The following is a 72089-nucleotide window of genomic DNA, read 5'->3' on the forward strand; positions in this document are numbered from 1 at the left end:
TGGATCTTTTCTGCAAACTTAGGAAGATATTCACTAATGTACACCATGGTTTGGTATACCATATATCCCTCCACCATAGAACCCTCAAGATGTGCTCTCTATTAAACCAAGTCTTTCAAAAATTTCAAGTGCCTCTCAACCATCCACATTGACCTAGTTGGTATAGGTCCACACAATTCAATCTCCTCAACTTGATATATGAGGTAGTGTTCTTGTGCATTGAATAAACTTGGAGGTAGACACTTTTCCATTTCACACATAAGAAGAGGATTTTTTCTCTTCCAATATTTTATATCTTCTTTATTTATTTCTTTAAATGAAAACCACCTCATGTATTTTCCAAGATCATATAAACCTATTTGACATTGTTGGTAAAGTGGTGTGGGAGAGATGGAGGTACAATGTACTACAATATTTCTAAAATGATCTTGTCAATATTTTATAAAAGAATGAAATTAAAACTACATGCAGTATATAAATGTATAGTGAATACAAAATAACATGAATTACCTTAATAAATGTATGCTAATCATGTGTTTTCAACTCTGGCCCAAATTTACTTTTCTTTGATATGAGATTGTTTACATTCGCAGAAAATCTTGTGGAAAATCATTTTTTTTATGAGTTATTTTATAGCATTGCTCTACTGCTCTAACAATAACCAACTAAGGGCACTTGTATCAATCTAGTCTCCATTGTTATTTGATCAAATGCCATTTTTCATTGCATGGTTGGATTCTTCAATGTCACTACAAGTTTTGACAATTTGGTCTTTTTCACACCTTCCATCCAAGATTTTCCATAATGTCTCTGTTACTTTCTTTCCAATATGCATAGGATCAAAAAAATGCACAATTAGCAGTTTCTCGTAGTAGTAAAACCTAGTAAATTACATAGGATAAGTTTTTAGTCCTTTTGGAAGTTGGTCATTGATGCCTTGACGACCTTCACAAGCATCAATCACATCATCAGTAAACAAAACACAATATTGAAATATAAATGTGAAACAAAAACCATCAGATGGAATGACATTACCTTGATGATTTATTTTATTGTATGTCAACCTCCATAGGTGAGGTTTCATTCTCTATGGCTTTGACATAGTCTCTTCTTTCCCATTGAAAAGATGTTTTTTTGTAATTCGGTACTTATGATTTATGTCCAGAAAGTGTCTATTCTCATCGAACACCCACTTTCTTAAACTTTTTGAATGACAAGATTTCATCTTTGGACCACAAACTAGACATGCAAATTTTCCCTTTGTCTGAAGACTTACAAGATTGTGTATAATTGGATTAAATGTGTTAACTTTGACATACCAAAAAAGAGGTGTTAAGAAGAGAATATACCACAAAAATGTGTTAGCCTAGGGGCATCATGTATTGTCTATACAAGCATTGCATGAAATTGAAATTTTCTTTGTCCTATTGGTCTACAAATGTCATACATAGTAACCCCATTCCATAACACCATCAACTCGTTTATAAGGGGTTCAATATATACATTGATATCTTTAACTCGGTACTTATCTAGTTGAATAAACAAAAATATTACATAATTATTATGACCATTTTGATGGATTAGTAATAATATATTAATTTAGATGACCATTAAATCAAAAAATACCTAGAACAATTAGTGTCAACATTATGTGCTCTCTTTTTATGGACAACCAAGGAAGTATGTTATTGTTGATAACAAAAATAGGCCACACCAAGTAAGTATATATCATATCTCCAAAAGGATTGACACCATCTGTTGCCAATGAAAGCTTGAGATTATGAGGTTATTCTTTAAAGTGTGTCCATTTTTTTCTCTACTTCCTTAAATTTCAAACCATCTATAGGCATTTTCATAATGTCATATTGACTTCTATTGTGTGCATGGTAATCTATAAATTATGCCAAGCTATTGCACCTGAATAATCATTGCAGACATGGAATAATGGGAATATGTCAAAGAACCTTGCGAGGCATCTTTTTTGTTAATTGATTTGATTGATATCTACTAATATGACAAATAGGCCATTGTGTTGTAAATTCATGCTATTTATGATATATTATATGATCATTTGGACATGCATGTATTGTTTGATACTCCATTCCAATATCTTTCATGATGGTAGATAATTCTCAGTACGAGTGAGGTAGAATGTTTGATGGTGGTAACAAACACTCACCTATCAACCTATTACCAAAAATATAATTTTTAAATTTAAAGAATATAAATTGCTACATGAACCCAATGTTAATTGTAAGGGAACTACGAGTAAAATAATGAAAGAAGATGATATACCTTAACATACATGTAATTGCTACATTGGATAAACCATTCATAACCTTCAAGTTCACCAACAACAATATAGTGGCAAGAAGAGTTATTTTGGAGCCTTCATATAGGGACTCATGTGCCTTCTCAAGTATAGGTACATCAAGCTATGTGTCGTCATCATCATCATCATCATCATCATCATCATCATCGTGATCATCTTGATCATCATGGTCTTCTTCCATGGTATCATTACCTTCTACTTCAATATTCACACCTCCATGTTCCCTCATTTGGGAATCCGCATTCTCTGAATTGTCATGGTCCATAACATGAAACTCAAGGACATTGACCTATATGAAAATAATGACCTTATATTAACCATGACAATGATGTTATCATCAAATCATGTCTTATGTAATTTATAAACTATTAAAATACATACCAATGGATGATATGTGTTTCCCCTTTCAATGTGACCATGTTGCCTACAATGTTGCTCAGTTGTTGTGATTAGATATCTTTGAGTCTTTAAGCCCTTACAAATTTTGTAAAGACAATAAAATTTGCCATCACCTTTTCTTTTTAAGTTAGACCATAGTGTAGCAATTATATCCCTATTTTTTTGTGTGTTGATATTGTCAGACATGGTCTTTCTTAAATGGAGTGACTCATTGGTGGAAGAAGGATGATTTTTTTGCAACCTGCAACTCATAAGAGGAAGACACATATAGAAATGAATACTAAAGTGAGACAGATAGAAAGAGGTATAGATAGAGAGATAGATTGATAAAGAGATAAATAAATATATAAAATGAAAAGAAACAAATACTTAGTTGACCTTCCATAACTCTACCTCTACATATTGCACTTGCTACATACAAGCACTTCTTGAGAAAATGGGCACCAACAGCCAAGAAGGGAATAGGAGAGTCTATTTGGCTCAAGATGAGGATGCAAAAAGTGACCAAGGGGAAAGAGGAAATGTTCATCTAGAGAGAGGAGAGTCTCTAATGTTCAATAGAACCCTAATAAAGACTATCACAAAGAAATAACCTCCCTAAAGAAATGCATTTCTCGGAACTCTCTACAAGGTAAGAGGTAAGGTCTACAAAGTTATTGTAGATTTTGGTTCACCTAATAATATAGCCTTAGTAGAAATGGTAGAGAAGCTTGGATTGAAGAAGTTACCTCATCCTAACCCTTATAAGGTTTCATGGCTAAATAAGGAGCAACAAGTCATAGTAAATGAACAAGTTCATGTTAAATTTCAAATAGGGGAGTACAAAGACAAGATTGTCTGTGATGTTGTAGAAATGGATGCTTGTCACCTATTGTTAGGCAGGCCCTAGCAATTTGATGTCAATTCTAAGCCAAAAATGGGAAGGAATACATGATGAGACCACTACCAAAAGATGGAAAGGAGATCCAACATGCATTTAGTGTGATGATGGTTGGAGAGAAAGAGTTTTTGAAGACCCTTAAGCTCAAAAATAGCCCTTTCTTTGCCATAGTAGTAAAGCCAAAACTTGAAGAAAAGAAAAAGGAAAGAAGTTAGGTCTGTGAACCAAGTAGGAGTTAGGACATGCTGGAGTGGGGTCAGCCCAAGATATTTTGGAATCTTCAAGAACTTGATAAAGGGTATCTGGAAAGGTGAAAATAAACAAGTATTTTTATAGCTACAAAGGAGGAATCAATAGAATTATAAATAATGAAGAAGAAACTTAAATCCATATAGCTTCACCTCTATTTACAATTTGACCTTTCTGCACGTGAAATATGAAAATATACAAAATTTCCAATCACATTTTCACTTTAAAAAGAACACCAAATATACCTTTGCTACAATATCTTCTTCAGATTCTTCACTATCAAATTCTTCAGAACTACAAGCTCCTGTGCAGAAAAAAGATGAGATGTACTAAGTTATTTTTGATGGGCAATATTTAAACAAATCAACTATCAAAAAAAAAATTATGAAATTCAATTTCTTTATTATGTACTGAAGACTAGGCAAGATGTTCCCACTTCTATCTATAGAATGCCTATCTGCATGGTTGTTTGCAAATAGTCTAGTATGGTGCCACTTTTGAACAACAACAAATGTCACTGGGGCTGGTAATTTGGCTCAAGAGATGCACAAGCTTCTTGACACCACAAAACTTTTATTTCATATAGCATTCAGTTGTCTTCTTTAACAAAATCCAAAGATAATACAAACAAACTAATGAGTTGTGTCAATCTCAATTGAATAGCAAGTACTATAGTGAGTATTAGGAAACTGACCCTACAAATAGCATCCAGTTCATAAAGTAGAACTTGGTAAAAATTTCCTTCACTTACATCATCTCTAAATAAATACCAAAGCTATCACTAAGGAGACATAAGAAATGTAGAACTAAATCTCATCACAAAAATGAATCAAAATGAAATAAATTACCTATAAAATATGATTCGCAGAGGCTTTTTTCCTGTTGTTCTGTGAACAAAAATCAGTAGCTCCCTACAAAGAATCAAAGTGAAATAATCATCTAAATTTCCTAATATCATACTTTAAATTTCAAGTAGCAAGTGAATTTCCAAATATCATATTTTTAATTTTGAGAAGCAGTAAATTGTCCAAGAATTTTCAATTTCATTGGTTGGTTCAGTGTTAGTAAAATGCATAATAATCAAGGCAGAAATTGTGTTCTAGAGGGTTTTCTCCTCTTCATCATTTAGTAATTCAAAACACGCAGCTAATCCATGGTGTGTGAAGTTGTAAAAGTTTTCCCAAAGTTAATTCTTTGTGACTTCAAGCCAGACTTGAGATGCAACCACCTGACATTTGCACCAAACCTAAAATATTAAGATAAGCATTTCTCATATGAATTGTGTGAATAGAACAACAACAAACAATGATCTATATTGAAAACCTACTGCTGCTATTGATGGACTAGAATCTTCTCTAGGGTGTGGATGTGTAACATCTACCCCACAGGAGTCTAAAAGACATTGTGAACTTTTTAATCAAGTAATGTTTCTTACTTGTAAGAAAACCTCAGAAACACAAAAGTCAATAATCTAAAAAGTTCTCCACAATTGCACATGGAATAAATAACAATAGATCTACAAAATAATAAAAAGGAAACTTGACACCAACTTGTATCGAGAATAATTGATCAAACTAGGATCACCTCAAAATGAAAATTCATTTAAGATATGGTGATTAAAATTTAGGTTTTTTCTCAAAATCGCTACAACTCAGAGGACCAAAGCTTTGTTGATTAGTTTAACATAGATTGGTGAACAAAAAATTCATAATAAAAATTTGATTTTTTTCCACACTTGTTCAAACCATATAATGAATGACAAAAAATGAATTATATACGAGTCATTCCAAATCCTTATCTTTTAATACACTTCATAAATGAGATTGCATTATATGGTCTAAACAAGATGTGGAAAAAAATGAAATGATAGAGTCACTCCAAATCCTTAGCTTTTAATACACTTCATAGACGAGATTGATCATGACTCTGTTGATGATTTGGAGTGATAAGGATACAAATAGAGTGTACTTTCTTTGTAAGCTCATGGTTTTTAAGTCATTTTGAAGGTCACTATGTTGGAACAGTCAAACCTAAACTAAAGGAGTGTATGGTAGGGTTGGAATATGTTTTAGTACTTAAAAAAGGGTGTCCATAAATTCTATTATCTTGTCAAATGATGTGGGAAAATATCAAGTTATTTAGGCTTTTATGCTGCTACAGGGCTGCTAGTTTGTCAAATAGGTCTCTTAAGGTGCATTGGAGGAATTGAGCATAGGGAGTTGGGTCTAGCCAAGCGGATGGTTAAATCCAATTGAATACACATTATATAACTCATAAAAGTCTTATTTAACCCTTGGTTAAATCTTTTGTATGTTTGGAGTCATTTGGAGTCACTTGGGGTTTGTAGGTGTTTTTGGGCAACTTGGGTAACTTGCTACTTGAAGAAGTTTGGAAGTGGATCTAGTCTTGTGAAGTCAAAGGTGTGGAGCTTAGTGTGTTAACCTTTTGAATGATTATCCTCAAATAAAATATTGATTGGGTTGGGTCAATGTTTCAATTACATTTGTGGAAGATATAAGGGCATTGTTATAAAACAAAGAGATAGTTAGTTGTCTCATGCATTAAATTAAGGGTTGACGACTGACCTCTGCATCAATTATCTATTTCCTCTCGTATTGGACTTTGAAAAAAGGAATCACCATTTTGCCTAAAATATACACCAAGCATCATGCACTCCTTGAATTTAACATAGAGTTTAGTAGAGGAGAAGCACTACAAAGGAAAAAAATAATTCCATATTAATTGCATAATACTTACTACCTAGCACAGAGGAAGCTCTTCTGGAAAAGTTCCACAAACCTCGATTAAAACTTTGTGAATGGACCATTTCCTACTACATACACTCCTTCAAGTTAAAAGGTAATCAACCAAGTTGATTGGATAAAATGCACCATCGATTATGTATAAATAAATATAAGCATGAGATTTAATATAGAATATATACAGAAGCCAATATAACTCTTATTAATTTATAAATATACTTACCCATTAGTGATATATTCCACACTCTAGAGCATTCCATGGCAAACATACTTCATAGACAATATTAATATGGACTTCCATTTAAGCTATGTTAAATATTTGATAAATGACTTGGCATCAGTAATGCCTGCCCAAAAATGGTGAAATTCTAAAATTCAGTCATATGCCTACCCCTACTAGCCATATGGAGGGGGAAATGGAGGAAAGCATTAAATCACTTTGAATGAAAGAGGAAGTGGAAATTTTGCAACAATTGCAATACTTTAAGGCATGAGAATACCAGACACTCATAAATAATCCTAAAGAGTATACCAAAAGTTAGAAATGACTTTAGCAAGTGAACTTTAAGTAATATATGAGATCTAAAATCACTTATAACATCAAAAAACCACTTTGATATGGCTTAGAGAACCTAAAAATCCAAACATTAAAGGGAAGCATCCAGCACAAACAAAGTATTTTTCACATAAGGTTTCATGGATGATAATTTTACAAACTTGGAGACAAATAAAGCTCACTTAACTTTGAACAAAACTAATATTTGTTCTTCAAAATTAATGAAGATAGTGGAATACCCAAACAACTTAACTTAGATTTGGTTGGATTTAACAAGAAGGTTCTAAAGACCATTCATTAGAGAAATCAATTCAAAGGTGATGTCTTGTTGCGTATGGTAAGAGAATTTCACTTTCTAAAAGAAATAGAAGGCTTACTAGCTCTGTGACACATTTGGATACAAATAATTATAGTGACTAGTCAAAATATCAATATGCTTAATTTGGTATTATATGTCAAATTTTATAGTGCAACTTGACTTCAAAAGGCATAGGTACTATCTTTAGTTTCTTAGCTCCTATTATTTAAGTAGAATTTGATGCAATGAAGCTTGAACTCTATTTTCAAAAGAAAAGAGGAGTTGATTATTTAACTTCCACTAGTGCCACTTATCCAATTTATATAAAAAGAATACCATCAATATTTGATAATAATTTCCACGATAAGTTGATGTAAAAATAAGTAGAATGAAAGTATAGTAATAGTCTAGATTGAGTTGAAGAAAAATTTATGGTATTTATTGATTGTGAAGGATATCAAAATCATATATTATAGTTCAAAATTTTGAAATAGAAGAAGATGTGAATGTTAATTTTAGTTATAATCCAAGCTATAGTGCCAGATATTTTTAATGGTTATATACATACTCTTGTCAAGAAATAAGGTTATTATTTTTTAAATAATATTTAATCTTCAAAGCCACCCAAATGAAAACACACAATATTTTGGTCTTTTGTTTCAATAATCCACTTATCCAATGAGAAATCATATCATTAAAAGCTTCATTACACTATTTATAAAGGTCTTAAATTTTGTCAATTACAATCTTCCATAGAAAGAAAAGAAGTTACCAATTGGCCAGCCTAGATAATTTTATTCAAGGAGATCTATGTTGTGGGACACTTCTAAGAAATGCAAGTTACACTTCAAAACAAAGAAAGAAACACAAACTTAGATGGTACTTTCTAACTTCTATAAATCCCATTTAATCCTAATATTAACATAAAACAGAACGAGTTTAAATGACCATAAAGAAACTGGCTTTAGGAACTTTCATTAATTCTTGGAAATTTTTGAAACATTTAAATTGAAACCCAAAGTAACATGAATATTTGAACTTATTTATCAACCCTTATTTTACTAGCTATGTACTAGCAAGACAAACTAAAACAATTTGCAGAATGGGTTGTTGCATATAAGCACTAGTTACAAATTATCGCAAGACAGAAAAACAAAAATAATGGAAAGTAAATCAAAAAAATCTACAAATAGGCATAGAACCAATGGGACAAGGATCTACAACATAGAGACTGGTGATAAAAGAAGCTAATTTTATAATGAAGTTCATCCTAATACTATAACTGGAAGCAAAATGTACATATTAGTAAAGGTGAGACAAAATGGAAAAAGTTGTGAAGAAAAGACAACTTATCCTCTTAGTAAATAATTAAAGGAGATCATAAGTCTAGAGGAAATAATCAATCAGATCATTTTATATACATTAAATATTGAGGACTCCAAGAGCCTTACAATAACCAAGGAGGGTGGAAGTAATCCACCATTGGTAAGAAATAAAGATTGCATGTACATATAACCTCAATCAGAGAGGATGATCTTAACAAGAACATCACATAAGAAATAAGATTAAATATCAAAAACAACGATAAAAAACTTTAGACTAGCCATTATATCAAGCCATCATTTGGATAAAAAAGTGGATCATCACATACACAAAATTGATGAACATGAGAAACAGTGATGAGCATATTACTTTCAGATTGATTTAAAGTTCTATATTTGATTGATATAATATAGAAATAATATTCGCAACTCATCCATTCTTCTCACATCTTTGAATTATAACATAGTGATCAAACTTAGATCAATACAAACTCTATATATATTATAAATTTAGATCAGTCCTTGCCATATCAATGTGTATCTTGCATTGGTTTGATCTAGATTTTGGATGATCTCGATAAATCAACATTTCTACCAAAGTCAAATTAGATATTGCAATTATTCATTCAATCCATATATTTGTAGATCAATATCTATTTTCCCTTACAATTGCAAATCAATATCTATTAGATCAGTGATTATCTTTAACAAAGCATTTTGGATATAATGTTTAAAAAGTTGATAATTGTTGATCAAAGACTTTCTTCATCACCCACATTGTTTATTGATTTTAGATCAGAGGATAGTATTAGAATTATTTTTTGGCAATAAAATCTTGCACATTAGTATTCAATATTATCAAGGCAGTAGACATTTCATATAAGAAGCCTTCAAGGCTCTAACTATTGAACTGGCTATGGTTGTTTTTGGTTTTTACTGTTTGCCATTTTTTTGTGTTTTTGAGATGGTTTGACATAAAAGCACTACATGTGCTGAATTAAAGCTTCTAAAATTTGTAAACTGAATACTAGGAAACAAAACTAAAGATTTCAACTCTTCTTCTTCATTATTTTATAGAGAAAAAAAACTCATTATGATCAAATAGCATACCCAGGTACTGGAAGAAACCCTTTTAACATTCATTTCCCAAAAAAGAAAGTCAACAATATAAAACCTTTCACCAATAAGAAGTAAAAACTTCAATACATGATACCAAACCCTACTATAACCCAAGGCTTCTTATAGTTTTTGTTGAATTTTTTTGTGCCTCTTTCACCAAAACTAAACTGTATATGAAAGAGCAGGTAGGGCAGATGAAGAACCAACAAAATGCAAAGATTTCAAACCACTAAAAACAACCAATAGTTTCACAATTTGATGCCCTCAATCTTCCATAAAACCCTATTCCAATTTTATCAGCTTGAGAAGGAAAAGTGAAGGATGAAGTTAGTCACATGGGTTGCCAGACCCCAAGCATATGCATCATATTCACATTGCAAGCCATTTACAAATAAGCTCTACATAACAAGCCACATTATAAATTGAAGTTGCATATACCATAGAAATAGTTGCATTTTACCCTTACCTTTGATGGCGGTAAGTCTTCAAGTGGCCCTATATGCTTGAATGACACTCCAATCAATGAAGAATGCTAGAAAGCTTCAAATTCTCTGCTCAAGCAAAATGTTGCTCAAGTAGAGACTTTGCCAAATATCACAAATAGGACCATGTGAAATGCTAGAATTACGCTCAAGCAAAATGCCCTCCACTATGCGAAATGTTCAAATGGCACTCAAGTGAAATGCCCTTGACACTGTCTTGCTCAAGTGAAATGTGTTTTTGCCCCTTTTTTTGTTTGTATGTTGTCGTGTGTGTCACAATTGAGACCAACAAAAAATACAAATAATTGGTTGCAATTGTGACCAACACAAACATGTTATTAAAAAAAACAAAATTTTTCTCTATAATGCGACCAACCAAGCCATTTAAAAGAGTTTGTATTTATGTTTTTGTGTTGGTCACAATTGCAACCAAAACAATATAAATAGAATTGGTCATAATTGTGACCAATGCGGGCATGTATTAAAAAAAAAACAAAAGTTTCCTTTATAATGGTGACCAACCAAGCCATTTAAATTTTTTGGTCAAAATTGAGGGTTAAATCTACTAGTGGAAGTAGAGTTGCCTGTTGAATTGAATATTTCACCTGTATTTAATAATTTAGATTTGAGAAAGTATTATGAAGGAGGTGATGGAGATGAAGTTACAGAAGTGTAGTGGAGCAATCTAGTAGCTAGTTCAGCTACAAAGGAGATTGAGGAGATATTGGACACTCATGTTGGAAAAGGTACTAGAAATAGAACTTATGAGGAATATTTAGTCAAATGGAAAGGGAGGCCAGTTAAGGATTCATCATAGCTAGCAAAGATGGACGTTAACCATCTTGGTTTTCCTCTAAACACCTAAGATGTGATGGGTCACTTCTCAAATTACCCTAGGTGTTTGATGCAGGAGCATCCTGGGTGTAAGGGAAATCTTGTATCAACCAAAAATATTTTACTTTTAGTCTTTTCTATTTTAATAAGGACTAGTAGATAGGGTGGTTACTATTTATGGGAACTTGCTATTGTTAGTAAGTTTTTCATATGAGCTTGAAATGTTCTCATTTTTTATATGAAGATTCATTTTAGAGATATAAGCCTACCATAAAAATCTCATTGCTCTAGCTTAAGTATTGGAGAAGCTATTATGGATTTTCGGTGGAAAATTTTGCAGAAAAATATTTAAGCTCACCCTTGGAGGCCTTAGAGTGCCTATATGAGGTCTCAAAACTTGATGAAATGGCACTAGCATAGTTTTGAGCTTGTAGATCAAGAGCTGGAGTTTTCAAAAAGTGGTTGTAATAGCCTATTGGAGCAACGATTTGTGAGTTATGACCTTCCAAAGTTGAGCTACCCAAAATTTCTAAAATAATTGTCAAATATGTATTTGGTTGACTCTATATTTTTTTTTAGGACCTTTCGGCTCTATGTATTAAGTTTGAGCATCTAGAACCTTCTCTGGTGACATAAAATTGCCTATTTAAGAAAGGCCTGAACATTATCTAGGACAACTCTAGGTGATAGTTCACAACATGTCTTGCAAATTATTGTACTAAAGGCACCCATGTGGGTTAGCATATTGTACTTATGAATTCTATAATTCTAATTTTTTGGTGCAAATAAGAATTCCATATTTTGTTCTCAAAATTGTTGTTATTTCTTTGTTTCTAATATGAGCTTATGGTATTAAGGGGAGCACCCTGCATCAACAAAGTATGAATCCTAGAGTATCTCCTAATGTCTATTGATGATGGACCCTGACCATAGTATTTTTTTTCATTTTTATCATTTTCTTGGGTCAAAATCTATCTATGTATTTATGGATTGACCTTGTCCTTTTTATCAACTTGATCTTTTTTATTTTTGTCTCTTTCTGGTCAAGATCCAAAGTCCATCTTCACAAGGTTAAACTCTTAGACTAATACTTTTCAAATATTTGATCTTGAGTTCAAAACCTCACATACACCATTATCATAGTTCTATAATATTCCTAGTCTCCCTAAATGTCATTTTGATTAACCCTAGTTTCATAACTACTTCATCTTGCATAGTCCAAAACCCTAGCATCTTTAAAAATATCAAACCCCATCAACTTGTCATTATCACTTGTCAAAATCACCACCAATCTTATTGATCTCATATCCCCATATTTCATGTCCTAAATTTCATTATCAAACTTAATATACCTCCCTTTGCATAATCTAGCTTGCATACATTAACTTCTAACGTCATTACCAAATCTAAAGTCCAACCCTAATCTACATTTTGCATACCATGGAGTCATTTTCATACCCCTTAGTCAAAATCCAAAATGTCATTCATATTTTATTTTCATCTTGCATCTCATTACCCTAGTTCATTTTTCACTTCCTTAGGTTACATAACACTCCAAAACCCCTAAAAATTCAAATAATATTCATATCTTGCATACCCACTTCTAGATTATCAAGTTCTGCTCTATTTTACCAAATGCATACCTTATGGTTACCAACTTCATATCTTCTAGGCCCCAAGTGCACCAGGAGTGCACTTGGTACTATCAAAGTGTAGTTGGTAGTTTAGGTGTGCACTTGGGAGGTAGATAATTTCTTTTGACATTTCCCCATTGCATTTGCATATTTAGGTATCATGCCAGCACTTACAAGGACATGAGTAGTTCACAAACCAGAAGAGTTGTATCAACCCTTTCTTTTTGAAGTACAAACACAACCTAAAGAATGTCCAAGGTAGAAGAAGACTAAGAAACCTTAGCAAACACTTGACATAGATCAAACCAAATCCTCACAACCTTTTCTTGTGAACCCATTAAGCATGTATCTGTGAAACCCTAACCATCAAGAAATGACACAACCAACCATAAATAACATGTCTACCATGAAGTTCCCTCAAAACACTTTCCCTACAGATGGAATAGTTCAATGGAGCCCTAATTTTTAACCCATATTCATGTCTATACCACCTGGATGTGGAAATGTACCTACAACATCGAAGGATGAAGAAACTCAATCATAAAATAAAGAACTTTACACCTACAAGCATAAGTACCTTCAATCCTTTGAACATAAAACAAAGTACTTTACACCTAAGTGATGATTCTAACATTGATTATGGCATTACTAATTAAGACACGGTTAGGGCTTTCCAAGAAAGGACTTTTTGAAAGAACTTTAAACTCTTGGAAGCCCAAGAAATTTTCAAATTTAACCCAAATTTGGAACGACCCAGTCTAAATATCAAGACAATCCAATGTTTGAAAACATACAACCCATGATTAATTTAGACTTGGACAAGGGGAAAAAACATTTGGATTTTTCAAACACTAAGGTAACACCACCAAGAATAAACTATTAAAATCCTCCAAAGTACTTTTGAACCCATTAATATTAACCCCTTGTTTGACAAACCTCCATCAATCAATGACAACAAGACTTTTCCAAAGTACCCCAAGAGGACGTTAAGAATTAACCTTGTAAGAATTTTCCTTAGGGAAAAATAACACCAAGATCAAGAAGCTCAAGCACTAGCACAATATGGACCAATAATGAATGATAATAATAACAATATTGAGAATAAATATCATTTGAATACACACTAGAAGTGCCTATATATAAAGGCATCTAGAATGACTAGGAGTCAGCAAAGTGATAAGCCTCACAACTAAGAAAATGTCCACTAAGAGTGGGTTATCCTCCATTGAGCATAGGAGTTTGTGAGATGATGAGAGGATAAGCTTACATAGGTGTATCTTGTAAAGAGATGTTGTAGACACCATGTGCTCAATTAGAGTACAAACAACTATGTTGTCTACATGATAACTCAGATGAATATGCAAACTCCTATGTTATCAATAGGACAACTCGTATAACTATGCATACTCCTAGGTGTCTATATGATAATGCATTTAACCTAAGTAAACTTAAGTAAAGTGTAATAATAATTAATTCAACTTAGGGGAATGCACTTAAGCTCACAAAAGCTATGATGAAAATGTATGATGAGTCTCAGCTACTAGGCCATGTTAGGTACCCATGTACAATTGCAATGCTCTACATATAATGTGATGCAATGCAATACAATGTAATCTCTCTAAAAATGGAGAAAGAGGGATAACCCCATGGGAAAACCCTCCCCAAAAAAGAGAGATAAGTTCAATAAAGAAGAGAAGAGTCATGTGACCCCCCTTGGTGAAATAACATGCACCACTAAGAGATCTTGCAAATGAAGATTCTTGACCTCATTGAAGGGTTTGGTGAAGATATTTGCAACCTACTCTATTGTAGGAAAATACTGCAATGCAATGACTTTCTCATGTATCATCTCACTAATTTAGTGCATATGAATCTCAATATGTTTAGTTCATTGATGCTAAATTGGATGTTTTGAGATCTCAATAGCACTCTAATTATCATAATGAATGAGTGTAGACTGTAGAAAGTCAAACCCAAACTCCTTCAGGATATGTTCTAGCCATATAGCCTATGTAGTTATAGTAACAATCCATCAATACTTATCCTTAGTTGAAGAAAGAGCAATAGTATTTTTCTTCTTACTCTGCCAATAAATGGGGCTGGAACCAAGATGAAACATGTAACTTGAAGTAGACATGTGAGAATCAAGATCCCATGCATAGTCTAAGTCAATATATCCAACCAAATAAAGTCCAATACCTACTACAAAGTGTATCCCATGTGTATGTGTACCTTATATGTAGTGCAAGATGTGTTTAATAGCTTTCCAATGAAGCTCATGTGGCTCTTGCATGAAGCAAGAAACCATGCCAACTACAAAAGCTATGTTAGGGCATGTATGTGTTGAGTAGATGAGACTCCCAACCAACTATCTATACAATATAGCATCAAAAAGTGGAGTGGAAAACTTGGCCTCTAACTAAACACCTAAAAGAAAGGGAGTAGGTGAAGGCTTACAATCACTCATGTGAAAGTGAGAAAGTAAATCAAGAGTGTACTTGGGTTGAGAAAGTGTGATCCCAACTAAAGACTATGTGATCTCAATACCAAGAAAATAATGAAGTAAACCCAAGTCTATCATAGCAAATCTATCCTACAAATAATTCTTGACACTGGTAATGATGGATGAAGTACTTTCTATAATGATCAATTCATCTACATAAACCACGAGTATTAAGTGTGAGTCATCCCTCTGAAAAATGTAGACATTCAAATCTAAATGGCACTTGGTGAATCCTACTAAGAGTATGAAGGAATCCTTCTTGGCATACCAAGCCCTAGGATCCTACTTAAGGTCATAGATAGACTTTTTTAATTTTCAAACCAAAGTAGAATCCTAAATGAAACCCTATGGTTGCTCCATATAAATCTCCTCATGAAGAGCACCATTCAAGAATGCACTCTTCAAATCCATCTAATGTACAACCCAACCATGAGTTGTAGTAATAGCTAGTGTCAAACGAATGGAGTTCATCTTAACTACCAATGCAAAGGTCTCAGTATAGTCAATACCAAGAACCTATGAGAAACCTTTGGTAAGAAGTCTAGCCTTATACTTATCCACACTTCCATCCACTACAAACTTGGTACAATAGATCCACTTACACCAAACCAATTTTCTTCCCTTAGGAAGAGGAACTAAGTCCCTAGTGTTGTTTTTTATTAAAGATTTATATTCTTCCTTCATGGCCTTGTCCCATTTAGGAACCCCTAATGCTTCCTTAAATGACTATGGATCAAAATCAATGGCAATATAGGCATGTGGAAATGATCTATGTTGTGACCTTGTCCTCCTAGTATCTAAAGGATTCCCCACCAATGAACCTACTGAATCAAGTGTTTTTTGTGCCCAATGAGGTCTAGTGGAAGAAGAAGAAGGAATATCCTCAATTGTTTGTGGACCCTATAAAGGTGGTGTCCTGTGAGTCAAAGTTGAAGGAATATCATCTTCCAAGTCACTATCATCACTTTCCATGAAGGAGGAAGGAGGAGTTGAAGAAGCCAAACTTAGACAAGTTTCTTCAAAGTGCACACTCCTCTCAAATAAAATTTTATGGGTCTTTGGATCCATGATTTTGTATTCCTTAAGATGGTTAGGATATCCAACAAATATACAAGGTTTACTTTGAGGTTCCAATGCCTTCCATTTTTGTGAAGGTATCATTGCCCATGCTAGACAACCAAAAACTTTAAAGTGTTTTAAAATTGGTTTTCTTCCACACCAAGCCTCAAAATGTGTAATTCCATCCAAGTCCTTATGGGGACCTCTATTTCTGATGTAATTGGCACAACACATGACTTCTACCCAAAAAACTTGATCTAGAGACTAATGTTGTAGCATAAAAGTGGTCATCTCCTTAAACTATTCTTCCTTTCAGTAACACCATTTTTTTGTGGAGTGTATGCAACTAAATGTTGAAGATCAATACCCTCATGAGTACAAAATTTTATAACCCTTGAGTTCATATATTCCCTTTCATTATCTATTCAAAGAATCTTGATGGCTTTCCTTGATTGCTTCTCAACTTGAGCTTTGAACATGATAAACTTATCAAACACTTCACTCTTATGAGAAAGAAAGAACACCCAAGTGTAGCGTGAAAATTCATCAATGAAGGTAAGAACATAGTGAGCCTTTCCAAATGATTGTATTGGAAATGAGCTAGCTATATCACTATGAACCAATTCAAGAACAATAGTAGCTCTCTAAGACTTCCCCTTGTCAAACTTTTCTTTATAATGCTTGCCTACTTTACAACCTATATATACACCCTCTACATACTTGACTTGAGTAGACCTATGACCATATCCTTGTTGCTAAGTTGTTGAAGGTAGCGGTAATTGAGATTTCCAAACCGCTCATGCCATAGTTTACTTTGTGAATTTGAGTGGGTCAACAAGGGAAGGGAAGTATAATTAGGCACAAAATGAGATCAAGAATAAAGTATTATATCATGATTAGCCTTTCCAATTGCCACCATAGAATCATCCTTTAGATTTTTCACCACAACTGAATTAGGAAGGAACTCTACTTTGTTGACACATCCATAGTGATTTATTTGGTAGATTGAAAGAAGGTTGGTGCTAAGTTTGGGAACATGAGGAACATCCTTGAAAACTCCATTGTCCAACTCAAAATTCCCTTTTCCTTCAACTTCCACTTGTGTGTCATTTCCCACATAGATGTAAGGTACATGTGATGGTTTCAAAGAGGAAAAATTCTACCTTGAGGCACCCATATGATGTTAGCTCTTGAATCAAGAACCCATTCCTCAAAAATTTTTGTACTTACTACCAAAGCTTGTGCCTTAACTTTTGAAGTGGATGAAGATCCCTTATCCTTATAGGAATTTGGCACATCAATTTTATGTTTCCTCATTAAGTTTAGCAACTCATCAATTTTCTTATCCTTACACTCATGTTCATCATGACTATTCCTCTTACAATAGGCACAAGTTTTCTTCTCTCTTTTGTTGAAGTTGTTCCCTTTCTTATTTTTTTGGAAAAAACTTGCCTTGTTGTGAGGAATATTAATGTGTAGAGGAATATTATTGTGTGTCATCTTGTGGCTTAGCCTTCTACTAATTTTGTTTCTTGTTGGAATTTTTACCACCTTGATTCCCTTGATTAGCTACCAAGTCTTTGGTCCTGGAAGACTAGAGAATTCCCATACTCACTAGCTTTTCATGTTCTAAGACTAGCATTCCCAAAAATGACTCAAATGAAGGCTTAGTGAAGGCACTTCCCATTTTTAACTTGTGAGAATTATAACTTGAAAAAAAAGTGAAATATTTAGGAGGAAGATGAGTCATCACATGTTTGATCAACATTCCATCCTTAATGTGTTCATCACAATTCTTAAGTTGTGCCCTATACATGTCTCCTTGGGTAAGATAATCTTTGATTGTGTCAGAATTCCTAGGATCCAATTTGAGAAGATTGTCCTCAATGGTGTAGGCCATATCTTCATCTACTATCCCATACAATGCTTGAAGTTTATCCTAGACTTCTATTGGATTGTTAATGTCCCTAATGTAATTTATGATAGGATCTGAGATATTCTTTAACAAGGTTCCTAGAGCCATTTCTTGTTTTGATGCCCAATCTTCTTTACAAGACTCATCAGCATCATCATCAGGTTTCTTTATTGCAATACTTACATAATGTGGTAAACCTTTTTCAAATAATGGTTCCTTTATCTTTTCTTTCTAAGTAGCATAATTATGTGGTGTTAACTTAGAAAAGAACCCACAATGCAAAAGAAAGAGCACAATATCAAGGAGACATAAGAACACATGACACCCCCCCCCCCCCCCCAAATGAATGTTTTAGGAACTTTGATGTGATTACAATAGGCCACTTGTCAAAATGGACAAAAGTGGACTTCTAATTATGTTGTTTACAACCTCCTCTTGGAGTTCAAATTTGGTACTTAGCAATGTAACTCAAATATACAATAATTTTGAAGTTTAATCAAAGAAATACAATACAAAAAAGGACCTATTTCTAAAAGTGGTATTTCTAACCATACAAGCCTATAATATAATTGCAGATCTAGAAAGTAGACAAAAAATTATGCACTTTCAAAAAAGACATAACTTGAATATGTGTCTAGATGAGCTCAAACGGAGCATTTGAAGTTGCAAAATGTAGGATTGGATAGGTACAACTACTTTTTTTTAAAAAATTGACAAATCCGTGCACCAAAAATAGAAAATAATAGCACCACTAAAACATCTAGGAAATTCTAGCCCAAATCAAAAAATTAATGCACCTGATTTGGAGTCCAGATGACTGAGATATGGCCTCCTAAATTTGGACTATCAAATCAAAATTGCATATGGTGAGGGGTTTACTTAGGAAATTGTTATGTTAAATTTGACATCCAAATGGTTGTCATGGTAGTACAATTTGGCCTACTTGTGATGGTCAAATGATCGTAAAATTTAGGATAGTAAAAAGGATGATGTTAGCCAAAAAATCTTGATTGGTTGGCATGGCAGTCCACATAGTTGATGTGTTAGTCTATATAGCTGACATGGCCGTCCATATCACTGACATGTCCTACTACATTACTGGGTGATGTGGCAAAGGATGTGTCAGCTAACTACGCATATGGAGATGATGTGGTAGATCTAGAGTGCTGATTGGGATCCATGTTAGCACTGCCCATGTGGTGTCAGAGGTGGTCAGGTCTCTACGAACATGGTGGCATGTAGTGGTAGTGGAGCTTTGTTAGTCAGTAGAGGTAGAGTGGTGTTGGTCTTAGAATGGATTTGACATTTGATTTTCAACACACTTAACCACTTTCTACATTGAAGCTGAGTACACTATGTATGTCAAGCATTATACAAGTGCCAAGTGATATATAGGTGTCAAGTCATTGTTGATGTTGAGCAAGTTAGAATGCTTTATATGCTAAGTGAGGCAAAACTATGCATGTGTTGAGCAAGATAGAATGTAATAGATGTTGAGCATACTAGGATCAAGTAGGTGTCAAGCACCAGTAGTCTAGTATGTATTGAGTAACATAGAATCAACATATGAGTTTGTGCCTTCACAAACTCAGATGTAAACCATTTTCTAAGCTAACATAGAAATATTTTGAAGGATAATAAGGATAAGAAAAAATCTTTTCTATTTCCTATGCAATCAGCATACAGCTAATAAGAAAAATGGAGTGAGAATTCAAGATTCAATATGGATCATAGATCCATACCTAACCCTAAGTCTATGAAGTCTTTGTAAGAATGCTTAGACCCCATGATTTTAAGTTGTTGAATAGAAGTTAAGGAAGTTTTTAAGTAGATAAGAAAAATTGCAGAATAGGGAAAATAGTAGGGGCATCAAAGACTTACTGAATTGAGTAGCAATTACACATCTAGTTGATCAGAATAGTACAAGGGATACAAAAAGATATCAGATCAAGGAAGGATCATATTAGAATGAGTAGATCAAGTGCCTGAAATAAGCAATTGAATATTGTAAGCAATCAAGTTAGAGGTTTCTAATACTCTCTAGCAATTATATTAGATAGTAGAAAACCTTATGTTGATAGGTTAGCTTAACAGCTATTTTTTAGATCCTTTGAAGAGGTGATTAAATCCTTTAATAGGGTGATACTTCATGTAAAGTGTTTGTAAATCCTTTAACCAAGTCACTATTGACATAGTGTAAATCTTTTAATAGGGTAGGCCTTTCACAGGGTAGACCATCAAAAGTGATCAAACAATTATTACTGCAGTAATTTTGTGGGTATCATCCCCACCTCAGTTTTACCTTCTTATTCCTGGAGGGTTTCTAGGTTACCAAATTCTAGTGTTATGTGTTTACTTGCATGTGTTTACTTTATGTTTATTTAATATGTTTACATGTATGCAGTTTAATTTCAGTCATTTGTTTTAAAAGATTTGAAAAGGTTAAAGTGTGGTACTTCTGATTCACCCCCCCCCCCTCTTAGAAGTACTCTTCCCATTTGAATATTTCAACAATTGGTATCAAAGCAAAGGATCTCACAAGGAGAAGCCTAATAGCTTAGAGAAAAGATCTAAAGATGGAAGTCTTCAAAATTGGGAAGATCATAGACAATTAGCTAATTGATGTGTATCTCGCTCTACACAAGCTAGAGGCGGCTAGGGAGGAATTGAGAAAGTCCTTCAAAAGAAGGATATAGCCATTGCTGAAAATGACATACACTACAAGGAGATTGATACCACACAAGTTTTTTCCAATGGAGATTCCAAAGAATTTGATGCAGCAATAGCTGAAATGATGGAGAAAAATAAAGCACAAGTTGAAGAAATCAAAATACTCAAGCTTGAATAAGAGTCACAAGCCATAATGTTTTGTGAAGTGACTAAAAAAAAGAAGAAAGACATTGAAGACAAGGCCATGATAGAAGATGATAAGAGAAATCTTACCAATAGACTAGAGGAGAAGACAATTGGGTTTGAAAGAATCTCAAACATGCAGCTTGACACCTTAAGCCAAATGATGAATGCTTATCAAGAGCTGAATATGAAGGACATTGAGATCTCAACCTTGAAAACACAAAATGAACAATTATAGAATGAATTTAAAAGAGAGAAGGAGATAGCATAAAGCTTCAGCAAACCCAATGAGGCTATCAAGTACTTTGAGCAACTACTGAAATCGCCAAGGGCTAGTAATGATACTTTAGGACTTGGTTACACTAGCACTGAACAAGGAGAATCATCCAAGACTACAAAAGAAAGGAGTAACAAAGGTAAGAACAATAAACCTACTTGTCATTCCTATGGTAAAAAGGGACATACTTCTAATGTATGTAGGAGCAAGGATGGTCATCAGCATGATAAGCCTAAAAATGCAATCTTTTGTCACAAGTACAAAAAATAAGGACATCAAGTACATGAATGTAGAACCAAGACCACGAGGACACTAAGATTTGAGGGTCACTACTCCAACTGCAAGAAATATGGACATAAAGCTTTTGAGTGCAGATCAAAGCCTATGTGGACAACTAATTAGCCTACAAGGAAAAACAACCATGTACACCATTACAAATGGGATTACAATACTAAGTATAGATGTCACTATTGTTAGGAGTATGGACACATTCCTAAAAATTGTATAAGGACACATTTTAGAGGGAACTACAATAGATGGTTAAGTCAAACCACATGTTTCAATTGCTTGAAGATTTGTCATATCAGCAAGTATTTCCCAACAAAGTCAAAGGCACCGAAGTTAGAAGTTAACAGAGGAAAAGAGAAGGTAGATATTGAAAAAATTAGAGGGAAAATGAACAAGACTTGGAAGAAGAAAAATGAGTGTAGCACATCAAATGGAGGGATCACTTCACCCAAGAGGTCAAGTGATCACATCTCATCCAACTAAACAAGAATTGGTATATGTAACTAGTATACCAAATTATATCATACATCAATCCCAAGACAAAAAAGTATTACAAAGAAGAAATCAACATGAGCAAAGATGCCAAGTCAAAATTTGAAGTTTTTGCAAATAGTGTCGAACTATCCTCAAATGTTGAGTAAAGCTCCAATGGATGTCGAGTTGCTAATAGTGACCGAGTTGATGGTTGATGCTGAGTTGAAAAATGTTATAGAAGCTAAGTAAAGTGGAAATCTAGTGGAAACCAAGTGAATGAAATCTAATGGAAGCTGAGTCATGTTGAAACCTTCAAGGGTCAATTTTACAACTATATGCACTAAGAATTTAATGCTAGGTTTTGAAAGGTATAAGGTCAAATTTTGATTATTTTTATGCCATTCAAACACAAAGAAAAGATGAGAAGAGTGTCGAAGTGATCATACAAAAACCTTGAAGTCATTTGCATCGATTTCAACAATGATTTAGCATACATTTTGATGATCTAAGGTATTTATCAAGTGTCAAGCTATGTAGTATTGAAATTTTTAATATATTTGAAACCCTAGTTTAGTATAATGGCTTCTAGTTCAAGAAGCCCCAAAGGAAAGGAGATTCATGAGGCTAGCTAGTCAGTAGTGAAGTGAAACAACCTAAGTTTAGGTCAATCCCTGAAGTCACCTATAGAAATGACCCTGTCGATGCATTGTCCATAATTCCACCAAAGGTTGTCATGGTGCAAGACATAAGGAATTGTTACAACTATAAAATAGGAGCTCTAGGAGACCTTGAAATATTTAAAGCCTATAAAAACTATGTGAAAACAAAATTTTGAAGGACAAATATCAGATAACTGAGAAGAAGGGTTTGACCCATGCCCTAGTTTACCATATAGGTTTTGAAATAGAATGGATACAAATTGTTCTCAATAGTATTCACAATGGTTGTTTGTGGTTGGAAATAGGACCAGTGAAGATTACCAAGACAATTGTACATAGGGTTACAGGTTTCCCAACCCTAGATTAGCCTAAAACTGTGAGAAGTGATTCGAAAGAAATCATTGAAAAGAATACATGAGCTAAATGGAATAAGAGGGGTATGACTATTGATACTCTAACAAATCCTCTTCTAGATTTTGCAATGAAAATAATATCTCACAAATTCTACCAATCTAGCAAATTGAATAGTGTACCTTATATTGTTGTTGATGAAGCTTATAAGCTTGTGAAGAAAGATCATACATATGATCTAGTAGAAATGATGTTGTAGCAATTAAATGAAAACCTAGGAGCAATAAGAAGGTCAAATGGTGCTCAATGAAAGTTTGGTTTAGTTCTTATGTGCATATTCTTTTATGTCATGGAAGAGTTTCCTTCTATTGGAAAGGTGAATTGGAACCCAAACAAAATTGCAATCACAAAAATCAATGAGTTCATTGATCAAATGGGTGATAATTTTGGGGCCCAAATGACAAGGTATTTTTAAGATTTTAAGAAATCCATGAAGCAAAGGGTAAGAATACTAGTCTCCCTAGTGGAAAAACATATCAATGACATATACTTTTTGGTTGACATTGACTATACCTATATCTAGGTAGCAATTCTAAGATTAAGATGGCTAAGTCCATTAGGATATGAACTTGATGTGGATGAAGCCTCAGCAGTAATCATAGCATTTCTTGCAGAAGAGATTGATAAAGAGGCACCCCACTTTGGCACATATGATGTTTTCAAGTCCAAAGTTGAAATAGAATTGAAGATAGCCTTTTTTATTAAGAGAAAAGATAAATTAGTAAAGAAGATAAAGAAGAAATTTGGTGCAAATATTGAAGGAGAAGTAGGTACTAAAGAAGAAGAAGAAGAAGAAGAACGAGAAAGTGAAGAAGAAGAAGAAGAAGAGCAAGGACAAGGCCCAATGGAGTTGACACAAGGCATAGGAGAAGACAAGGAGGAAGATGTCAAGGAAGAAGAAGCCAAGGAAGCACCTACACAAGCTGAGCAAAAGAAGAGAAAGGCTAAAACTTAGCCCCCAACTTAGCCCAAACCCAAGAAGATAACCAAGCCTACACAATCCAAGTTAGCACCAACAACAAGAGTTAGCACAAGGGCATCCACACAAAAGTCCAAAGAGGCAACAAAAGAAAAGAAGAAGGCTACTGAATAGCTTGATGAAGTGCCAAAGAAAAGAAGAAAGTATGTGGCATAGCCTGACACTAATGATGAGGAGAGAATAGAATTAGAGGATATTAGCCAATTCACAGTGGTAAGTCATCCTCCCAAATTTTCTATAGAAAAAATTGTTGAAAATATTAGGAATGTAGATTTGAATGATTTTAAAAGCCTTGATTTCAACAAGGATGAGGAAGCAAATAAGGTAGAGGCCAATACCAAGGAGAAGATAGAGGAAAAGAAAGTGGAAGAGAAGAAAGTAGAAGAGAAGGAGGAACCAACAGCAAAAGGAGATGAGGAAAAGAAAGCAGAAGAAGAGAAGAAAGAGGAAAAAGATAAGGAAAAAGGTGAGGAGGAAGAAATACAAAAGGGAGAAGATATGGCAACTACTAAATAGTAGCAAGAAGAGGAACAGAGTGATCAAGACACACAAATGCCACCTCCTAGCCCTCCTCATATAACCATCACACCTGTAGACATAATAACTATCAAGAATGTTCCTAACACATTTTCTCAAAACATTAATCCCTGAACTATAGATGATCTCTCTAAGATACTTCACCAATCCACTCTATAGCCACAATTATGCACAAATCTTGTATTGGTGAGTGTAGATGAGCTACACAAGGTAGTGCCAGAACCTAAAAGAGACAAGGTGAAACCACAGGAACCACCTTTCCCCTATATAGCTACTAGCACTCAAATTTTAATGCTTCCACCACCTATAATAGAAGGTGATAATATTTAGAAGTTGAGTGCAAGAGAAGGGAAGTCTGATGAGAAGGGGGATACATCAAAGGAAAAGGAGCAAGCTGCTATATAGACATTGGTAGAACTACCAAAAATTGGCACTCCTACAAAAACCCTTCAAAAGCTTAGCACTAAATCCATACCTTTGTAAATCTCCACACTAGGCTTGAGTTCTACAAAGGTGACTAGGGTACTTCACTATGGAGACCCTAAGTTAGATGAAGACATTGTAGTACGTGATTATGACTCAAAGACTATCACAATGGAGTAGATTACTGAGATGCAAGATGCATTAAATAGGAGAAAGGGGTAGGAAATACTTAGAAAAGAGTATAAACACAAGAAAGAACTACATGGGATTAAGGACATCTTTATGGATGCCTTCATCTTGTAGTCACTAGATGAATCAAAACCCATAATGTAACAATTATCTGATATAGTTGACCAGGTGACTAGTGAAGACTAGGATACAAATGTTAAACTTATGGAATGGTCAGAAAGGAAGTTTCAAGGGAAGGTGAATGAGAAAATATCAAGTGGTATAGCACTTGAACAAGTAGAATTGGCCAAGAAAATTGACAAGATCAAAACTATACTTGAGAACATCTTCTCACTATACAAAGAGTTGTTTTATTTTTCCAACTTCACACAAGAGATAGGTCTGAGGATAACAGACTTGGAGAGAAATTTGAAGATTTCTAGCATCCAATTAGCAAGAGATCCAGCTCAAAGTGAAAAGCATTTTGCCCAATCGCTTCACACTCAAAGAGAATTAGTTGTACTTACAAGTGAAGAGGCCAATATAAAGGCCAAATTAATGCAAATTCAATCCTCCATAACCCCACATTTGGAGGTCCTCCACAAAGAGAAAGTCTATGCTAAAACTATCTTAAAGAAAGATCCTAATCTTTCTACATTAGATGGACTTGTACATCTTGTTGCAAAGACTACCATCTAGCATAAGTCACTAGACATTTCTTTGGAGAATTGGGATGCAGCTCTAAAAATGATAATGGAGGTAAATAACACATTTTTGGCTAAATATGGTATTACTCCTTAGAACCATTTGACATAAGTGTCAAAAAGGGGGAGAAATAATAATATGGAAGATATGACTAAGGGGGACAATATTAAGTATTCCAGTAATTACATTCTTTCATTCATTCTTTTGATGAATAAAAAGGGAAAGAATTGCAGATAGCCAAAAGAAGGGAGATAAGACTTAATGTGTATGGGGGAGAAATAATGTTTTGGGGGATATATGAATAAAACTTGCAAGTATAGTCAGAGTAGATAGAATAGCTTAGTACATAGGTATAGATTATAGATATAGGGTAAAGGAAAAGAATATTAGGTACATCATCACAAGAATTTTGGTTGCAAGAATGAAAATGGCATAATCAGCTCATGGGGAGTTATAATAATTTTAAGGTATTTTGAACAAATTTTGAAATTTTGTACATATGCAGAGTAGATTGGATAAGGTACTCATAATATCAAATCAATAATGTTTAGTTAAGTTTTTTTGACACTCATGAAAAAGGAGGAGATTGTTGGTCATAGAATGGTTTTGACATTTGAGTGTCAACACACTTAACCACTTTCTACATTGAAGTTGAGTACACTATGTATGTTGAGTAGTATACAAGTGTTGAGTGATATATAGATGTCAACTCATAGTTAATGCTGAGAAAGTCAAAATGCTTCATATGTTGAGTGAGCCAAAACTATACATGTTTTGAGTAAGACAAAATGTAATAGGTGCCAAGAAAACCAAGATCAAATAGGTGTCAAGCACCAATAGTCCAGTACGTGCCAAGTAACACAGAATCAAGATATGAGTTTGTGCCTTCACAAACTCATATGTAAACCATTTTCTAAGCTAACATAAAAGGATTTTGAAGGACAATAAGGATAAGAATGAATCTTTTATATTTTCTATGCAATCAGCATGTAGCTAATAAGAAAAATGGAGAAGGCATGCAACAAATGAGAAAAATTTAAGAAATGAGTGTGAATTCAAGATTCAATATGGATCATAGATCCATACCTAACCCTAAGTCTATGAAGTCTTTATAAGAAGGCTTAGACCCCATTATTTTAAGTTTCTAAATATAAGTTAAGGAAGTTGCTAAGTAGATAAGCAAAATTATAGAATAGGGAAAATAGCAGGGGCATCAAAGACTTAGTGAATTGAGCAGCAATTACACATCTAGTTGATTAGAATAGTACAAGGGATACAAATAAATATTATATAAAGTGAGGATCACATTAGAATGAGTAGATCAAGTGCCTGAAAGTAGCAATTGAAGATTGTAAGCAATTAGGTCAAAGGTTTCTAATATTCTCTAGCAATTGTATTAGATAGTGGAAAACCCTATGTTGATAGGTTAGCTTAAAAGCTATTTTGTAGATCCTTTGAAGAGGTGATTAGATCCTTTAACAGGGTGACACTTCATGTAAACTATTTGTAAATCCTTTAACCAAGTCACTATTGACATAGTATAAAGCCTTTAACAAGGCAGGCCTTTCATAGGGCAGACCATCAAAAGTGGTCAAACAATTATTGTTGCAGTGATTTTTCGGATATCATCCCTACCCCAATTTTACCTTCTTATTCTTGGAGGGTTTTTGGATTACCAAATTATGGTGTTATGTGTTTACTTTCATGTGTTTACTTGCATGTGTTTACTTTATGTTCATTAGATATGTTTACATGCATGCAATTTACTTTCAGACATTTGTTTTAAAAGATTTGAAAAGGTTAAAGTGTGGTACTTCTAATTCACCCCCCTCTTAGAAGTACTCTTCCCATTTGAATATTCCAAAAAGTGGCATCAAGGAGATAGTCACCAATGTGGAAGTCACCAATGTTAATTTCCAATAGAGTCAGGAGCACATGGTGGCCTATAGGAAGCGGTGGGTTTAATCCCACATGCACCAAGTATTAGTGTCAATGCTTTTTTAAAAACAAAGAGCCACAAAGGTTGAAGTGGCTTAGAAGCCACTGGGAATGTTGAAGCCTGCTATGATTTGGATGTCATTGGTTTCCATGTAAAAGCTAGTTATGTTGGATGTGTTGGTCGATTATGAGGAATATTCTAGTCATGGCTATCAGGGTTTGATCACTCAATTTGCCTACAAAAAATACTTTCCTACAAGTGTGATGGCCAAAAAAAAAAAAATGTAGATCCAAAAAAAATTGCAGAGACACAAAAGAAAAATGTCAATTTGAAAATCAATTGCATAGATCTAAAGAGATCATACCATTTTTGCAAATTGGGCCTTCGAGTTCTGGTTTGGAAAAAAAAAATTGTCTCATATTTGACCATGACCTAGGGTAGGAAAATTTATAGTCAAAATTCACTGAATCGACACTCCAAATGTAATGGTGAGGTCCACTTTGGCTCTAGATGCTCCTAATAACTACAGATATTCTAAATTTGAATCATGGCCCTCTAAGAGGTGAAGCAAAAATGGTCTACAATGGCTATGTGAAGAGATCTCCTATCACTCTGATACCATGTAAGAATTTTCCTGAGGGAAAAATAACACCAAGATCAAGAAGATCAAACACTAGCACAATATGGACCAATAATGGATTATCATAATAACAATAATGAGAATGAATATCATCTAAATACACACTAGAAGTGCATGTATATAAAGACATCTAGAATGACTAGGAGTCAACAAAGTGATAAACTTCACAACTAAGCACATGTCCACCAAGAGTGGATTATCCTCCATTGAGCATAGGAGTTTGTTTGATGATGAGAGGATAAGCTTACATAGGTGTATCTCATAAAGAGATGTTGTAGACACCATTTGCTCAATTGGAGTACAAACAAATGTGTTGTCTGCATGACAACTGAGATGAATATGAAAACTCTTGTTTTATCAACAAGACAACTCATATAACTACACATACTCTGAGGTTTTTATATGATAATGCATTTAACCTAAGTAAATTAAGTAAAGTGTAATAATAATTAATTATTTACACTAACAAATCTCAATCAAATAATGTAACAACAAGATTTTTTTAAGGGGACTTGCACTCTAGGGATGCCACACATACCTCTTTAAGAGGAAAATCAACAAAGTGCACCTTTTCTCCTAACTCTACCAACCATTATGACATCAAATACAATGGAGCCCCTATTAGTATACCATGTGAAATATCAATTGCAAAAACTCATATTTACACACAAAGGAATATTCTTATTGATGTTTCACCCATTCCCTAAAGGAATGTGTCCCATTGCCAAATCAATATGATGTCCCAAGGAGAAACATATAACACCCAAACATATCAAAAAAAAGACCCTAATATGATGTTCACCTCCAAAGGATATAATCAACTTCCAAGACAACAACAACCTCAAGTGGGACAAGGATACAACATTACTAATACACAACCAAGTCAAAACCCACCTACCACATACACAAAATATCAACATCAACATCCACAATAACAAAAATAACCTCAATTGGTGCAAGGACCTACTGTCCCTAACAAACAACTTATTCTAAATCCACTTGACTTACATGCAATTTAATAGCAACAATTCCAACAACAACAAGTCATGTTTGTTAAATAGCAAGAGCAACTAAAACAAAAGTTGGATTACCAAAGATTCTTAGAGAAAAAAATTCCCTATCAACTACAAAATGTGCCCCGGCTTACTCAATAGATACCTCCACAACAATAGTCACATACATGGCCTCACAATCACCCAATAGAGGTATCTCAAAAACAACCCAACAAATGGAACCACAACAACCACAATAAGAAATACAACAACAACCAATGGTATAATAATTGTAATCAATACCACAACAAGTACAAAAAAAGGACTTTTCTATCTTCAAGGTGCCAATGTACCTCCACCATCTAGGAACACATCACCCAAGTCTTTAGATATAGAAATGTTAGAACTGAGTAGAAATAGTTCTTGCCATAAAAAATGATCTACTCTTAGACGTAAAAGACTCAAAGAAAGGCTTAACACTCAACACCCTAATGAGGATTTATTAAAATAGTTCAAATAATTAGCCAAAAAAGTTGAGGTGTTGGGAATATAGAAGAAACAAGTCCTATACATAGAAAGGGATCTTCATCCTAATCCCTTTGACAAAAATCTATATATGCCTCCATTCACAATATATTTTGAGGCACCGAAATTTGAAAAGTATCGAAGAAAAGGAAACCCAATCTACCACATTAGGGAATTTTGTGCCTCTTTTACCAAACCTAGTGGTGAGCATACATATCTCATGAGACTATTCCCTTGTTCTCTCAATGGGCCTACACTTGAATGGTACTCAAAACTACCTAGTAATATCATATCTTGGTCAGAACTCATAGAAAATTTTATATCTAACTTTGGCTTCAACATAACAAACGAGGTGACACTGTCTGATCTATGCTCAAGAAAATAAAATATGGGAGAGTCATTCATAACATTCCTATTATGATGAAGGAAACTTTTTATTCAATGCTCACTAAATATTTTTGAAGAACAAGTTAATATGTGCATTGAAAACCTAGTCCCCGATTTAATGTACAAACTCAAGATCAAAATTCTGAGCACCATTGCTAAGATAATGAAAAAGGGATCTATTATTGAATATCCCCTCATCCAAATAGGTATCCTCAAGAAAAATAAGGAAAATGCCAATATAAATTCATCTAATAACAAGGCAATTTTTTTCTACAAGAAAAAGAATGTAACCAATGATGGTATTGTGGATGCATGAATGATCAGTGTGGCACAACCCCAAATAATTCTAAAAGGTCCAAATCCTACAAACACATAGACTCCTAACCAAACACCACCTCAAAAATAGAAGACTAGGGCCTTAACACAAGAAAGATAGTGAAGATGCCCCAGAAAAAAAGAAAGAAAATTTACACCCTTGGGGATAACACTCAACATTGCACTTCAACAATTACTCAGCAATAACTTCTTGCAGTTTCCCCCAATCAAAGATGAACCAAAACTAAATCCTCTTGGTGGGATGACAACAAATTCTATAATTACCACCACACCAGAGGACAAAAGACCACCTCATGTTTTTAGCAAAAACATGAAATACAAGACCTTATCAATGACAATGTGATCAGAGTTGATCCATCACTACTAGCTTCCAATTCTTATCATATTATTTTTAAAGATCCTTCGAGTAATCATGACAAAGGGAAAGCCCCTAGTTCAAATTCAAGCTCCCAGGCTAATGTAAATTACACACACATTAGATATGACAACACCATCAACTATTCCAATGAGTCTGAATCTCACATTTCCACATTCACCTTGAAAGCTAAAGACCCTCGATGTGTTGTCACCATTTGCTGCACTCGGATTACCTTATCTAGAGCCCACCTAGACATATGGCCCCAATAAGACCTACCACCTCTACTAGAACTATGGCCCTAGTATACCTATTAATCCTACTTCTTTAGGCTACAGCCTCATAGACCAACTTGGTAAAACCCTTGCACAAATATCCATCCTAAATTTTCTATGTGCATTTCTCCAGCATCAAAAGATCCTTGAACAAGCTTTAAAATAGTCCATAGTACCAGATAATATTGATGTTGCCTAGTTCTAGGAAATGGTTGGGAACCTATCCACATCATAGCATATCACCTTTTCTCCCTAAGATATTCCTAAGGACAAACCCAACCACAATGACCCTCTTCATCTCTAAATCTTTATCCATAATGCCAAGGTTAGACTTGTCTCGATAGATAGAGGAGCATAACTGAACATTTTTACCCTTAAAGTTGTTAACATTTTTGGATACTCTAAAGAAGATTTTGAACCCTCTTCTAGAATCACAATAAAGCCCTATGATGATGGTAAACACTTCTCCAAGGATGTTATCAAATTACCCATAAGAGTTGGTCTAGCTACTATGAATACATTATTCCAGGTCCTAGATATCAAAATGAATTGCAACATGATACTAAAATGCCCTTGGATCCATGCTATAAAAGTGGTGCCTTCTCCATACAACCAGTGCTTAAAATTTTCCTATAATAATGTAGAGGTTATCATCCTTGGTGATCCAGACCCATTCCAATTATGTGCCAGTCTTAGAGGAAATATTGCATACCAAGTCCCAACAAACAATGAAGAAAATTCACTTGATTCCTCCAAATATGATGATCCTACCAAACTCACAACCATTCAAAGGAAAGCTTAAAATTGAAGACCAAAGTTGAGGTCAGTATTTCATGTCACAAGCCTTTCACATTGGGAAATTACCCCTTTCTCTCAAGTCCTATGGAAAACTACAGCTTATGCAGATCCAACCCAAATTCACATTGCAAAAGAAACCTTCTATGACTTTCACTAGTGGAGGTGGCCTACATGAAGAGTGTGTTTAAAAAAATACATCTACATGGATTGAAAAAGCTAAAGTAGAACAAGAACCTACTCCTATATTCTTAAAAAAGTATGGTCCTAGATTCACCATCATGCAGAAAAAGGAATATGATAGATTTAGTGGCCTAGGACCTCAAAAATAAGGCATTACTCAGCCTATTACTATAGTAGGATGACCTCATAGCCTAGGACTTGGATTCAAGCCATCCGTATAGGGTCTCCCTAATATTGAGTCATCCTCATCAAAGAATTTGAATGCTTCAACCAATGAAAAGGAATCTGAGAATACCCCACCTAACACCATAGAAACTAAACCCAACACTGATGATCTTGATATCTCCTATGGTCTTGACCACATCTTTGATTTTGATGAACTACTAATATAGGATAAATATATCATTGGTACCCCACCTAGTCCCACAACCCATCCAAAATCTTGTGATGAAATATTATGGGACTCAAGTCCTCTTGCCTCTGAATATGGAGCTTATAACCCATATGAGAGTGCTACCCATATCCTTTCCTTTGACCATAGTTTGTTCAAAACTAATAATGGTATTTCCTTAGTTTACCCTAAACTCATTGATTGGGACCAACAAGGACCACCAACCTTTGATCAGTTCAAAAATGATGATGCCATCACAGAATTCTTTGACCTCTATGAAGAATTGCCATGAGGAGATCAAAAGTGAAGATTTTCCATTAACCTAAACATCATGGCATACTTTGGGGATTCAACTTCATCTTCCAGTCATAAAATTTGAAAAATAGCAAAAAAAAAAAAAAAAAAAAAAAAAAGACAAAAGTAGGTCTCTTGGTGAAAACTAAAAGGCATCATTAGACCATGAAAAAGTAAAAATAAAGGACATATACAAGGGTGAAAACCTCTCTAAGGTACCCCAAGATTGAAAACTAGACATACCCACATTAAAGAAAATATCAGCATTACTCTTGGAAATGACAAAAGAGATAAAGTTGGGAGCGCCTAAAACCCCAAAGATCATACATTTTACAGCCTCATTATCACCAAAAGAAAGAGATGAGTTTGTCAGATTCTTTCTAGAAAGGCAAATCAACTTCCCTTAGTCTTATGCAAACATGCCTAGATTAGATCCTGAACTAGTCCTCCATCACTTGCCATTAAAACAAGAAGTGAAACCAGTAAAGAAAAAGTTGAGAAAGATACATCCTCAAGTTTCTCTCCTTGTCAAAGTTAAATTGAAAAAACTATTGGATCTAGGCTTCTTAAGAACCATTGATTATGTAGACTGGATATCCAACATGGTACCAATAAGAAAAAACTCTAGGGGCATCCAAATGTGCATAGACTTCCATGATCTCAATAAAGCATGACCCAAGGATGATTTCCCATTACCAAATATAGACATCATCATATACATGACGGCTAAATATGAGATGTTATCACTGATGGATGGCTTCTCTAGCTACATCCAAATCAGAATAGTTCTTGAAGATCAACATAAAACAACTTTCACATGTCCTTGGGGAACATATTGTTGGAATGTCATGCCTTTTGGCCTTAAAAAAATATTGAGGAAACATATCAAAGAGAAATGACTACCATCTTACATGATTTCATGCACATCCTAATGGAAGACTATGTAGATGACTTACTTTTCAAATTCCCCATAAGACGTGATCATTTGGGTATCCTAGAAAAAATATTCAATAGAATGGAAAGCTATAAGCTCCATTTGAATCCTATAAAGAGTGTGTTTAGAGTTGTTTCTAGAAAGCTCCTATGGTATATTGTATCTCAATGAGGCATCGAGGTTGATCCTAAAAAAGTGAAAGCAATACTTGAAATGCCTCCTCCAACAAATCTAAGAACATTGAGAAGTCTACAAGGGAGATTATAATCTATCAGCAGATTCATTGCACAACTATCAGATAAATTTCACTCATTCCAACATTTATTATGCAAGGGTGTGTCCTTTCAATGGAACAACTAGTGTGATGAGTCTTTTCAATAGCTTAGAGACTATCTTCTGCATCCACCAATTTTAATGGCTCCTATTCTAGGAAAACCATTCATTTTGTACATTTCAGCCATAAAAAAACATTAGGAGCTCTCCTAGCACAAAATGGTGAACAAGGAAGAGAGCAATCCATTTACTACATTAGCAGAACACTTGTGGGATATGAACTAAACTATTCACTTATTGAATGAGCTTGTCTTGTTGTTGTTTTTGTGGCCCAAAATTTGAGGCATTACATGCTCCATCAAAAAATAATTCTTGTTTCCAAGATTGACCCATTAAAGTATCTCCTAAGTAAGGCTTCTCTCACAAGGCACTTAGCCAAATGGGTTATGATCCTTAGTGAATTTGACATAGAATATGTGGATAGAAAGGCAATTAAAGTATAAGTGATAGTTGATCAGTTAGCAGAAACACCTATGATAGATTATCATCCCATGTTGATAGACTTTCTAGATGAATTCATCTTTAACATGGATATAGCCAATGAATGGAAGATTTACTTTCATGGATAACATACAAGAAATGGTTCAGGAGTTGGCATTATGTTTATCAAACTGTAAGGAGACATAATCCCCAAGTCATACTAAATAGCATTTAGTTGCACAAACAACAGAGTAGAGTATGAGGCAATGTTCATAGGACTGAAACTAGCCATCCAATGGAACATACAACATTTTCATTTTTTTGTTGATTCTCAATTAGTCATCCATCAAGTCAATGATGACTATGAAACCAAAGATGATAAATTAATGCCTTACAAATAGATGGTAGATTTTCTTAAATCAAAATTTGTTATTGTCTCTTTTCATCAACTACCAAGAATAAACAATAAGAAAGATGATGTTATGGCCACTATCACTTCTATCATTGATATGCCTCAAAATATGGAGCATTGGTAGTTGCTAGTCAAGCAATTCTTGATTCCAACATTTGAACTCTCTCAAGCTGAGTTTGTGTGTGAACATGGTGGTCACAATTCCCCCTAGTATCAAGAAATTTATAATTGCTTACATGCCCAAATCTTACCCCCTCACTTATCCAAGAATGAATGTCAAGCCTTTATCCACCAAGCTTCTAAATATGTCATCATTGGTGTCACCTTTTATAAGAGATCCTTTGACCCAACCCTTCTCAAATGCCTTGACTCGCAAGAAGCTAAAACTACCTTACACAAGGTTCACAAAGGTATATGTGGAGGCTATTTCAATGGTTTGAGCCTACCAAAGAAATTGGTAAGAGCTGGATATTATTGGCCCACCATGGAACAAGATGCTTATAATTTTTCCAAAACACATCATAAGTGCTAGATACATAGTAATTTGATCCATGCACCAGCACAAGAACTTCAGCCAGTTATTTTTTCATGTCCCTTTTCACAATGGCCATTTGATCTTTTCAAAGTTGTTTCTCCTCCTTCCTTTGATATTAATAAGTTCATCATCACAGCAACTAAATACTTTACCAAGTGGTTTGAAGTCATTCACCTAACTTTCACCACTGGAAAGTAGATTTCAAGGTTCATCCTGAACTATATCATATGTCACTATGGAGTCCCCTTGGCTATTATTTCTAATCATTGTAGTTCATTTCAAAATAAAGATGTTGATAAGATCTACAAGAAATACAACATCTACCATGGATCTTCTAGTATTTACCATCCACAAGGCAATGGCCAAGTAGAAGCATCTAATCAAACCATTGTCAATGATTCTAGTTGAGATAGGCACTTACAACTAAATCTAGCTCTTTGGGCCTATAGAAGAAGTTTGTGTACTCCTAATGGTGCAATACCATACTCTCTTGTCTATGGAATTGAGGCCATACTTCCTATTGAAGTTGACATTCCATCATTGAGAGTATCCCTCCAAGATGTTGTTGATGATGAAAACTATAGAGTATCTAGACTCCATGAACATGAAATGCTTGATGAGCGGAGGTGAGCCACCTTGACACATCTAATAGCTTACCAAAATTGAATCAAATGGATCTATAAGAATAAATTTTGAGGTCATCATTTTGAGTTCGGTGATTTAGTCTTGAAGATGAACTACAAGACTTAGCAACATAGAGAAAAACCATGCAAATTTGAACCAAATTAGGAAGGAACCTATGTCATTACTATAGCATTTGGGCATGGAGTTTATTAGCTTCTGACTCCAAAGGGTGAACCATTTCTTATGTCCATCAATAGCATGCATCTCCCAAAGTACTATACTTGATTCCACCTAAAAGTCTTTAAAAAAATCAAAAAATGGCAAAGAGTCTAGAAAAAAATATCAAAAAAATGGCAAAAAGTTTGGCAAAAAGTCTTGGAAAAAATAAACAAAAAAATGGAAAAAAGTCATGAAAAAATGGATTCCTTGATGAAAACTTGTCAAACAGGCATCCTAGCACAAAAATTTGAGTCAATATAAAAATTTCATCCAAAAGTTAAAACTTGGCAAACAGGCACTTTAGGCAAGTACCATGGTGAAAACTTGGCAAATAGGCACCATGTATAGCCAGTTGTAGCTCCTCCATCTATAAGGACTCCATCTGGTTTTTACCCCATTTGTCATTCCCTAATCACATCCTTCATATTGTAAGACATCCCTATTCAATGATCATGGCCCATGAACTAGTTAATATCCCTCGTTATCTTATCCAAGTGTCACTAGTCTGTACATACTCTAACTTTGGCCTCTGTACATAGTTTGTGTCTTATCTAGGGGAATATCACCTAGGTAGTGCATGAGGTTGAAATTGAACTGGGGGCATGTCCCTAAGCACATTTTATCCATTGGACTTATTGCATATTAGATTGGAATTAACACTTGTGAATTCTTTATGATCCTAAAAAAATCCTAAAAATTCAAATACGATGCTAAAAGAAATCCTAAAAATTCAAATATGATCCTTAAAAAAATCACAAAATGTCCTGAAAAAATCACAAAAAATCATAAAATTTTCTAAAGAAATCCCTAAAAATCATAAAATGTCCTTAACAAACCCATAAAAATTATAAAATATCCTAAACAAATCCATAAAAATTGTAAAATATCCTAAACAAATTGCTAAAAATCACAAAAAGTCTTGAAAAAACCACTAAACATCATAAAATGTCCTAAGATAAACCCTAAAAATCATAAAATGTCCTGAAGAAATGAGTAACACAAAAACATCAAATATCCTGAAAAGACCTAAAAATCACATAACCTAGCACAAACTTGTAATAAACCTTGTAAATACTCACTATGGATAATCATCCCCTTTTCTTGAACACTCACACTTTTGTAGACTAAAACTCAAAGCAATACACTTAAATGACAATCACACTATTTGAGTAATGTGAACCAACGATCAATCCAAATTTTCACTATCAACTAAACCAAAAATCACATCATCAATCTATCACACACTCTCTAAAGACCTAAAACACTAACAAGCAAGTAATAATGGACAAGAATATCTTTTGGCTCATGTTGTTTGGTGAGTGATTTATTTTTTCTTTATTTCTCTTTGATCATGTTCCTATGCCACTCGATGATATAAACTAATCTATGAGATTTTTCAAGATGGTTCATGGTCATCTTTTTCTTTTTGTCTTTTAAAATGTACCTTTGAGTGTCTAGAGCATGTATACATGCCTCGAGAAGGATAAGGTTTTTTTCTATCTACATCATGTTTGTTTATACAAAAGGTTTACATTTGCACTCTGGCCCTTTATGCTATGATGTATTGTATTCCATCTACCATATCAAAATAAAGCTCCATTGACATATAGTTCACTTTATGAAATAAAAATTCCTCACCTCATTATAACTAGTCCTCATCTCATCCCCTCTATCTTCTAACATTCATTTCATCCACCACCATGGTCTCATACTCTGATACACCAAAATCATTGTCATTTTTCATTCTTGTATATGTCTAAAAATCAAAAAAAACCTAAAGCAATACATATATGCATAAACATGACATTCATATCATTTTATATTTCATTGGAATTCATCCCATATCATTTTACATTTCATTAGCATTCATTCATGAGAAAAACATGTAGCAAAAATAAAGATGTCATTTCCTAAGCATAACATGTGATAAATCAATGCATGATGTCATCATACACAGTCCACATAGAAAAACATAAATGTATCCATAGAAAGCATATAAAAAAAGTTCATATTCCATCTCATATAGTCATCATAACATAGGTGCATCTCATAAGTGTCTAAAAAAATTATCAAATTACATGATCATGGTTTACATCAATACTAATTTCCCATAGTCATGAACCATGAAAGAGCATAATAAAAACAAAGGAAGCCCCTCTGCACATGAGTGTGTCTAAGTCAACCACTACTATCCCTGGCCTCATAGCCCCTATTTGGCCTTGAGGATGATCTCTCCCCTTCCTATGTCTCTGCCAAGAGTGAGACCTCACTGATCGATGGCTCTCTACCCTCTACTTTGGTGGCATGATCCCTCCAATACTGTGTCTCTACATGCATTGTAGCCATCATCATGGCCATATCTCAAAATGATGGATCCCTGATGTTGATAATAAACTCTCATGACTCATGCACTACCCTCTCCAACCTCTACACCAATGTATCCCTCTTTGTCAAATCATGGTCCCACGTCACTATCACTACATCCCTCTCTACTAAAGCCCACTCTAACTAACCTTGTAGTCCTCTAATCACCTCCGTTGGCTCTAACTCTGCATGACTAGGACCTATATATACTATTCCTAGAATCCTCCTCATGTCAACCACTGGATTCTCCTCTATGTCCATCATTGTAGCATCCACCCCTCTATCCTCCTCATCATCTCCTCCCTTGTCATCCTCTCCCCCATCATCATCATCACCATATTATCCCCACCTCCTCATCATCATCTCACCTATCATCAACTCCCTTGTCATCCTCTCACTCCTCATCATCATCCCCATCCCCATATCTCTCATCATCATCCTCATCTCTCATCACCATTCCCATCCCCATCATCCCCATCCCCATCCTTCTCATCATTATCCCCATATCCCTCATCATCCTATCCCTCCCTAGCATCCTCCCTATACTCCTCATCATCCTCCTCATTATCATCATCCCTCACCTCCTCATCTCTATATGTCTCATCCTCCCCATCCACATCCTCCTCATCATCATCCTCTCCATCTTGCTCTTCCTATGGTCTTAGTTGTGGTACTGGCAGTTCTAGATCTGTCAATGGCCTCAGTCAATGTTGATCAAACCACATATTATACATTGTTGTCTTACTTTCATCTATCACATCTTTCACTACTCCCCATAGCCTAAGTTGCAACTCCTCCAACTATACATTGGATACCTATGTCCAGATAGGCACTCCCCACTCTCTAATCTCTTCCCTTGATTGAGTGAACAATGTAAGATTTGTAGGCAAATCCTTCCTCTCACCAAAATGTTAGTGTACTCACTCCAACAAGTACATCTAGATCACAAAGTTTCCAATCACCATGCACCCTATTAGATAGTGCTCTTGTCTATAGTACAGAAGGTGGACCTCATCGTCATCCCACCCTAGGAAATCTTTGTAAGGTCTCCATATGAATTATGTCATAGTGTCCAATTCTTGAAGAACTAGGTGTATCCTCATGGTCCTTGTGCCAGTATCCCTCTATTATTGTACACATAAGGCATGTACTCCACCAACTCCCCCTCTACCAATGGCCTAAATACAACAATATGCTCATAAGCCCAAATCTATAGTAAGGTACTACAAGTGCTAAATGTCTAACCCACCTCTATATGCAATCTAGCACAGATAGTAGTATAGCATCCCAAACATGCAAGGCCCCCATGCAAACATGGTCCAATACATTACCATCCTCTCCAACACTCAGCCCTACCCAATAGGGAGTCCATGCCCTCACCTACCTAGTATTAGTACTTCATCCATAACCTAGTAGATCATGGCAATAAGATGCTAATTTTGTACCAATAGTAGCTCCCATCCAATCTCATAATCCTGAATCACTAACTCTACATCTCTATAGCCAAACATTTGGTGCAATGATGCCCATCGCATCATAGGATAATACATAGCCAACTCTCAATGGATCAAAATCTAGACGATGTGCCATACATCCTCTAGGGTCATCATAGCCTTGCCTATGGGAAGATGGAATGATCTAGTATTTGAATTCCACCACTCTATTAGTTTCATTAGTAATCCTCTATTTCCTCTCACATTAGGCATAAATGTAATTTGATAGAACCCTAGCCTTGCCAAGGTCTCCTACTCATCGGTGGCCATTTGATGGTGTAAATTCAAGCTTTGTGGTCTATGGCCTCTTTTACATAATAGGAGATGGTCCTCCTACATAACCATACATTGTTTTTCAACCTTTTGTGGCTTTCTACCAAGTCTAACCTATGTTTGACCTATTAGTGTTTTGAAACCTCATGGTTTTAAATTAACCTAATGAGAATAGGATACATCTAGGGGTAGAAACTTCCCATTTGTAACACATCCTTTCAAACACATGGCCAACTATAAGGCTAGACCCTTCTTCTACTTCACGCTTTGCAAAACCTAGGCAGGTGGACCTTAGATTCACTTATATGATACCAGTGCTAAAACATACACTTGAATCTAACATAGTAGATAAAATTCTTAATCTTCTAATACTTATGTAAAGATCCCAAACATGAAATAGCTAATAACATGGCCTATTGAACATATGGAATTGATTATAGTCAAATCTGAGTAGTGATTAAAACTTTAAAGCTCATTTCTAATCATTCTTGTGAACTGCCAATTTTGTGTCAAGGGGTCCTCCAACTGCCCTTAAAAATTGGCCAAAACACCTAGTTGAGCTCTAAAATTAAACTCACTAATCCTTTTTTCCACATACTCTTACCCTACTAAATCTCATGCCATGAAGAATTTAGCTTCAAAAGATATTGACCATTAAAGTTGCTTTCTCAAAACTGCCTGCAAGCAAACATGTCAGAAAATAATAAATTGTGTTTGGATTTGTCTTTCAAAATAGGGAAAACTGACACTTGGGGGTGTGGAAAATAGGTAATTAGTTCACTATCACAAGGAGAGTATAAATCTATGATTTGGCCTCATGAAAAATAACTGGGCATGTTTGGTGAGCGGTCAAAGCGAGCTACTTGAATTTGCAGAACTGGGAATAGTGGTAGAAAAGTGATTTTGCAAATAGAATGGACCTAGGAAAGTGTGTAGATAGATTCATCAAGATTGAATGCAATGGTATAATCCATTCAATATCATCTATCATGGATTTAGAGTTATAACATCTCGAATAGGTGTACCAATCAATCTGCACCTTTTGACACTAGTAAAACTTTACAAATTACATATGGAATCGCATTCGAAAACTGATCAAATAGATTCATCATAAGCTCAAAATTGAAACATAACAACTATTTGACCTCTAGAATCTAATTTAAAATAAATTATCTCATTATGGTCAACTAGGTCAAAGTTATAACAATTCAAACAAGGTCTCCCAGAATTATGAACCATTTACATCAACATGACAACAGTAAACAACCAACTTTAAGGGATTCAAAACCTAGCCAAAAGATATCAAAATGACTTGAAATCTAAAACATAAGTTTTCTAACATGGATATTAAACACTACCAAAGTGGTGATACATGAAACATTACTGGGTGTGATATATTTAGGTGAAAACAAGGCCTCCTATCGCTATTTGACACTTAGGCAAAAATTCAAATTTGGATATTGCTCAAAATGGACTTTCACAAAATGACTTCGAATGGAAATTTATCTTAATGGGATGAGTGGATATACAGAATGAAAATTTTTAGAAACATTAAAAACCTTTTAGGCCTTAAAAGGATAGCTAGGTATGCATGCATTAAAAAGTGCTTATAGGGCTTATTTTTAGAATGGTACTCAAAATCAAGGCTTCAATTTTAAGTCCCAACATGACTTAATGTTTGAATTATTTTGACCTTTTTAGACCTTTTTTTGACTAATTTTGACCTTTTTGAAACATGTTTGACTAGGTTAACCTATGTGTTGAACTCTTTCTAGGGTTTTGAACATGCCTACCAAGTTTTGGGTCATTTTAAGTTCATCTGCATTGATTTTGACCATCTACCTACCATTCTATAAACTTGGACCCACACCTAACTTAGGTTTGACTAAGTTTGGCTTTTTAAAACCTTTTGACTAGTTTGACCTATTTTTTGAACTCTTTTTATAGTTTTGAACATGTAGATAAAGTTTTGGATCACTCTGAGTTCATCTACACTCTACATCACTCCTTGTCAACATTCTACTAGGTTTGACCTAATTTTGACCTAGGTTTGACCAAATTTAACAAATTTTTACCACTTCTAACCATTTTTTACCAAATTAACTTGTGTTTAGACCTTTTCCTAAGGTTTTGGGCATGTGTGCCAAGTTTTGTGTCATTTCAGGCTCATCTTGACCCTTTTCAAAGCCCCAGAGCATGTTGAAGCACAGTTGGGGCCCCCAATTGTGCTTAGTATGCACTTGGGCATGCCAAGTGCACTCATTGCATTCTTGTTCATGCCAAGTGCACTCAGTGCATACTTGGTCATGCCAAGTGCACTCAATGTGCACTTGGATGTGTTTTGAGCATAGTTGGGGCATTTTGATGCCCTTTTCTACCCTCGAGACCCTAGATGGGCCTTGTTTGACCCCTAACTAGTATCAAAATGCATGACAAGCATAAAATTCACAAAGGGGGCCTTAGTGTACTCATCAATGATCTTGCATCTTCTCGACATTGATAGGTACATACTTGCTCCCTGTAATGTTGTTCCCTAAGTAACTGTTTATTCTTCTTGCTCCAGACCTATTTCTTCCAATTGAGAGGGTTAAAATGACCTATAAACCATTTCCAAGAATTTAATAACCCTATTTCTATCTAGATGGACATGAATGGGGCATTTTTGTGTTGGTTGAGGCATTTTTTGTGTTGGTCATGATGCTTTTTTTCACCCTAGACCCCATAACTTTCACATTCGAGCTCTAATTTGTGATATGTTAGTTGTTATGACTTTTTCTTCTCATTGTTGGCAAATTGACCTATAATACACATATTTTAGTCAATTTCTTGGGGGGAGCCCATATATACTAGCCCTAATGGGGCATGATTTTATGGCTTTTTCATTAGTGTTCTTTGACACAACACTCTAAATCACATTTTATCAAAGAGGGGCAAAATGTAGATGCTCATCCCATTTTCTCATTTCACTAATTCTTATCTTTTGGCCAACTTGATTATTACTTTATTATACTTTAAAAATATTCTTCATCATTTGTATCCCCTTTCAAATCAATTGTAGATTTCTTTGAAATCGATTCCCATTTTATCCAAACTTTCTGGAATCATTTTAATCAACCCAAAATCATCCCAAATCAACCTAAAATCACATCAAATCAACCTAGAATCATCTTAATCAACCCAAAATCATCCCAAATCAACCCAGAATCATTCCAAACCAACCCAAAACATGTCAGATATCTCAAATCAATCATCATCTATCAAACCCTAGGTATTGTCATGTCTTTTAATGCCTTAGAAATCTATAAAATATTATCAAACCTATCTAATCTAACCTTAGTATAGTCATGTCCCTCAGCACGAGGTCAAATCCATCATTCATATCATCTGATCATTGATATTGTCAAGCCCCTGAGTGTCAGATCATGGCATTATCAAACCAATTTAATAACATTGACAATGTTCACCTATGTTATTAGGATCAACCTTATCAATCACTTTCAATCCTATGGCATTTATAATTTTTTTTGAATTTCACACATTTTTAATCCATGTCATGTGTCCTTGGCATGCTATCAATCCTAATTAGTTATTTAATTTGATCATGGCTTTGATCTAACCATCATTGTCCTAGTTGATCTACATAATTGTCACATTTTATCAAATGATATTATCATCATTTATTTAATCAAATTGGCCAATCATTTACTAATTTATCTTATAGGATTAGATAACCCATAATCTAATCCTATGTTAGTTCAATCATTTTCATCACGCATTACTAATTATTCTTGCTAACCAATGTTCTCAATTAATTGATTCATCTTTGCAAACTATGGGAATTCTCAATTTCTTAAGTCCTATTTTCCACCTCTAATTTCCATTATACCAATTTCCATTTGTGTGAATATATAAATTTTCAATTCAAATATTCCAACTATTCTTGACACATGGACATGATGTATTATGGATATTATCCCTACTCTTGGCTAAAATAAATCATATTTTAATATATTTTATTCCTTACACGTCTACAATAAGCCTCCATTTTCATAGATTCTTGGCTACAAGTGGCTTTTTAGGTTTCATATGCATGTCATATATTATCCTCCATTTTTATCCATGTTGACTTTCATGTGTCATAGGATCTTGCAAGTGGCTTTTAGGTGTCATATGCACGTCATAGATTCTCCTCCACTTTTAGCCATGTTGACTTTCATGTGTCATAAAATTTCATATTTTGCATATTGTGTCATGGTTGTCATAGATATTCTAATGAATATCATGCCAAGTTGAAAATTCTAAGTGAAAAATGTCCATCCTCTCCTTCAATTCTCTCCTCTTGCACTTTTGCTATAAATATGGCCATCTTGCTCTCATTTTTTATCCTTAAAAATGCCTATCTCTAGAACCCATTAGGCTTGAAACCACACATCAAGTACTCTCAATAGCATCATCATAGCATAGTCAATTTATTTCAATTGTATAGGCACTATAGGAAATCAGAGCTGCATCAAATGGAGAAGAAAGATGGACATGGGAGCTACAACTAAAGAGGGAGTTTTACTTATGTTTCTTTCTTTATTTTAGTTGGCTTTTATGGTAGATTAGAATGGTTTTAGTGTATTTTTATTGAGTTTTGTAGTTTCTCATAATATGTTAGGTTCTAACCCATTTTCTAGTACTGCATAATGCATATAGGATAATGGATGGATGTTAGGAATATAATTTGCATAATATTTGTGAATGGAAGAAAGTATCCTATGAGTTCAAGTAAATTCCAAACCTTGGATTCTATCCAAGTTTAATCATTTTATTATACTACTGCCACTACATACCATCCTTCTTTCATGTTATTCCAAACTTCTTGTTGCACTTTGTTATCCTCCACCTCCTATACTAGAACTTCATGTCACTTTTTATTACCTAATCAACAAATTGTTATTGGTGACTTCCTAACACAACTAAAATTACAATTGCAAAATAGAGTCCATCCTAGTCCTTATTAAACATACATTTTGGATCAGAAAGAGTGTGGTCTACAATGTAATATTTTTATTTGATTTTTAATTAATTAATTAATTAAATTATGATTATGGTATGTGATCTAATTCAGAATTTAATATTTGGTGATTGATATAACTAGATTAGATCCTAGTGTGAAAGTAGATTTCATCTTGCAAGTGTGAATTCCTTTATGAAGAAATTTTAATTCTTTGGAGTATGAATTTAAATTCTTTAGTTAGAAATATTTCAATATGATTCCTTAGTGTGTGAACAAGATTGCATCCATAACCACTTGGCCTATTATCTTCATCGCTTGAGTAGATAACAACTATATCTCTCATCACCTTACAAGTCCTAGATTGACACTCTTAGGGTATTCCAGTTCATATTATATCTTAAAATAATTCATCAAACACCCATGCCCTTGATTTCCTAAAAGCATTCAAGACGAATTGGATTGTATCATGTTGAGAAGAGTCCACAACATGCAAATGTGACTAGATAAACCTATTAAAATTAAAAATTGTGTAATTCACATGGTCACATGTTACCTTGTTACTAAGAAGGTGAAATCTATTCATACAGGTTCAAAGAACATGATCAAAAATAATGCTAAAGCTTAATGGGATGGACATGATTTTAAGATTTCCGCAATAGAAGACTTGAAAACAAAATTTGGATTACATATCATTATGTACAAAAACTTCAATCAAGAAATCCATATAGTGTGTCATGTATAGCTATTAATCTAGGTTATATTATTGTGAAGAAATGTCATAAATATGACTTAATTGAGCTACAACTGAGGTAACTTGCCAAGAATATGAGAACAAACAAGGTTGAAAGGAAAATGAAATACAAATTTAGCTCATTATTGCTATGCATTTTATTTTACATGAAAAACTATTTTCCCTATTATTTATCACATCAATGATATTATTCAAGTTTTAGGAAACAATCTTGAAAGTGTTATGACTAAATACTTTAACAATTTTAAGGAGATAAAGAATTCCACCCCAATTAGTTGAGAAGTATCATGATGATATTTTTTTCTTTTTGATACAAACATCACACTTGTGCAAGTGGTGAATCTAAGGTTTGCATGACCCATCAAGTATGAGATAAATATTGATTAGGCTATTGAGGTAATAGAAGCATCACTAAATGAACCTATAAAAAAAGACTGTCAAACCATTTGGTAAAATGAACAAGCCAAAGAAAGGATCAAAATGGATATTTTCACACCCAAAGTGCATAATAATACCAAAAATATTATTGACACATTCGAAAGTACACTGGTTGTAAGAAGAAAATGGAATGAATCTTTGATTATTATTGAAGGAAAGGGTGAAGATATTACTGAAGAAATAGGTAAAGGAAAAGAAATTATAGTTTTAGAACTTTAGAATAAAGGAAAGAAGAATCCATTAGATACCCCCATAAGTCCTAAGAACAATAGGTCAAGGACCCGAGTAGCTCAAGAGATTACACCACCTTTAAAGAAAGGAAATGCAAAAATCATTAAGCCAGCACCAACAATGTATCAAAAGATAAATAAAAATATTGAATCTACTAGAAATCGAACAAAGAGAAGGATAAAATTTATTCATAAAGATGATGATGATGTTGAGGACAATGAAACAACTGAATCTAATGAAGGTAGTCATTTCAGAGTTTTTGTGCATAAGAGACTTGAGACTATTGATGAAATTGATAAATCTATTAGAGAAAGTAAGGGTCTATCTACATTTAGGTATATCAAGTATAATCCTATGAATGATGAGAAAGGGAAAAATATAGAAGATGCCTTGATAACCATGATGACTCGAATGAAATACACACCTCTATAGATCATAGATTCAATTCCTGATGAGCTTTATCAAAGAATTGATAGTAGATGAAAATATGCATTGAAGATAGAAAAGGAAATGAGAGGTAGTTCACTTCCTATAATTATGCATGAATTTGGAAAGGAATAAATAAATGTTGCATTGGAAAATAATAAAAATAGATTTATACAAAAGAGAAGAGCTCTCTATGTTTTGTCAAGACACTTGGAATACATTAATGAATATTCTCAAATGATTTGGAAATAGATATACATCATCAAAGATGTATAAGAAGATATTCAATTTGATATTACTGAGCCCAATCATAATAATGAACTAGATAATAAAGAAGATGTATATGATACTATTTCCCCACAAGATGTTGATTTTGTACATGAAATGGTGGAAGATATAATAGGAAGAAAATAAAATGTTACTATTGAAGATCTAAAAAGAGAAGATATAGCTAAATAAATGAAGAAGGATAAAGATAATATGGTAGATATTGAGCTAAATAGTATAGGTTTAACATTTACCAAATCATCTCATGATCACATACTAGGTTTTGCAATAGTTATTATTTAAATAAAAGAGTATCCTAATCCTAAGAAAATGAGTGAACCAAAAAAATGAGAAGGATATACCCATTTGTTCATGACATATTTTAGCTCACACTATTCCAATGGACACTGATGGACAACAATAAGACATGGATATCGAGCACTAGGCTCAAGAAAAACAAGGGGGAGAAACTACTAAAAATGAAAACATTGAACAAAACGAGGACAATGTTAATGATGGGAATACACAAATAGAAGGAGACTAAACTAAACTCAAAGTAGATGATTGTACTATGTGTGAGAGAGAACCAACCCATGAACCTCCAAATGAGGTAAATATTGGGCATGGACAACCAAAAATTGGAAAGGACAAAAAGATAGAGGGTTTTTCACTATCGACATGTACACCAAAATTTATATATAATCCCATATTGTTTGATATGTCCACCATAGGCCAACCAGTATAGAAAAAAGAGGAGAAAAAGAATGAAGAACCCAAGAAAGATGAAGTAATTAGTTCCAAACTAAATCAGTCAGAGAACATGGCTCTTGTGCTAATTATATAGCCTATGATAGTTGCTATTGTTGATCCAAAGAACAAGGAAGATGAAAAAAAGAAAGAAGATGAACCTGAATAGAAAATTTTTGAAATTCAAGTTCATGTGCCACATATATCATCATTGAGTACTAGTTCTATTAATTCCAAAATAAGGAAGTTGAAAAAGAAAAAGAAGGTGGTTGCACCAGCTATCAAGTCTCATCTAGTAACTCTAGATGAAGTTATAATCTTACTTGACTGGAATCCAAATAACCTGGATGTTAATGCTATGGATATATATACTACCATATGAAAAAGGAAAGAAGAGAATAAATGATTGAGGAAGGAGAACAAGAAGAACTAAGTTTTACATGATGTAAAAGACATATTATTGGATATTGTGCTAGATATTGTTTTGAATGAGAAAAACCTATCCTAGACCATTTAGTGCAAATTGTTGAGAATCTCAATGCACCAAAGATTGATACTCAAACTAAGATTATGAAAAGAGATAAAAAGAAATTTGAGAGCAAGGTTTTGGAGAATATTTCAAATGAAATCACCATACAACAAGTGGCATAGTCTGCTCATGTTACTAAACTAGAGAATATTGTGCAAAATTTATGTAGGAGCATCCAGTGGTGTAAGGGAAATCCTATATCACCCAAAAATATGCTTAGTGTTAGTTTTTGTTTAATGTGTTTTTACTTCTAGATATCTGTTTGGGTCAAATAGAGATTCCAACTCTCATAGTTCCACTATTGGTTTTTTGGGTTAGTGTTTTTGAGCACCTTGGGATATGTGCCAATGCAAAAAATAGGTTATTTTTGTAATTGAGCCATAATTATGATGATTTCAAGGGTTTAAATTGGAGGGATGATTATATTTGTAATCCAAAGCACTCCAAAAAAAAATCAAGTCAAAAGGCTTTGTGGTTTGAAAGTATTGCAATTTAAAGTTTCCTGGAGACCCCCTAAGAGCACTTCAAAGTCAAATTTGAGGCACTAAATGGCCTCATACAAGCCCAAAAAATGGGGGATGAGAAAAGCACCTATGTAGGACTATAGAGTGCTTGTATATATTTCCAAAAATGTAAATGGTTTGTCAATCAGAGTCCCAGATCAAAAGTAATGCCTCCTGGAAGTTGGACTACCATTTCTAGATTCTTCTAATTTTGCACCAACTTTAAATGTGTTTTCTACAACCTTCCATTTTGGTAGTGGATTCCAAATTGTATATTATAAAATCTATTCCTAATCCTAAACCTAATTTGGGTTACTTAAGGTCATTTCTAGCATTATAAACACATTTTTTTGGTGGAGTTTGGGAGAAGGTATTGTGAAGAGTGTTTTTTCTCCAAAATCAGACAACATTGTAAGCCCTTAGGGTATGTCATTGAGTCTATTTTCATTGTATTTAGTGTAGTAGCATATCACTTCTTATAATAATATTCCCCTTTTCCTATTGTGTTCATCTTGTCTTGTGTTGTTCCCTCATCAAGTGGTATCAAAGCCAAGTTTTTCTCAGTGTGTAGATAGAGCACCGACTATGAGGCAATTTGCACCAAGACTGTGTGGTTGTTGATTTTGATATATTGAGAAGATGCCTCCATAAAGGGAGCATGGTGGGAGGGTCAGAGTTGTTCCTCCTAAGGTTAGAGCCCTCCAAATACAAGTTCAAGCATTGCAAGTGGAGATCCATAGATGGATGAAAATTGTTGTAGGTGGTGAAAGTGAGGAGGAAAATGAAGAAGAAGGATATATTATGCAGGAAGAGGAAGGAGATGGAGAAATCCTAAACTAGGTGGAGAGAATCTTTTTAGGGTCATTTCCAAGCTGCAAAAAAGACCTAAAATTGATGTTGACATGTTTTTTTGAAATCTGAACTCGAATGAGTTGATCGACTAGATCAATGAGCTAGAGGAATATTCTGAGTATGAGAATATCAAGAACCCTAATAGGGTTAATTTTGAGAAGGTCAAAATATAGTGGCAAGAGGTTCAATTGGAAATAAATGGAAGAGGAAAGGAGAAGTTCACAAGATGGGATTGCATGGTGGACAAACCAAAGAAGTAGTTCATTCCTATTGATTACGAGCTTGATTTTTTTAAGAAGATGCAAGGGTTAAAGCAAGCAGGAAAATCTATCTAAGAATACACACAAGATTTTTACCAAGACCTTATTAGGGTGGGGCATGTAAAAGCAAACAAGGAGAAGGTTTCTTGTTACCTTAATGGGTTGAGGCCTAGCATTCAGGAGAAGTGAAGTCTAGTTAGAATGACTAGCATTGAAGAGACATATCAATTTTCCTTGCAAGGTGAGAAAAAGTTAAACAAAAAAATTGATGGAAGGAAATGAGGGCATAGTCAAGGAGGAAGGGGCAATGGGAGGTCATTTGGAGGCCAAAATGAGAACCAAAAGAAAAATGAAGATGTGGGTACCACCCAAAACTAGAGGAACAAGGGTTTTAACTGCTCCCATGATCAAAACATTAGAGATCAAAGAGAAGAGGTAGAGGACATTAACAAGGTTCAAGAAGAAGAGGCTTATGTGGTACCTATTTTCATTACAATTAATATGGTCATCATGCCTATGAATTCCCTCAATGTCAAGGAAGGACAGATAGGAGAGCTAATGATCAAGCAAGGGTTGCTCATGTGGATGATGATGCACAGTAATCACATTCAAAGTATGTATAAAGAGGAGAGATTCTAGTTAATGAAAGGGTCTTTTTGAGTGGTGAAACTAAACTTGGACAAAGGAGGATTTTGTTTCATACCAAGTGCAAGTGTGACGGTAAATATTGTGATGTGATTGTTGATGGTGGAAGCACTAACAACTTGGTGTCAAGAGAAATGGTCTCAAAGCTAAAACTCAAGAGGGAGAAACATCCCCATCCCTATCAGACTACTTGGGTGTAGGATGATCATAGGGTCCTGGTTAGTGAGAAATGTTTGGTAAAGTTCAAGATTGGGAGTTACCATGACAAGGCTCTCTGTGACATCATCCCAATGGATGTCTACCTTTGATTGTTGTGAAGGTCATGGAAGTTCTATAAGCATACTATACATGATGGTCATGCAAATACATACTCTATGACAAAGGATGGAGTTTTTAACAAATTGAAGCCCTTGATAATGGATGGTTAAAAGGTATGTAGTAGTGCTAGGGTATGTCTTGTCGATGGAAGAAAATTATTGGATGGCATGAAACATCAGCATATGTGTTATGCTTTAATTCTTAGAAAGGATAAGGAAGGTAGTACTGAAGTTCCACTTGAATTTTAGGGTCTATTAAGTGAGTATGGAGATGTCATCTCTAATAATGTTCAAGAAGGGTTGCCACCAATAAGAAAAATCAGCCATCAAATATATTTAGTCCCTAGAGCTAGTTTTCCTAACAAGGTTGCTCATAGGATGACTCCTATAGAGACTAAGGAGCTAAACAAACAAGTTTAGGAGCCATTGAAGGTTTGATTCAAGAGAGCCTAAGTCCATATGCAGTGTGGGCACTAAAGAAGGATGAGAGTGGAGAATGTTTACAGACTCTTGGGTTATAAATAAAATAACCATCAAATGGTGATTTCCTTTGTCAAGGATTGATGATCTTATGGAATGCTTGAGTGGAGCTCAGTACTTCACAAAGATAGATCTTAAGAGTGGCTATCACCAAATATGGATAAGAGAGGGAGATGAGTGGAAGACTATATTCAAGACCAAGGAGGGTCTATATGAGTGGTTATTCATGGCCTTTGGACTAACCAACGCACCAAGAACCTTCATGTGGCTTATGAATGAGGTACTAAAGAAATTTTTGGGAAATTTTTTTATTGTCTATCTAGATGATATTTTGATTTTTAGTGAGTATTTGGATGAACATTTATTGCACATCCATAGTATCCTTGAAAGGTTGAGGGAAAAGAAATTTTTGATTAATTTGAAGAAGTGTAGCTTTATCAAAAGGGATTTAGTCTATTTGGGGTTTGTTGTATCAGCTAAAGGTCTCAAAATCAAACCTAAGAAGGTGAAGGTCATCCTAGAATGGCCTATTCCAAGGTCTACCACTAAGGTGAGGTCATTTATATTGACAATTGGCTAATAGTGATATTTAATTGTTGTCATTAATGCCAACACATGATGTACATGTTGATAAGAAACCTTAGAAATAAAGATACTTAGTGTTTGGTAATCAAACAATTTTTTAAGTATAGAATATGTTTAGAGTAGTGTATTGCTTTTGTTTATAAAATGTTGCAAATGTCATATTATGACAAGAGAAGTTACATGGAGATAGTATACATGTTGGTGATGATGTGTATAACCTCAAAATTTTGTACAAATTGTACAGAATAGATATAACCATGTTTTGATGATGTAGGAAAGTAGAATTAAAGGAAAGAATTGTTTTGTTTACAAAACAATTACTTTTCCAATTAGAGCAGACATCCTAGATGTTTACTCTAACTTGGAAAAGTTAATTATGGTCTTAGCTGACCTAGTAGCAATTTATGTAAAGGCATGGTATTTATGCAAAAGACTTCTTGCAATAAGAAGTGTGTTATCTTGATATTATGAGGAAGTGAAGTGCTTGTATGTGCTTGTGAAGTTATGTGAAGTAAGATATGTGAAGTTTTGTATGAGCTATCTAGCGATCCAAGATCGAGCTGAAGATTAGAGATCAGATAAGGAAGATAAATAATAGTAAATTACTTGTTTGAGAAGTGAGCTCTTCTTGTAGTTGAAATTGCATGTTTGGGCAGTGGGCTCTTCTTGCATACATTGTACTACAACTCCTAACAAGGTTAGAGTCTCCTAATAGGGACTGCTTATACTAAATTTTTTCATTGACTCCTAACAGAGTCCATTCTCTAAAAAGAAACATATATATTAGTATATTATCTAGAGGGTATCATCCCCACTAGGATTTTTCCTTGGCTAGGTTTTCCCTAAAAAAATATGGTGTTATGAGTTATCTTTGTGCATCTCTATTGTTACTATTCAACATTACTTTATTGCTTTGTTATGCATGGTTTAAAGTAAATAATAATATCCAGTTGGTTAGTAAATTTTGTAGATTACCGATTCAACCCCTCCCAGTAATCCATATTTTGAACAATTGGTATTAGAGCACAATTACTTTGAAGAGGCTTAATAGCTTAAGTAAGATGCCTATGGATATGGAATAGTTGAAGAAAAACCTTGAAGAAGCTCTTGAACAAATTGGTCTCATTACTGAAGAAAAAGATAAGCTAAAGGATAGATATGAAGATTCCAAAGTATACATTGGTCAATTGAAGGAAAAGATTGAACATCTAAAATCCAAGCTTGAATCTACTAAATTTGGAGCCATTGATGATGACTACTTAAAGTTGAAGATAGAATACAAGATCTTGAAGCATGAGTTAAAAAATACAAATCTAAAGTTAACTCAGAGAAATGATCCTAGGAAAATTGAATTTAAATTGAAGACTAAAAGTGTAGATCTAAGAGCAAGTCTGGCAAAGAAAACAATCGAACTTGAAACATTGAAAGAAGATCATGAATAACTCCTTAAGTATAATACTATTGTGAAAGGTGAATTGATACAATGTAAACAGTAGCTTGAGAAACTTTATTCTAGTAGAGAAAAGCTTGATGACTCAATGTCTATACAAAGACCTTCTTATGACAAGACTGGTCTTGGCTATCTAATTAACATGTCTATGAAGAAACCTAAGATTAGATCATATTCAAAAGAAAAAGACAAATCTGATGACAAGATTGAATCTAGTCAATCTTCTAAGAAACTTAAAGAAGTTGAGAAAAAAAAGGAAGTTTAAATCTTGGATGAACCTAAGTATGTGGAAACTCCTAAAGAAATTAGGTACGAATTTAGAGGTAAGTGTTTTTTATGTAATGAAAAAGGTCATATAAAAAGAGATTGTACTAACAAGTTATTCAATTATGTTAAGGACTTTTATTGTCATAATTTTCATGGTATGGTTCATAATGCAATTGATTCTAGGAAACCTGAGTATGATAATCATAGGAGAAACAGTAGAATGTCTAGATATGCTAACCATGTAGATAGAAGAAGATCTAATGAAAGGACATCAAGATAAGGAAGATCTTATGAAGACAGAAGATATATCATGTGTTATAAGTGTAACAACTTAGGACACGTTGCTTAGAATTTTTATGCACCCGATAATCAGCAAAATCCTAGAAGCAAAGCACTGATATGTCAGTTATGCAAAAACTTTAGACACACAGTGAAGTACTGTAGAATGGAAAAAAAACTTTAGAGATAGAAGAAACAATGAAAGAAACTTCAAGAACATAAGAAATAATAGAAGGAACCATGAAAGGAACTTTGGAACTAGCAAAGAAAATGAAGAACAAAGAAATATTGTAAGTGAACTTCAAGAAGAACTTAATGAAGCGTTTGTGAAAGGAAGAGACATCTCAAAAGAGAAGTTAGATGATGAGACATGAAGAATGAAATCATTTGTTGAGTTTGATTCAATTAAGTTGAATCAAGCTTGTTCATAGCATTAGTATTTGAGAACTTCATTTAGCGACCAAATTAGAGGTAGAAATAGTTGGGAAAAGGTGTATTCAGTTATGTTTAAAGGTTATCTAAGCTTGATTGTGATTTGGAGCTCATCTAAAGAAGTTATGATAGAATTTAGAGTTACTAGTACTACTATAAGAATTGATTATGTAACAAAAGATGAAAGTAATTTTTTACTGAGAATTATGTGATGCAAAGTTTTGAGGATATTTTTCATAATGGAAGGAGGTTATAGTAAACCTTGGGTGACATCTAAAGATTGGATAGATGATCTTAAGAAGTTAATTGATTACAGAACACAAGTAATAGCTTTTTCATATTTGTGAAAGTAAGCAATTAATGCAAGTTTAAGTTGAGGGATAAATGGAGTATAGAATTGATTTTACTTCATTGTGAACACATTCAAAGTGAAGAACATTCTAAAGTGACTTGTCAAAGTGATTTCAAAGCAAACCCTATTTCCAGAAAGAGGTATTTTATCATTTTTCAGCAAAATTTATTGGATAAAAGATATTGTTGATAAAGAATCATGGATATGTCAACTATTTATTGTGTTGAGAATGAGGATAGACCTAAGTTTAAAATAGTTTCTATAAAAGCTAGTGATGTAAATCCAAACTCTACATTGTATATCACTTTGAACAACATAGTCTATCTGGAAGACATAGAAAATCATTTGAATTGCAAGTTTGAGTTGATTGGAAGTGACTATATGAATAAGGATATGCACCTATTATTTAACCTTGACATGACTATCAAGCCTAAATTTGAACACTTAAAAGAATTAGACTTGTGTAAGTATCATTTCTACTATGAATTAGATATATATATGAATGGACACAAGTTATATTGAGTAGAATACATGATGGTAAATTGTGGATGCAAGATAATGTAGTAGACATTTATGTTGACCTTATACATGAGGTAATTGGTCTTAGAAAACAAGGCAATGTACCGATAGGTGAAAAGATGGTTAAGCAGAAAGTGGAAAGTTATACTAAGGTAGTATACAATAGTAAAGCTATGGTAATCAGCTCCATCAAGTAGGATGATGTGAGATTTCTTAGTAGAATTATTTCTTATTTAGTTTGTACAAGTTCTAAGATAGATGAACTTTCAGCTAGATTTATTTATGCAACTTATAAGATATGTGTTGAGAAAGAACAGATAAATCTAAGTGAAATACTAAGGATGCAACTCTTGGAGAACCTTGAAAAGATTAAAAGAACCAAGAATGGTGTGTTTAGATTCCAATCATTAATTAATCACATATGATTTCATGTGTTGAAGATATTTCCCTACTTATCAATAAAAAATATAATGAGTAGTGATAGATGCACTATGGAAAAGATTATAGAGGAATCTAAAAGGTACCCTACAGATAAGATATTGGATAGTGGTAATTTGATAATGAAAACATTCCAAAATGAGATGAAATAAAGATTTAGGATCTCACCTGCAATTGTGGATAGGTTCAAGGAAGACATATGTATTATAGTTGATATAGATTATACCTACATTCAAGTAGTAGAACCTTGGGAAACATTTTTGGATCATTTGTGCAATGAGTTGAGATGATGTTGCAATTGGCTACATTAATTTGTTGTTGAACTCAGAGAAAGATAAAGCTAAGTACAAATTTGGTGCATTTGATGAGATTACAAAGCTTGCTCATCAAGTAACCTTAGAGAAGGCATCTCACAAGAAGGTTGAGTCAATCGTGAAGAAGGCATTATCTAAGGCCAAAATGTTAGAAAGTGAATCTAAAGCCATGAGACAAGCATTGAAGTAAGGTGTATTAAACATAAAACCCTTGTTAGTTTCAATTGTTGAGGCATCTTTAGAGTAGAGCATACCATATGTGACAATATCTAATGTTCAGCCTAGTAAAAATAATAGAAAATTAAAGAGATTGGTTGAAGCAGTGACTACAAAGGAAAATAGAGTCAAACAGATGGCTACAAGGCCTAGCAAGAGGTAGAAAGAATTGTTGACAATTGAATCTAGTGATGATGAAGAGGTTGAGGAATAGGAAACCAAACAAGAAACAAAAGTGACTCCACCTAAGCAAGCAATAGGGAATGTTCAGCAAAAATGGAAGCCAAAGACTGAGAAGATTAACACAATGATTGCCAATGCGGGAAACTTTGTTTAGATGAAAAAGTTTTATTATCTATACAATAATTTTGAGAAGGATCAGATTGATATATCTACTATGAGATATATCATAGAAAATGATCTTAGTATGAAAGATATCAAAGGATTAGTGAACCAAAAAGTCTACGAGAGACTTATAGATAAGAAGACTCTTGCAAGGGAAGAAAACCTTGAACTTCAAAAGTTTATGCTAAGGACTATCTGCAAGACTGATGATGAAGATAAAATTAAGAGATTGTTAAATAACCTCACTCCATACTTGAGGAACAAATTGAGGCCATTTTTTTTTCATGGTTGGTGAGAAGGATAAGTTAAGAAAGGAGACAATAGCAGCTATCAGTCAGATGTTGTCACAAATAGCATCTCCTCTAGCTCCTAGAACCTCAAAAGTATCAGTAAGTGGTGATGCTATGAAGATTGATCAAACCAATATTACTTTTAACATTGATGATACCAATTCATTTGGTGGATCTGAACCAAATGTACCTAACACTGAGTATGTTGAAGAAAAGTTCAAACAAATTGAGCAAGAGAAGAGGCTAATAGAAGTTGAAAAGAAGAAGATAGAAGAAGCCAAGAAAAAATTGCTTGAGGAAGATAGAAAAATAAAGGAAGATGAAGATAATAAAAAAATTGTAGAAGAAGAAAGGAAAAGGAAAACTAAGGAAGAAAAAAAGAAAAGATCAGAAGAGAGGAAAGAAAGAGAGGAAAAGGAAAGGAAAGAAGAGGAAGATACAAAAGCTAAAGAAGTAGCAAAGAAGTAGAGGGAGGATGAAACTAAACAATCTAGTTCATCTACTCTACTCTCTCTTGTTAATTTGGCTATTGAAGATGATGATTAGACTAATCTAATTTCATCCTTATCTAAACTTTTATAGAAGAATAAAATGGTGAAAAGTTTACAAAAATCACTAATGGAAGTGATTGATAGATTGTATAATTCTCTAATAGTACAACACACTAATTCAAATCCTGAATTGAGAGCACAAGTAGTGCTAAAGTCATTTGATGGAGAGTTTACTAATTTTTTGAATGTTGCAGAGGTGAAGGCTCAATTTTCCATGATGCTAACTTGTTTAGCACCATCTGCAAGAATATCAAGAATGACATAGTCAATCTTGATACATGCATAAAAGAACTTCGGAAATGTTAGTAGGAAAGGAAAGCTTTATATGTTAAATATACCTTATCATAAAAATAGACTAAGGATTTAGAGAGTCAGATAGAGGCAAAGATAAGTGAGCTTGAAGCTTTATCTAGCCAAATCCTGCACCCTTCTAGCAAAGTTTATAATTTTTAGAGTCAAGTTGCCAGTGTTCACAGCGAGATTAGGAAATTGGAATTTTGAAAAGAGAAGATTTTGAATAGAACATCTGATTTTAGAGAATTTATTGCTCTAAAGTTAACTTTTGTTAAGAAGTAGCTAGAGGAATGTGTCAAGGCCAATGACACATATACAAACTTTTTGTATTTAGCTATAAATACAGTTAAGATTGCATCATATGTTTAATGTACAATCCTCACATCAGCAAAGTCTACCAAAGAGACATGGAACAAAGGTATGGACAAATTGAAGACCATTTTTTATGATTGTATGAAGATCATATCATCATAAGGAAGGACAGTAGTTTTGACAGTTTTTGGATAGCATCTTAACATTTTGACCTTTGTTATTGATGTCAAAAGGGGGAATAATAGAAGAAGAAAATTGGAAAGCAAAAAAATTGGATAGTAAAGGGGAAAGATGTGAAAATTGTATACATGATATTTTTGGGAGAGATACATGTGTAGTATGAAGTATATTGTAAGGGGGAGCATATATGTAAAGATTGTAATAGATGTAATGTTTGTTTTGATAGTTAATTTTTGTCACTTAGCCATTTTTCCCTATTTTGTTGCCATCAATGCCAAATAGGGAGATTGTTGACAACTAACTAATAGTGATATCTAATTTTTTTCATTAATGGCAATACATGTTGTACATGTTGATAGGAAACCTTAGAAATAAAGATACTTAGTGTTTAGTTATCAAAAAATTGTCTGAGTATAGAATCTGTTTACAACAGTGTATTGTTTTTGTTTATAACATGTTGCATACATCATATTGTGACAAGAAAAATTATGTGGAGATAGTATACATGTTGGTGATGACATGTATAACCTCATAAGTCTGTATGAATTGTAAATAATAGATATAATCATGTTTTGATGATGCAAGGCAGTAGAATTAAAGGAAAGAATTGTTTTGTTTACAAAACAATTACTTGTCCAACTAGAGCCAACATCCTATATGTTTACTCTAACTTGGAAAAGTGAATTATGGTCTTAGCTAACCCAAAAGAAATTTATGTAAAGAAATGTTATTTATGCAAAAGACTTCTTTTGATAAGAAGTGTGCTATCTTGATATTATGAGGAAGCGAAGTGCTTGTATGTGCTTGTGAAGTTATACAAAGTAAGATATGTGAAGTTTTGTATGAGAAATCTAGTGATCTAAGATCAAGTTGAAGATCAAAGATCAGAAAAGGAAGACAAATAATAGTAAATTACTTGTTTGAGTAGTGAGCTTTTCTTGTAGTTGAAATTGCATGTTCGGGTAGTGGGCTCTTCCTACATACATTGTACTACAACTCCTAATAGGGTTAGCACAACTCCTAACAGGGTTGGAATCTCCTAATAGGGATTCAAAGTCTCCTAACATGAACTACTTATACTAAATTTTCTCATTGACTCTTAATAGGGTCCATCCTCTACCAAGGAACATATATATCAGTATATTATCTAGTGGGTATCATCCCCACCAGGTTTTCCCTTGGCCAAGGTTTCCCTAGTTAACAAAATATGGTGTTATGAGTTATCTTTGTGTATTGCTATTATTACTATTTAGCATTACTTTATTGCTTTTTTATGCATGGTTTAAAGTAAGTAATAATATCCAGTTGGTGACTAAAGTTTATAGATTACTGATTCACCACTCCCCCATCTCAATAATCCCTATTTCTAATAATTCCATGGTCTGGCTAGTTTTTACAAGAAGTTCATTAGGAATTTCAGTAGTATATGTGCACCTCAAACTAAAACAATGAGGGGGGATAGAAAAGAGTTCAAGTAGACTATAGGAGCTATAAGGAGTTTTGAATTGTTGAAGATGAAGGTGACAGAGAAACTTGTGTTGGCACTTCCTGATTTCAAAAAAGTATTCCATGTGGATTGTGATGCTAGTGGCAGTGCTATTGGGGCTGTTTTGAGCCAAGAAGGTAAACCTATTCCCTATTTTAGTGAAAAATTAAATGATTCAAAGAAGAAATATTATATTTATGATCAGTAGTTCTATGCAATAGTTCAAGCCTTAAAGAAATGGAGGCATTATTTGTTGCCGAAAGAATTTATCTTGTATACTAATCATCAAGCTTTGCAGTACCTAAATAGCCAAGGTAAATTGAATTAGAGACATTTGAAATAGGTAGAGTTCATATAAAACTGTACATTTGTATTAAAACAAAGAAGCAAAAGGTCTAATAGGGTTGCAAATGCATTAAGTAGGAGACAGTTGTTACTAACAGAAATGCAAGTTGAAGTGGTTGGGTTTGTTGAACTCAAGAATTTGTGCCCTAAGGATCTTGACTTTGCATAGGCTTGGAAGGCTTGTAAAGAACCTATTACTCTAGACAAGACTAGGTGGCTAGATTACATGATTTAGGATGGTATGTTATTCAAGGGCAATCAATTATGTATTCCAAGGAGTTCCATGAGGGAGAACTTGATCAAGGAGAAACATAGTGGAGGGATGCTAGGACACTTTGGTTGAGATAAGACCATTGCCATTATTAGTGAACATTATTTTTGGCCTCAATTATCATAGGATGTGAAAAAGATTATGAAAATTTTTCAAGTATGTCAAATAGCCAAAGGATTCAGTCAAAATACTAGACTCTATCAGCCATTGTCTATTTCATTAAAGCCTTATGGGGACATAAGTATGGATTTTGTTCTTAGATTGTCGAGGACAAAAAGGGGTAATGACTCAATATTTTTGGTGGTTGATAGGTTCTCTAAGATGGAACATTTCATTCCATATCATAAGACTCATGATGCAGTGCATATTGCAAATTTTTTTTTTAGAGAGGTGGTGAGGCTACATGGTCTCCCAAAAAGTATTGTTTCTTACATAGATACTAAATTTGTTGGGTATTTTTGGAGGACTTTGCGGAAGAAGTTGAAGATAGAATTGAAGTTCAGTGATGCACATAATCTATAGACTGATGGACAAACAGAAGTAGTTAATAGAAGTTTGGGAAATTTGTTGAGGAGCTTAGTAGGAGATAAGCCCAAGGGATGGGATTTGATTCTACCACAAGAAAAATTTTCTTACAATAATTCTATGAATAGGATTACTAGTAGATCACCATTCCAAATTATGTATGGGAGTAGTCCAAGGACTACACCAAAGTTGAGGAAGATGAAGCAAGGAGAGAGGACAAGTGTTGAGGCAGAAGACTTTTTTGAACATGTCAAGAACTTACATGAGGAGGTACATGCACATATTGCTAAGATGAAGCTATAGTATAAGGCGAGAGTAGACCAAAAGAGGAGACATAAGGAGTTCTAAGTTGGGGATCTAGTTATGGTATACTTGAGGAAGGAATGATTTCTAGTAGGTACCTACAACAAGATAAAGATGAAGAAATTTGGTCCCTACAAAATTTTGAAGAAGCATGATTCAAGAAATGAATATGAGGTGGAGTTGCCATATGGGATTCACATTTCTCTTATTTTCAGTATTGCAAACCTAACAGAATATCATAATGATGGTGTAGAGGAGGATTTGATGTTGGAGCCATGTCTAATTCCTACTTCTGAGAAGGAAGAGATTGAAGAAATTTTGGATAGCCATGTTGGTCGGAGTACTAGAAATATACAGTATGAAGAATACCTAGTGAAATGGAAAAGATGACTAGTGGAAGATTCAACTTGGATACCCATGACAAAGGTTGCCCATTTGTGTTTTCCTCTACCACCTATAAAGTGATAGGGTCACTTTTCAATTTACCTTGGGTGTCTGATGTAGAAGCATCTAGTAGTGTAAGGGCAATCCTGTATCACCCAAAAATATGTTTAGTGTTAGTTTCTATTTAATGTGTTTTCATTTTTGGATACCTATTTGGGTCAAATAGAGATTCCAACTCTCATAGTTCCACTATTGGTTTTCTAGGTTAGTTTTTTTTAGCTCCTTGGGATGTGTCAATGTAGAAAATAGGTTATTGTGTAATTGAGCCATAATTATGATGAGTTAGAGGGTGTAATTTGGAGGGATGATTATACTTGTAATTTAAAGCACTCCAAAATAAGAATTAGGTCAAAAGACTTTATGGTTTGAAAGTTATTACAGTTTTAAGTTGCCTGGAGACCCCCTAAGAGTGCTTCAAAGTTAGATTTGAGGCACTAAACAGCCCCGTACGGAACTAAAAAATGGGGGACAAGCAAAGCTGGTCCTTAGGGCTATAAATAACATGGAGAGCTTTCCAAAAATATAAATGATTTGTCAATCAGATTCTCGGATCAAAAATTATGCCTCCCGAAAGTTGGACTACCATTTTTGGATTCTTCTAATTTTGCACCAACTTTTTTGGAGGTGGATGCCAAATGGAATATTCTAAAATGTATTCCTAACCCTAAACCTAATTCAAGTTACTTAAGGTCATTTATGGCCTTGTAAATGTATTTTTTTGGTGGAGTTTGGGAGAAGGTACTGTGAGGAGTATTTTTTTCTCCAAAATCAAACAACATTGTAAGCCCCTAAGGCACGTCATTGATTTTTTAATTGTACTAAATGTAATAGCATATCACTTCTGATAATAATATTCCCCTTTTCCTAATGTTTTCATTTTGTCTTGGGTTGTTCTCTCATCAAAAATGTTTTAATATTGTTCCATAAATTGTGTGATATTCCATTACTGACCAATGAAGTTAAGAATAAACTACAAAAAGTTGGTGAAGACATGAAGGTCAATGCAGATGAACTAAAAGAATATCTAATTAAATCATTACTATACTATTCTTGAGTGATATTTTTTATGGGATTTCAACATGAATTTTTACAAGAAGAAATCAACCTAAGAACTAAGATCAATGAAATTCAAGTATTTTTATTATCTCATCTTGAGGTCATGAAAAATAATATAAATATTTCCAAGATATCATAGCCTCCCCAAGCCTATATATTGCAGACCACATGAGAGATTTTGTGGCTAAGATGATGATGGAGAAGTAGAAAATTGAGTTGATTAAGATCAATTGGGACAATACAATGGTTATTATGTTGAGGAATCATTAGGATTTTCTTGATCAAAGTATTTTCATGTTTAAAGTTTTTTTGACATCAATGTCAAAAAAAGAGAGAATTACATGTTCTGTCTATATGTTTATATGTATTATGTTCATGTGAGGAGATATAAGGAGATAATATGGTACTACAAACAAAATTATTTTGAAAAAAATTGTTCATATTAAGGAAGTGTATCTATAGGGGGAGTTGCAAAAAACACTTCAAGTTGTTTCTATTTCTATGCATTTTTTTTCCACTAATGTTAGAGTGGGGGAATTTTACTCCCATAAATACTCATGTTTCTAATTAATTTCAAAAATATAGTGAAGGAAGGGAATGAGTTAGTTGGTGAACACAGTCACTGAGTGTCATTATATTGCTCAAGCAATGAAGGAGGATATGTATGAGTTTATAGTTAATGCCTGAGCTCAATACTTATTGAGTAATTATGTATTCATCAAGAAGAGACATTACTAAGAAAGACAAGATATTTATGAGAAGAGATATCACTAAGAGACAACATTTCTACTAAGCAAAGATATCACTTAGAGATAGCATTTCTCTACCAAATAGAGACACTAAACTTATCAAATGGAATAAAGGTCACTTAAATATTTGAATTGGCACTAAAAAAAATGTGTAATGATCATATCAAGTAGGAAACAAGATTCCCATCGATCAAGGAAAATATTTTAAAATCTTTATTGGTAAGAGATCATTGATTGTTGTATGATTTCAAGGTAGAAAATGACCAATGAAAATGTAGAAAGGAAAAGTGTGAAACGTGAATTATTCTAGATTGTTGATTTTGATCAATGATACATTCTAGAGAGTTCCTAAACCCAATAAGGTCTAAGATAGAATAAGGAAAAGAAAAATATAAAAGGATCTAAAAGGAAACATTTTGAAGTTATTGTTAAAGAAAGAAAGAGGAATATTGTTTCTACTGAGAAGATTTTTTTATGTCAAAAGAGAAAAGTGTTGATTATATCATAGATTAGAGGTTCAAGTAGAGTTCAGAGGTATTGAAGACCAATCACATCAAGGTGATATAGAGTTGTGTAGGAGAGAGATCTGATTGGAAAACTAAGTTTCATTGTTCATATTAGTATACTACTATTTTGAAATCATTGTACCTAATAAAATCCTTTCATAAGGTAGACCTAATAGTCTTATGTAAAACCACTTAACTAAGTACACACTTAGCATAGTGTTGTAAAATCCTTAAATAAGGTAGATATTAGCAGATCTAGTTGTATACTCTTAATAGAGTAAGTCACCAAAAGTGACAATAACATTGTATCCCTAACAAGGCACTATCTTACTACAATAGTGATGAAGTTGTGGGTACCATCCCCGCCACAGTTTTACCTCTAACCAAGGGTTTACACATGACAAAATACTTGTGTTACATGTTATCAATTTATTTTTATGGTTGAATGGTTGTTGCAATTTATATTAGATAAATTTATTTTCATTTACAACTATTTTGGTTATTGTTATGTGAGTATCGAGTTGTGAAAAGGATAAGGGCATCATTGAATTTGTTTAAGGTCAAAGTTTTAGAGGATACTAATTCACTCCCCCCCCCCCCACCCTCCTCTCAGTATCCTACCTTTCATACTATTCAAAAAAAACCCTTGGTTGGATGGAAAACTATAGTGGGGATGATACCCACAAATCATTTACTACTACAACAAGAGGTTGCCTTGTTAGGGCTATAATGTTTGTAACTTCTAGTGACTTACATTGTTAGGAATAATACAATAAATCTCTAAAGATATACCTTTCTCAAGGATTTTATAACACAAAAACAATGTGTGTACTCAATTAAGAGATTTACAAACAGACTATTATGTCTACCCTATTAAAGGATTTATCTTCTACAAGTTAGAAATAGGTAATATTGGGTCAGGGGGTGAATCAGTATTCTACAAAAAATTTCCCACAATTGGATATTATTACTTACTTTACAACACACATATGTAAGTAAACCAATAATACTAAACTATAAATAAAACCATATACAAAGAGAACTCATAACACCATTATTTGTAACTAGGGAAAACTTGGCCAAAGGAAAACCCCAGTGGGAATGGTACCCACATAATGATCCACCAAACAAAATAATATTGTTAAGGATGTTGATCTTGTTAGGAGTCTATCAAATACATATAGTGTCTTAAATCCTTGTTAGAGGACTAGGTGTTGGGACTCAAAATTGAAGCCTTGATTTTGAGTACCATTCTAAAATTTGAATCTAATTAAGCCCCTATAAGATCATTTCATGTATATGTACCCTACCATAATTTTGAGGCCTATGATGTGTTTCATGTGTTTCACACCTTTCATTCAACATATGCTTGCATCCCATGATGATAAGTTCCTTTTGGATATTTTTCCCCTCATTCAACCCATTATTGATAACCAATTTGAGAGACCTTCAATGAATTGTATTCTTTATTGTGGGTTAACACACATATTTGGTAGTGGTTAACATGCATGTTATCTCATTTTTCCATTTTAGAAGGGCACTTTCATGCCCATTCTAAAATAGTGAAATTTGCTATTTCGGAATGTCTCTTTTCTTCCTTCACGAAATAGTGAAATTAGTTTGTGACAAATGGGTTTGTGCCACATGGCAGTGGGAAAAATTTGTGTGTTATTCCATTTCACCATTTTGGAAAGGCACTTTTTGGTAGCCCACGAAATAGCAAAGTTATATTTTGTTCTTCCACCATGCATTGAAAATTGTGCCAATCGTCAAATTCTAGAGATTCCTTCATCAACATGTGTGTTTTAACCATTCATTGGGAGATTTTTTGCAGCATGTGGATTTTTCATTTCAAATTAATTATTTATATCGATGGTTCATTTTTGGGGGAAAATCAAATTTTTCCCATGTAGTTCAATTGTACAGGTGTATGTGGGTGGGTTAATGTGTGTGTTATCCCATCTCACATTTTTTGGGCATGGATCTTTTTTATCCCACATTGAATGGGTAATCACTCTTTTATGTGTTTTTAATAAACACCACTCACATATCATATGTCAAAAGAAATTCACTTAAGACAAAAGTGGAGACATGCTCACGTCGGGTCTAGGACTATAGGAGAAGTAAAGAAATTTTGACTAGTCAAGTGCATGATAAAAGGATGATGTGGTTGATGGACCAACTGAATGTTGAGACATGGTAGTCTGAGAAAAAATGGCAAGATAGAACATGGCATGCATTTCAAGACTTGTGTACTCCCTAAGGTAGTGACATGGACACAAGCAGCAAATGGAAAGATGACATATGGTAGCCAGTTGGATGAATGAGGAGCTTCCATGTGGAATGAAAATTGAGGTGATGATTTGGAAAAAAGGACATGTATCATGATGATACGGTAGGTTGCTGATGGGGTAGTGACATAGAAATAGATTACCACATGGTAGGTGGGCTAAGGTGGTAGTTTTCAGATAGACGCATAAGATTTCACCATATAGCAAAGATCGATAGTTGTCATGATGTCATCATAAGAAGATATACACTAGTTAAGCAAAGCAACATGGTGACCCAATCAGAGGTTACCATGTGGCAAGGCTTGGTCAATTAGCTTTGACTCAAAGTAGAAAATGAGGCAAAAATGCAAAGTTCCAAAAAATGATCATTTTTTCATTTTTTGAGTTTGAGCATACAAGTTTTTTAAAATAGAAACTTGATTTTATTGTATAGTTCAAACTTTGAGTAAAAATAAATATGTGCAAGAAATTAGTGCCTGAGAATTAGTCTGCGACCTCTAACTTCAAATAGTCTCCCTAGGCATGTCCTTGAAGAAAATATATGACTATTATATATTGACAAAAAGCTCTCATCAGATTTTGCATAGGTATTAGTAGTAAGAAGTAGTGATCAGTTTTGTCTAAGGTGCTCTTTTGCAATTGTATTCTAGTGCAAGCAGTTTAGATTAAGTTTGTGGCTAAATAGTGAAGTGGGTATGCACCAAATTTGGACAGATTCATCACAACAGTATTATTTTTCCTCCAAATCAGTTTGGTATGGGTTTTGGAAAAAAAATTCAAAAAATCAAATATTTTATCAAAAAGAGTATTTTGTCATCATTCTTGGATATATTTTTAGAGTTTTTTATGGCAATGATGGGCTTGGATCCAATTTTTAGTACTTGTAGAGAGAAGAGAGAGGCTTTGCTTTAACGGATGGAAGAATTCCAAGTGGAAAAATGGCATCATCAAACTAGATATGGGAATTCTTCATGTCTTCTTATTCTCTTATTTTCTCTTTCTCAAGGGTTGTTGGTTGGCTCTAGACTTTTGGAGAAGTTTTCCATAGTTGTGATACTACCATTCCTAGAATTTCTCTCTTGTATGAACAGTAGTGATGAAGTTATAGAGATAATTCTAGTCTATTTAGTTATTTCATGAGTTATCTTCATACATCTTTTATCTATTTGTTTCAAAGAAATGAATTAAATATGAAAATGAGTTTATCTTTAGTTTGATTCTTGTCTCCTATATATGTTGTTTGTAATCTTCTATGGTTTTTGAAAATTAAAGAGCACAAACCTAGTTGCAACTTGTTTTAGGTTGTATGTTTTGGTATAGTTTGCTTGTGATTCAAGGAGTCATGTAAATTCTTGATTTATCATCATAAGGTTGCAGATTTTGTGAAGGGATTGGTTGAGTATGAGATTTAGTCTTGATATAGATGTCTAATTCACAAAGTGATAGGATAGATTTGGAGTCTAAATATATGAGATATATCACTGATATCCAAGGATGTAGGTTTGTGATTTTTGGAATTTCTCAATAGATAAGGCACTTATTAGCTACTAGATCTATATGTTTTATAGCTCATATCTTAGTTATGCTGAAAATTAATATATTAATCAAATTATTTTCCCTTTCTAGTTGTAGGAGCTGAAAATATTTTCCCTCCCTTAGCTTATCAAGTTCATAGGTCATGTTATTGGCTATTTCATGTCATTTTTATTTGCATAAGCATAGTAGATTCAGGGGTTTTCATCTGCTAAGTATAGATCCAGATTAATGTTTTTAGCAACTAGTCACATAATGGAATCTATAGGTTCACCCACCTAGGTCTTTCAAAGCCTAAAGAACAAGGAGTATATCCTTATAGTTGGCCTCGACGTTTGAATAGGTATCTTGAACATGGAAATTAGCTACCACTAGATGTATTTGTTCCTATCATTGGGTTATTCAAAAACTATCAATTTAGGAACCAACATTAGGCCATGTTAAAAGCCTCAACCCTATTAGGAGTTGCTTTAACCTGTTAGGAGTTGGTAGAACAATTACAATGTATGCAAGAAGAGCCCACTGCCCTAACATGCAATATAAAAATAAGTTTCTTCACAAGTATATATATATATATAATATTGTCTCACTATTGTACTTCACACTTGCTCTGATTATTCATCAAAATTTGCATCACATAAAGCTCGCATATTACATATACTTCCTTCACAATAGTTTGCATCACATGTTCACTACACTTTAGTTGCGCAAGATATGATCTTTACTTATACCTTGCAAATTATCAAAACTCTTGATCAATCAGCCTTGAAGCTTCCACAAGCTTGGCTAATTATTGAAATAACTCAAGGTTAACATCTAGGATGTCATCCCATCAGAGTTAAGTAATTTTTTTTTACCAAAATAATTCCTAAAGCTATAAATTCATTTTACTATCATGTTCTATTCTTCTCTGTCAATTACATGTACTGGTAATTCCTCCATGACTATCGGTGTATTGTCTATATAGACCTACACATTGACATATGTCATCATGATATTGTCAACTATCAGTCCTCAACTACACATGTGCTAACTCAAACTTTGTCATTTGTACATACCAAATGTATCTTTGTGTTGATGCAAACTGTCCAATACTTAGACAATTTTTTGTCTCTGATTTCATAATGAAATACCAAAATATATGTATTTCTGTAAATGAAAACACTCACTTATCTACCTTTTCATATTGCAAACAATCTCCCCATTTGGCATTGATGGAAACATTTGGGAAAATTGGCTAAGTTCCAAAATGATGTCATATAAAACATCAATAAATACAAAAACATACTACTCAAAAATTGGCCTTCAAACTTGACAATTTTATTCATGTCTTTATGGATCATTACATTCCTTATCTCTCCTCTTACAATGATTTCCTATATACATAGTTAAGCTCCCCCTTACATAAATATACATTTTTATACAATTTTCCTTTACATTCTTCTCCCCCTTTGACATCAACAACAAAGGTGTCCAAAATTATATAGTCAAAAAAAAATTGTGTTACCTTACTCTATTCAACTTGAAATTCTTGATATCTAATCTCCAAAACTAATTTTTAGCTTCTCAAAACTCCTTCTTCCAATTTTCTTTTACTATGTTATATATACTGATAAGTGCGCACAATTTATATGATGCAACTTCTACTACGCTCAAATCTATGTAGGAAAAAATTTCATAGGATGCCTTTGTTGGAAGATACTTTGCCAATTGCCTCTACAAAATGATAACTTTAGGAGATAAATATTCTCTAAGGATAGATAATATATTGATTACCTTCTCCTTTTCAAATTCAATGCCTTTGATAGCATTGTGAACTAACTACATTTTTGCTTCAATGTCCTCAATGGTCGCATCTAGTTGTTGTAATCTAATAGTGAGTTTTTGAAGCTCACACATTCTTCCTTTGATCAAGTTATCAAACTTTGATAATTAATTGAATGAAATATCACATTGTACATATAATTGTTTTCCTTCATCTATGCTCTTCCTATGCTCCTTTATGAAAACATTCAGAGTATGCAAGTCATTCTAACATTTGTGCATATTGTGTCAAACATTGATGCATCATGCTTAGTTTGAGCTTGCACTAAAGAAATATTAGACAAAGTGGTGAACTTTTCATCAAATTATCTTATCATTTCCTTGGCCTTCTTCTGAATGTTACACTCTATAATAGTGGTTTGTATTGTCATTTTCATTCTTTCTAGAACTTCTACCAATGTTCTCTCTAAATTCTTAACAAACTTGTTCTTCTCCAACAATTTTCTCAAACAAGCCATAAAACCATTTTTATCATCATCCCCATTAGGTATTAAAATAAATGATGATGTAAGGGTAGCTTCTACAATAGGTGTTACTACTTGAAGTTTAGTAATTTTCTTCTCTTCTTCTTTCCTATATTTCTCCTTTTCTTCTTTCATTCTTTCTTCCTCCTTTCTCTTTTCATCTTCAATCTTCTTCATCTCTTTTTCTTGTTTTTCCCTTTTCTTTTCTTCTTCTTCAATATTTCTCTTTTCATCATTTATCTTCTCCTCTTCCTCATCATCATCTTCATTTGAGCTAGAGTAGGCAGAAATATTGCCAATAATGTTGCTTCCATACTCTGCAAAAAAATAGTCTTTATCATGTACTATTATTTGAGTATTATCCACATGGATTCATTCCCAATAACTATATGTGGATATGAGTTAATTTTTTGAGTTTCCTCAACCTCTTCTTTAGCATCAGTAGGTGTATTAGCCTCAGCATACACAGGGCTTGCTCTTTCTGGCTACGCACTCTCCTTAGTGGCTTTTGCCATAGAAGTCATATAGCTGACTACAAATTCCTCAATTTTTGTGTTTACCTCCTCATAATTTCCTCCCATAACAATAATTTCTCCTCTTATTTCTCAAAAAAGGCTCAATACCTTTCAAAATACTTTCTACATCATCATCAGTGCTTACTTTACATAATTTCTTAATTAGATTTGTTCTTAACTTCATATATTCCTCTACAACTCTTCCCTTTCTATTCAGTAGCCTATTATACAAATCTCTAGGGATATTATTCTAAATACTATCAAATATTTAATACCTTAGAATCATATTCCTTACTATAGCATTCTATGGCTTACTTCTATCCATTTTACTACACAAACTATAATATTTATTTAATTGAACAAAATTGTCATTTTCAATTACCTACATATTCAGATTTTCAACCTTAGGTTTCTAGGCTTTCTTACCAATTGATGTTCTACCTTCACCAACTACTTGTTTCATGGCCTTTTCTTTAGTCTCATCCTTAAACTTATCAAATTCACTAATCTGTTGTGTTTTCCTTATCTTTCCTGGACCACTAGTGGTTTGCTTGGTCCTTTTTCTAGGGGATGGTGTAGGATCTTGCTTTACCTTCACGGATCTTGCTTTACCTTCACCAACCTTTTAAATTTCCTTTGTGCAGATGCTATGACTACCATATCTTCAT

This window comes from Cupressus sempervirens, chromosome 7, assembly GCF_028749045.1.
Source record: "Cupressus sempervirens isolate cs-2001-9-10 chromosome 7, ASM2874904v1, whole genome shotgun sequence".
In the NCBI taxonomy this organism is placed as follows: domain Eukaryota; kingdom Viridiplantae; phylum Streptophyta; class Pinopsida; order Cupressales; family Cupressaceae; genus Cupressus; species Cupressus sempervirens.